The following is a 72,089-nucleotide window of genomic DNA, read 5'->3' on the forward strand; positions in this document are numbered from 1 at the left end:
TAGTCTTATTACTGTCATGTACTGTAGGCCTTATGCTATTCAACATAGAAAAGAATTTAAAGGAATTTTGCATGTTTAGCATAATATCTATAAAATGTATGAACTTAACATCTCTGCTCATCTTTTCCCAAAGCAAGCAGTTGTATTTCAGAACTCCAATGTAATTTGTCATCCATTTTCTCCAGCTATTGATTTCCATTCATTCCACGTCAATGTGAAAATGAACTTTCAGAGACTTCAAATTTTTTTCAGTATTCCAGTGCCATAATAAAGTCCTCCACATTAGTTTTCCTAAAAGCAGCAGCACTGTTGAGTTTTGATGACTTGAAACGGGGAGGAGTGATATGGCCCCTCCACTAGAAAATAGTCCCTGGAAATGTTCCATGAGCTATGAATGGCAATGACTTTGTCAGCAGATTTTAAAATCTCATTCTAAAATCCATAGTACCCTACATGTTTTGCAAAATAGTTTGTTACGATGTGACGTGGGTTAATTGCAGTAAACAGGCCAAACATTCCAAATGAACAGGCATGGTTCTTGATGAGCATCGAGTTTCAAGTCTCTGAGATTACAGAAGTCAGTGAATAACTTAGAAATAAGGGCCAACAATCCCAGATTGGAAGTAATTTATCCATCTGTGAGGGGTTGTCTAACTTGCGAAGGAGTTCATAGTTCCACAAGTTCACTCTGACAGAAGGGGGATGTTGTGTTGTGAGTGTTGCGGGAACGGAAAGAACATTTGGCAATAAGTCAGGAGAGTTGAATATGTAATGTGTCTATTAAAACTGAAACATAAAGCCTCTGCAATTACATGTGATTACGCTGTTGACCTCTGATATTAAAATTAGTTTATGGGCAAACATTTGATGTGACATTGGGTTTTAGTAATGTTTGCTCTCAATCTTCAATTTCTATAATTTTGTATCTGATGAAAAGGTCTCACAATGAATCGTTTTAATTGGAGTATGCTAATTACTACCTACCAATATAATGTTATATAACAGATTTTGCCATGGGTATGGAGTTAAGAGTGCATTCTTGAAAATAATGAGAGAGGATGAGAGCATAATGCTTTGGCTTGTGCATCCTGGATGGGTGATAATGAGCCTCATTGCATGCCTAATGTTGCCTGCAAAATCATGAAGCTCTGTTTGCTGTATAGCATGGGCAGCACATCATGTTGGCGAGCTGATCATATAGACAAGTCTCACCGACCTAGTTGTGTGAAAACGAAAGTAGTCCACAGTGATGATGATGTATGCCAACATCTATGTGATACGTGAAAAGTTATGACCCTAATGTGTCAATCTGTAATAGAAGACTTTATTAACATATTTATGTATTTCCATGTGATGTAGGGATATTTCAATGTGATGTCGGGAAGTGAAGAAATTAGATTGACCAGAGAGGGAAAATAGTTGTACATGGCATCAGATTTCACTTTAACTTGTGAATGGCAGGTGAAATTAAGCTTGTTTGTTCAGCAAAAACAGCTGGATTTCACTCTTTTATGCATATCAGTCCTTAAGAGAATCATTTGAAAGAGTTGTGAGTGTTCCTTGCGGGAGTGTTTTAGTGAAAGTTTTGGTAATTGTCGAAGCTGTTAGATCCTCTGAAGATACCCTGCGGAGAGCAAATTCATCATCGTTTCTCTAACCATATGCTGATGCATTTTTAAAATGTCTCTGTTTTTTTTCCTCGACATTTAAGACAGATGGAGCTTTACAAAAACAAACAATAAAGATAGGAATGCAAAGCAGAGGCAAACAAACAAACAAAAAAGAACAACCTGTGGGATTATAAAGTATCCTTGTAATTTAAAAATGCATTTTCATGATCATGCTTATCCATCCCATTAACATGAGCAAAACTAAATTAATTACTAAAGCGACATTAATAGTCAGATTCCCATCTGTTCTCTTTAGACAATGGACTCCGTGTCTTTTCCTGTTAAGCCAGTTGTGTTTTCCAAGATATAGTAATGTTTGAGAAGTGACTGAACAATGAATGAAGCTCTAATTTGTGTTTTAAATGTCAAACATTTTCCAAATAAGAAAATAGTGTTATTTAATAATGGATGGAGACTGTCCTCCAGCAAAAAACAACTCCATAGGTCATTTGGGCAGCAGCCTATAGTTACATTTTAAAGTTAAAAAACCTCTGACCTTTTCCTAACCTTAACTAGGGTGACCATATTTTAAAATCCCCAAACTGGGACCCGTAAGTGCACTGCATGCTCATGCACACACAAACGCACACGCATATGCATGCATTTATACTGGCACCACAGGCATTTACTTCATGACTGGGGACAATTATTTCAGAGCCTCAGCAAACAACAAATTGTTTTGTCTCCCAAAAGCCACCAAAACCTAGTTTATTCGGCTGACTGTGACATATTCCCTGCCAGCAAATCAGAGTTGAACATGGCATCGCCAGCTTCTAAGGGTCGTAGCGTTGAAAGAAGAGGTCAGACTGCTTCAACCCTGGCACTATTGGATTCAGCCACAAACACTGAACATCTTTGGTATGTAATATGCGTATGTTCAGTTTGAATTGCAGGAGTGAACTGTGAAAAACCGGGACAATTTGGTAGTGAATGTTTAAAACTGGGATATTTTAGTGTTTTACAGATATTTGTCAGGACTCGGGACATCCAGCTTGAAACCGGGACACTTCCGGACTAAGTGGGAGATCTGGTCACCATAACCTTAACCATGATGACAAGCCTTTCCCCAACCTGAACAATAACCCTTTCTTAACCTTAACCAAGTGTTTGTAGTGGCTCACGAGCTCAGGAAATGGTTCTGTGGGGCGTATGTGCTACTTATTTTAGAAAAACACTCCTGTGGGTTGTATTAGAGGGTTGGAAACAGATGAACAGATACGGAGATCAATCCTAACATTCTGTTCTCCAAAACAAAACATTTATTTTTGCAAATATGCAGTCTATGAATAGGTGACCTTTACAACTAACTCCAACCACTCTGAGAGATCATGTTATTCCTTGAGCGTCCATAAGTGTTTTTCCACGCAGTTGAGGTTTTCACTGATCCAGTCTCCCAGGACACTGGAGTGTTGTGCATTAGCAGCCACAGTTCTCTTTGAGGATGGATGCCGGTAGAACTGACAAGCGACTCAGTCATGAGGAATGATGTCTATCTGACAGCTTCATACACTCCCACAGATACAAAATGAAGCCCTGATACCGTCTCTCTCCAAAGAAATCAGCAGTCTGTCCAGTCATTATTGTTGCCACATTTCAGCTTACAGTGAGGCATAAATGGACAGTGGCTCAGTTTAAAAACACGAGCTCCTCTCTCAGTGCTCATACATGTAGTTCACTTACACTGAAATGTAAAAATCCAGCACTTTAGCACAGGTGGCAAAATGGCCTCCAGGTGTTTGCAAAGAACAAGAACGATTATCTCTGGGCTTTACAGTAGCTGTTCCCATGTTCTTCACCAGCACCACACATCCACTGTTACTGTTGCAGGTTGTTGTGTTTGATCATTCATTGCATAATGCCTTTTTTCCCCCCACAACATGTGACAGCATTTGTTGTATTCCCTGATGTGCTATGCCTGCGAAACCCTGGAGATACACTGTGGTAAATTCCAGGATGAATTTGTTGGAGTGGGTGCATAAATCAGATTAGCCATGTGAATATGTGTCCTTTTTTTCTGTGTTGCTGTTAAATGGCCAAATGAAGCAGCCGGCATAATCAGATCTGCTTTAGGTTGCAGTGCCATCTTGTGTTCACTGTAGAAATAATAGAAAGAGAGGAATTTTTTTAACAGCTACACATGTATGACTAATTGTTGTGCTCAATAGAACAAACAGGTGTCAGGATGCAATTTTCTGGTACATTTAGCAATAAGGCATGATTTAAAGATACACAGAGAGATTGTACAGGTGTAACTGTAATATCTTTGTAGCACACTCTACATTATAGCATATTTTGGATCTGCAAGACAAGTATTTGGACTGAATCTCATGGGGAATCCAAAACAGCCGGGGAATCAGAGTCTTGCTCAATCAAATGAAATGTGTCATTTTTTCCTTTTAACTTCTGTCATTTTGCAAATATTACATAACTCAAATACTGTTTAGGGGGCATCACATTCTCGATGCGCCACCCCTGATTAAAAAGGATGAATCAATGGGTGTTGATTTGTGCTTTCTGTGCTTTGCTGGGCATAGGCACTCTCCTCTGCGAGGGCTCTTGTGGAGGTTTTAGATGGAAGGGCTTTAATTTCAATCACTGCTTCCTGCTCCTCTCCGCAGGAAAGTGCCTGAACGGAGCAGGCATATGCAGGATTCAAGTATCATTCACTCTCTGCCCGTATCACACTACGAAATGGTTACCTAAGAAAAACAAACCACAGTATAAGTGGGTATCCACATCATTAATTGTGTAGATTGTGCCATTTTAACATTAATCACTATGACATGATGATGTAAATATTTAACAAAAGTAAGCGTAACTATGAAAATCCATTCTGTCACTCACCTTTACAGCAAAAGAGCGATGTTTTATGTTGCCGTAGATTGTTGTTATGATGTTACTCAATCATTACTCAACAGAAGTCATAATATCTAATTTCTGAAATTGAAGGTCACCAAAACATCTGTGAACACCTGTCTCCACTACTTACGCAGAGAGAGATGAAGACCCACTGGGACAGAAGTGTGGAATTCAACCCAGCTCTTCAATTTTTCATGTGTATCGTTTTCAAATTAGCATAATAGTGTCACTAGATCCTGTCCATTTGTGGGTTCATAAATACTTAAAGGAAAAGTGGAAACCCTCAAAGTTGCATAATGGTGAGACATTAACCAGTGCACATGATATGATGTAACAGTCTCTTGTGCCGTGTACAGGAGAGACTGTCCCCTGGCAAAAAAAAAAAAAGAAAAAAGAAAAAAAAAGAAACACCCCACAGGACAGATAAAAAGCTACAGCAGCTTATTATGACCTATGGTAATGTTTTCAAGTGAAGCGACCTCTAGTGGTCTCTGAGCAGCCAATCAGCTCGACCTCAGCCAGCTTGAGTTCAAACCCCTGGTCAAGCGAGAGCAGTGTTCGTTAGTTAACCTCTCACAGCCTTAACCCTGACCTCTTTCCTAACCCTTAGCCATTATGACAAACCTCTCCCTAACCTTAACAGTGACCTTTTTCTATCCGTAAGCAATTATTTTGAGTTTAGCTGGTTGGCATGCTCACTCGCTCAGGAAATGGTCCTCTGGGTTGCATTAGAGAGGCTCCTGTGGGTCGTATTAGAGGGTTGGAACAAATGATCTGTGTGGCTGTATGGGTTGGAGGATTTGTTGGAGATTGCAGACGGCACAATTCAAAGCCAGCCCACGAATGGTGACTATTGTCAACATCAGGCCAAAATATACTGAATCTGTAAGAGCATCACAGGCAGCACTAGTCACCTGCTGCAGAATCTAAATGTTACAGGACTGGCTGTGTGAGAGTGTGAATGCAACACAAAAGTTTTTTTTTTTTTTTTTTTTTTTAAATTAGATCCACAACATTTTCAGAAGGCTCAACAGAGGTTTTTAAATAAAAAATAGTGCTAATTGCAGTATTTCTGTCACACTTACTGTTACAGGAACAGTAACAGTACACACACTTACAAACAGGAACATTTACCATGTAGACTTCCTGTGTCACAGACATGAAATTTTATGATCAGGGGCCTCATTCATAAAAGGCTTTTACACAGCAACTGTATCAAACAAATTTTTCAAAACTAATTTCAGCTATTATCTAAAGTATAAATACAATACACATAATTTCCATTCCTTTTGGGGTTTATTCTTTAAATTGGTGAAAAATGGAATTTACAATCGTATTTTTTTCTTTTGTTTGTTTAATTTCAGAGAGCTCTAAGCTTTCTTGGTGATACAGTCACACATGTTGGAGTGACATTTGGTTAGGTTTCTGAAAAATCTATTCAGAAATTCTGCCAGACATCAGCAGTTGTCACTCCATTCATGTGAGTATGTCACAAAGCAGGACTAACAACTTAACCACATTGATTGTAACCACTAACGTGTATGACTGAGTCATGTTCCCAAACCTGATAATCAAGTTTTGTTCTATGTACTCATATCACTGTCGCCAGAGTTCAGCAAAAACCTTTCGGTTATCTGGCTCGCTTTCTTGAGCTGTGAAATACCTTAGAAATGAGCTTATCTCATCTCTGTTTTTCTGTTACCAAAAAAACTCAAATCAAACAAATAACTAAGGAATGAAACTTAATGGAGGGGCTGATAATGACTAAAAGATAAGCCGATTACATTTTGGAGTATCTAGGCCAAAGGTTAGGGTCACTGAATGGTCAAATTTCACATTTTGGGATCTCTCTGGAACAAAGCAAGGAAGACAAATGAAGCCAAGTGTATTGATGTTGTACGTCACTGTCTCTGACTGCTCTTGTTTATATTTATAATAACATGAATTCATGAGTCAGACTATCAACACTTGGGATTTAAAAGGTTTGTTTTATTGAAAGAAAATTGTATTAACAGGAAATGGCAGTTGAAATGCATTGAGATGGCAATCATTTATTTATCCTAACAGTTCAGCCTACCAAATCTGACATCAATCAGTAAGTAACAATGTACTCAAAGCATGTAAAAATAGCAGCGCGTTATTAGATTGTGACAAATTATCAAATAGTGAGCCTGATTAGCTATACAACTGTAAGCTTTATATTTAGGTGAATAGGAGGGGCAAAGTGGGTTTCAAAATGTTTTGGTCTTTATTATTTTTCTCTGATAGTGAAATAAGATAATGGTGACATTTCCCTCTTGGTAAATTCAGTAGTTTAAGAGCAATTTTGGAAATGCTATGCAAAACTAATACCAACAGCATATTCAGTAGTAGTATCTTTAGATCTAAAAAGTGTGGTTGTTAGAATTTTGCATGATTGTGTAAAGTAACCACGTATGTTGACGCACTGTAGACAGACAGATATCCTGTCTATGTCTCTAGTGACAGCTGACAAGCACTGCAGTCTACCACACAAACACATCAGACTGCATACAAAAACATTAAGCTGACTGAATAACAATGAAACACAGTTGTGAAAAACATCTAAATTAAATAAGGGCTGACATATGGCATAGTGAGCAACAATATAACCTAAACAACTTAAAACATAATCAAACAAGGGTATGCATTCAGAAATCATTCTCTCTCAAGTATTACACGGATTACCAATTAAACCCTTTTTAATTGCAAGGTGTGAATACTATGCCACAGATGTTCTGTTTACAATAATGCTTCAAATAAAATATGTGGTTGTTTAATTATATATTACATAAATTTATATGGATCTCATGAACTAGTACTTTGAACACACACAAATTAAGTATGATTCCTGATAACGTGATTGTAGAAAAGTGGATCAAGTTAGAACACACAACCTTAAATAATCACTGACAATACGTTTTTATCACCAGTTTCATACAGAACAGACATTTGACACTGCCATTATATATATTGGAAAGATTAGAAATTTTGAACCAACTGCCACATAAATCAACCACTGCTTAACACCTAAACTGTGCTGTAAAGAGCGAACGGGATAAATCAAATTGTTATTATTCAACTAAAACATACTGTTTAAGTTGAATAATAGTTATAATTTAGTAGCTGTAAATAAATGTTACATTTTACAAAAGGTTTCCGATTGTATTTACCTTTTTTTGTACTAACATCTGCTTGAGTGATGTATCGTGCTGTTGACAAGTAAAAACATCCTTCCTCACCAGGGAAACGGAAAATCAACACAAACAGGCCAAATTTTGTCCAATGCATAAGAATAGGCAAGTTAAACAAAACATTTAACAATTATGGCTACAGGCATAGTGAGAAAACAAAATACAAAGAAATTGAAGACAGACAATTTTATGAAAAGTCTCTGCTCAACAACACATTTGTTGAGGTTTATGTAGAGGGAGGAGGACAAAAGTACTTCAGTCTGCTGCCCTCCTGTTACTGCTTCAAAGGATGCAGACACTCCTGATTTGAGTGTGTTCAGTGTGAGGAGGGTTTGGTCAAACATTTCAAGGCCTCCAGATGAAAAGAATGAGATGAGGAGAGAATGCCAGGACTCAAGAGGACTTGTGCTCTAGCATATAGTAGCGATACATGATACCCACAACAGCTGCAATGACAGCAGGTACCAACCATACGGTCCAAGAGCTAGAGAAAAATAGAAAGTCGTTTTTGGGCCACAAGAGAAAGAAAGAAAGAAATACAGCATTAAGAAAGGCAACAATTACAATTAGAATATGAATTTGATATGGTGTCCATCATGATGACTGACCTGGACTCTCCTGGAGTTGTGGTAGTTTCCTGTGGGAGAAATTTGAAATGAAACAAATTACAAAAAGAGACATGAAAACATCAACTGCAACCAACTATTTAGCAACAAAAAAGCCCCAAAACAAAACAAAACAGAAAGACAAGAAAAAGAAGAAAAAAAGGAATTTACCTGAACAATGGGCATAAGTGTTATTAAATTTGTTTGTATGAAATGTTCCAAAGCACTTTCTACTTAAGTAAAGAAGGTGTGAGTCATATAACCTATGTATTTATTTATTTAATTGTAGCTTACCTTTGTTGGCGCCTTTATTCTGTCATCCTGGTAAGAAAATCATATTAATTAGCACTTCTACATTCAAAATATTTTCAAGAGAATTTCACATTGATTCAGACAAGCAAAAACGAAAATATTATGGCCACAACAAAGCCAGTAGCCTGAGCAGCTACTCTACAGTACTGATCAAAACTCAAAAATAGTGTACATGAATGACCTGCCTCTGGAATATGTAACAGGGCAGGAATATGTTGTGCCAATCCGATTATTCATCCCCTTTTGCTTACTTTCTTGGTATTTTGCAGTCCAGAATAAAAAGGGACTTGATATTGCAGTCCAAAATATAAATGGACTGGAAATAAAATACCTGATCAAAAAGTGAAAATATGCTCTTGGATTTTTTTTGTAAATTTATTTATGCTGTCATGTGCCTTTTTTCCCAGAGAATGCCTATTTTTGACCACTGCCAAATAGCTTATATTTGGGAAGCCGTGTACTGCCTGTTTCTCCTCCAACAACCACTTGCTATGTACTCAAGATCTTTGTACACAACATGTCAAATATAACAACATGGACCCTGAAACTACACTATATTACCAAAAGTATTCGCTCACCCATTCAAATGATCAGAATCAGGTGTCCTAATCACTTGGCCTGGCCACAGGTGTATAAAATCAAGCACTCAGGCATGCAGACTGTGAAACAAGACATTTGTGAAAGAATGGGCCGCTCTCAGGAGCTCAGTGAATTCCAGCGTGGAACTGTCATAGGATGCCACCTGTGCAACAAATCCAGTCGTGAAATTTCCTCGCTCCTAAATATTCCACAGTCAACTGTCAGCTCTATTATAACTAAATGGAAGCGTTTGGGAACAACAGCAACTCAGCCACGAAGTGGTAGGCCACGTAAAGTGACGGAGAGGGGTCAGCGGATGCTGAAGCGCATAGTGCAAAGAGGTCGCCGACTTTCTGCACAGTCAATTGCTACAGAGCTACAAACTTCATGTGACCTTCAGATTAGCCCAAGTACAGTACGCAGAGAGCTTCATGGAATGGGTTTCCATGGCCGAGCAGCTGCAGCCAAGCCACACATCACCAAGTGCAATGCAAAGCGTCGGATGCAATGGTGTAAAGCACGCCGCCACTGGCCTCTAGAGCAGTGGAGACGCGTTCTCTGGAGTGATGAATCACGCTTTTCCATCTGGCAATCTGATGGACGAGTCTGGGTTTGGAGGTTGCCAGGAGAACGGTACATTTCAGACTGCATTGTGCCGACTGTGAAATTTGGTGGAGGAGGAATTATGGTGTGGGGTTGTTTTTCAGGAGCTGGGCTTGGCCCCTTAGTTCCAGTGAAAGGAACTTTGAATGCTTCAGGATACCAAAACATTTTGGACAATTCCACGCTCCCAACCTTGTGGGAACAGTTTGGAGCGGGCCCCTTCCTCTTCCAACATGACTGTGCACCAGTGCACAAAGCAAGGTCCATAAAGACATGGATGACAGAGTCTGGTGTGGATGAACTTGACTGGCCTGCACAGAGTCCTGACCTGAACCCGATAGAACACCTTTGGGATGAATTAGAGCGGAGACTGAGAGCCAGGCCTTCTCGACCAACATCAGTGTGTGACCTCACCAATGCGCTTTTGGAAGAATGGTCAAAAATTCCTATAAACACTCTCCTCAACCTTGTGGACAGTCTTCCCAGAAGAGTTGAAGCTGTAATAGCTGCAAAAGGTGGACCGACATCATATTGAACTCTATGGGTTAGGAATGGGATGGCACTTCAGTTCGTAGTATGAGTAAAGGCAGGTGAGCGAATACTTTTGGTAATATAGTGTATGTGGCACAGAGGCTGCAATCAGAGGGAAAAAAAAACATGAGACGGGGGAGGAGGGATGGGGAGGGCTGAAACCTTTTTGAACTTAAAACAATCATGACACTTGAACTTGACCATGATATTTGCAGGAATATCTTAATCCATTAAAACATGTCATTCACTAAGTAGCGTGATATCATGTTCATGCCTTTTCCCTCCCTCATCTGGACACATAAGAGATGTGATCATATACAACAACAAACAACAACAACAAAAAAAAAAGATTAAATGTTAATTTAACAAGCCAGAATTAAATCCAACAGTGCTCATTACTGTGGATAGCGCCACTCAGCCAGACATGCCAACAAGTCACTGTTTAATTCAGCTCTATGTGTAGCAAAGTTCAATCTTGAATAAAAAAATAGTTCAATTTCAATGTAACTTTTCCCCACCAGGGCAAATTATGAATAAACTGGACAACAGATTTCTCTTCCCCATAAAAAAGAGCAACTATAAGAGCTCCCAGTTGTGTAAGGGTGTGAGCAATCAAAACCACCTCATCTACAGTATTTCTGTTTCACAATCTGTGAAATTACTCTGCTTCTTCTGTGTTTGTTTAGCCATTGTCTCTGACATTTTAATCTACATTAATATGAACTTGGTCTTGAAAATTAATAGGACATTAACAAGTTAATTATGGGAGTTTTTCTGAGGGGAAAAAATGGGAGTGGATACATGCATACTCATGTGTGCACATCTCCACAATGATTACACTGTCACGCACTGATTAGAAACGGGTCTACGTGTCTTATCATACATTGGAAGAAAAACGTCTGTGCGGATAAACTCAGCTCTATGTGTATGCATCCAATTAGTGCGGATGCTGCACATACTTTGATGCATAAGGCCCTTGGACTATTACTTAACACTTACGCTGTTTGGAGTAACTTAATTGAGTCATTTTTGGCCATTCTTGTCACTCAAAAGACACACTTCTGCATTCACTCCTGTGATTTTGGAGAAGCCTGCAAAGAAGCTGCACCAGCTAGCTTACTGTGTGTTATACTGATGTACAAAACTTAACTCTAGTGTGTTCCAGCCGGAGCATCACTGGAGCATCACTGAAAAGTGGTATAAAACTTGTTGATCAAAACATCTCAAACTTCATTTATAATGAATTTGTATTAACTCGAATTAACTCGCCTATAATATAATATGTATATAAAGCCAACTTGCTTTAGCCTCAGTAGAAGCCCTGAGAAAATCTACCTCCCTCTCTCCATCGCGGATTTAGGATTTAGGATAGCGCAGCCTGCCCTTAAAGGCAATGGCACCTGGCACACTGATTGGTTTAACTGGCGTAACGCCCAAAACACGCCTATGCATAATATAGCGGGTAGCGCAGGTGTTTTGCGGATAGCGGGAGGTGCACAAGATAGCAACTTTTACGGGGGAACGCCTCTTCCTAAATCCTAAATCCACAAATAGCGGGTTTAGGGAGTCTTGCGCAAGATAGTGCCCTAAATCTTCAAATAAGCAACTCCAGAAAATAACTGGCTTCTTCTAAATGTGTCAAGCCATGAGTAATGCCAAATCAACTTCCAGTCAGAAATTTGTTTTACAAAATAAAACACATCTGAAATTCCTGTTTTGTTTTGTCTTTTTTCCAGATTGAAACTGAGTCCTATGTTTTGAGGCTTCCATGCTAAATACAGAACAAATGTTGGCTTATCAACCCTTTGTAACATATGCCATGTAAAATTACTCTTTTGAATTAGCCTGTGTCTTACAACTTTCAGGGTTCTTACACATTTTCTGTTTCAAAATTCCAGATCTATATTTCCAGACATCTTGGTGTTTGTTTGTTTGTTTTTTTAATCTTTCATTCTATGTTTAACATCTCAGACTACTGATAGCGACATGTTTATCATGCAAGTAAATACTCAAACTGTCACATGTGCTGCTGGCTTCATCACTTGTTGGCCTTGTGTTGGTGTTTTGGTGGGTTGAGCACCACATGATGAGATACCAGGTGCTGACAATGTTTCACAACATCACTTGTGATCCGTGACGACTGCCTCGCCCATGTTAGAGATGTCAAATGATTTCATACACAACTTGCACCGTGCTCTTTTCTCTGTCTTAGAGTCCTTTGCCGACCCTTTTTTTCCCCCAGTATTTTGGATGGGTAAGCCAATTCTTGGAAAACCTGCATTTTCCCATCTTGTGGCCTTGGACAGGAAGGCACAGCAAATGCCACTGCAGATTTGCACGCTGTAATATGGACAGGTGTTTGAATCACTCTACTACGCCCACTCAGTGGAAAACATTCAGATGACTGCTCCAAATGTGAACAAAATCAAAATACACTGCTTGTATGATTCACTTATTGTTGCAATTTCTGAATTAGGCTTTTTAGAAAACTGCTATTGAGATTCTAAAAAGCAGTTTAGAAAGCAATTTAGAAAACTGGAAATACAAGAAAGTCTGGAAACACAAATAACTTATTCATGCTGTTTCTTCTGCACTCTCTCACTTATCCAGACCTGGAAATGATCAAAATCATAAGGCTTGCTTTTCCAAACAGTGTAGGAACCCTGAACTTGGGCCATTTTTTTCCTACTCTCCCCTCTGCGTGTGGGTCAGGGTGCAGGGTCAGCTTCAGAACAATGCCTGCCTGTTGCCTGCCTGCCAATGTCAACTTACAAACTTTATCGCTAGATTTAGCAACTTTTCAGGCCCACTGGCGACTTTATTCCTGAAAGCAACTTGTCGCAAATCTTGCTTTTGTCTACGGGCAAGAATGCTAATTTGATCACTCCCCAGGTAGTTTACATCAAACTGGTATGGTTGGTGCTAAAAGCCAGATACACATAATTTAGTTACTTTCTTGACTACTCCAACTCCATTGCAACTCCGTGTGACCTGTTCACAAGTAGTAGCTACTTTTCAGAGTGTAACTGCTGATTTTAAAGAGTGAAAAGGACGGCATGTCATGATCTAACAGACAACATACCCACTCAGCCTATGCCTTGGCTGTTCGGTCATTCAGAGCTTGCAAAAGTGTGACATTACCATATGAAGCTCCCCGATGAAGTACTGCTGGAGCATCTCTCTAGCATCTGTGGAATGACCCACGTCCTCAAAGCTCTCCGTGGCATCTGCACCTGCCTGCTCCAGCAAAACCTCCTCACCTCCTGGATGCTGAAAAATCACAGAACAGGACAACTTTGAGTATTTAGCGCTGATTACATGAATAATATCTTCCTCGTCATGAATCCTGACATATGAACACAATTCTTGACTACATTTACTTTGACCCTCCTGTTATCTTTGGGATCAATATGACCCCACTCAATATTTAATGTCTCTAAATGCATGATTAACATTATTTTTGGCTTCTATTTGACCCCAGGCTGTTTTATAACAATATAAAACATAAGAAATATCAACATTTTACACAAATTTGTTTTAGCTGTTTTGGATGACACTGAGGAACTATAACATTCAATTTATAATCTTCCAAAAACTTCCCTTTGCTTTAAGGCCCTCACCTCACCAAACATAACCCCAACTGTAGAAGTGAGAGCCACAGATAGTTAATGTGACAATTGGGAGGGAAAACACGATTCCCACAGGAACTCTGATCAGACGGACTGAGTGGGGGAGGTTAGGCTTTATTTAAAGGGCTATTTAGGTAGTCAACAAGACACATGAAGCACCTGACACATAAACTTGGGAAACAATTTATTAGGTTTGAATTGCTGGGGAGAAAGTGATCCCAACTGATTAAGATGTTAGCAAATTTGAAGTTCACGGGTGGCTTAAACTGAAGCATCATTAATGGTATTTTAGTGTCCTTTTAACGTGATTAGGAACAAAAATGGCACTTTTAGAGACATGAAAGTCATTCCAGCTACTAAGAAATTACATATCTATAGATATGACAGTATCTGTCTAAATAGCCAGCTGATATTAGGCCCGCTGACTGCATGTTTTAAAGTGTAACCTGTGGTAACCGTGTGTAACCCCGAGATAACGTCAGAGATGTCGCTGACCGTGTGGTGACCGAGCAGAGAGCAAACACACGCCGCTACACGTCACCTTGGTGCTGTGGACGGCTCGCTGCTTCAGGGAGTAGCCGGAGCCCACCCAGGTAATAGAGGCATGTTAAACCAAACTCGCTGGCCACCACCTGGCAGAAATGGTCTCTTACCTCTTCAAGGAAACTTGTGATGTCATATACTTTATCGTGGATGATAAGCCATGTGTCCTTGCACACGTTATGCGCCCTTATTTCTTCCAGGGTATAATATTTGGCACCACCTTCTAACGTTTCACCGTTTTCTTCAACATTTGCGTTACAGGCGGATACCTCCTCAGTGTTGATGGGGTTATCGTTGATTTCCTCACCCATTCTGACACAAGTCTCGTTTGAGAAGCTAGCTAGCGTTAGCTCGTGTTTGCCAAATGCTGCCTTAGCCCGCCGACGCCTGAATTAGACCTTGTCCTGTTGGAAATGCTGACGAGTAACGCTCACATCTGCTCGTAAAGTCGCCCTAGCAGCGAGCTGACATACTACCAGTGTTACCACAAAATGTTAAACAATATTGGGTTACGAAAAACCTGAACCAGCCTAACCCGGCACATCAGCAGACATGTGAAATAGGCCAATGACATTAGCTGGGCTTTACCGTCAAATGAGAACACGCCGACCTCTCCAAGTGACCAATGACACGGAGCGATTAGCGGGGACAGCCAATCAAATCCGACCACTTGATGATCACGAGACATTGTGCAACATGCAAAGGTAGTCAATTTTGCGTTCCCGTTGCGCAGTGAATATTACCTAGGAAAGCCTGCACTGCCACTGAATTAATGATTAATGCTTTTTTTTTTTTTTTTTTTTAAGTTTATGAGACTCGGAAAAACAACATCTCCATACTTCCACACTCCTTTTACAACTTTCCGAACTGTGTTATAATCCCATAATCTCAGAGCTGTATTGAAATGATATGTACTGAGAAGAATGAGTATAGAGATAGATTTTCCAAATTAGATACATCCTATTGTTGTTTGTATTTTATGTGGGTAAATAAAAGGACATGTAGCTGGGAAGCATTGGTAACCACTGAAGGAGGATACCAGGTTTACGCAATTTCATATTGTGTCATATATCTGTATGACCTGTGGCAATGAATTTGTGAACATGCACAAGTGTGAGAGCTGGCAAATAAGAGACAACCAAATCCTAGCTTTAATGTCATCATATGGGCGTGGAGCTGCTCTATTTACGTTGAATGGGAAAAAAATACTTCACTTAATTACACCCAGTGAGACATGTCTAGCTGGTTTGGATGTGGATACTAAAATAGTAAGAAAAAAAAAAAAAAAAACAGAGAAGCCTCTTGTCTGAGCCACACATTGGTATGACATCAGGTGTGAAAACATGTGTCATACATATAGTTTTACATTTGAACACATGGAGGTAAGTGTTAGCAGTGTTTTGCTACCATGCTATACCTTTGACTTGCTTCCATGCACTGATAAGGGGCCCAAGAGGCACATGTGCACATGTGCACTGTTGATAAGTGTGAGTTTGAGCCACAAGGTTGTAGAGTGAGACATGTATTGCTAACCTCCTCAGCAATCTTTATGTGTCTGCAGTTAGTTGCTTTACATATGTAATGTCAGGTTTTCACACCCTGCCTGAGTAGGCTACAGACATCTTACCAGTTTAATTATTCCTGGTCATGGAGTGGCTTTGATTGTGTTAGGTCTGAGGATATGGTCAAAGTGCTAGATCATAGAGCCTCTGTTATCTTTTCAGCAATGGGTCTGATTCTGAATGTGCCTCAGCTGAGAGTGAAAATGATTCCCCTCACTGTAGTCCCTCCACAAGATGGCAATCTGTCTTAACTACTGTCATACAGACTTGAATAACACACTGAAACCCTCATGGATTAATTAGGGTTAATACGACCCATCAATTCAGCAACTGCCGATGGCAAATGTTAGTGTTAATTTCTCTTATCTGTGCTGAAAAGGAAACTGATCATGAGCCTGCTTGCATATTTGCAAGCTACATGTTGTTTCTTCATTTTTTATGAAGGTGTCATGTTCACCTAATTGTGATCTATGCATGCTTTCAACTGGAGCTGTATGTTGATATATGTTGTTTTGCATTGGTCACAGTGTAATTGTGTTTCATTTCACAGCACATTTCCTTTTGTAATTTGTAATTATTCATGAGTATTACAAATTGTGTCCTGGTATCATGTGTTATGCACTAATGGAGGCTTCAGCGCAAAGCCATTATCCTGATTTGACTATCAATAAAGATGTGGTTCAACTGAGCTGAATTCTTATCTTCTTTTTAAATGTATTTGGTGTGTTACCAGGCATATGGATTTCTGCGAGTCAGGTTACAGTTCTCAGAAGATCACCTAGCCAGACAGCCAAATGAAGAGATGCACCTGCATACAAGATTGTGCATACAAGATTGTGTATCCTTAGTATCTCAGTCCTCCTTTGAATAAGTTTATTTTCATGTGATGCCATGATAATTCACAATTCCATATTAAAACACAAAATACAAATAATAGAAATACAATAAAAGGTGTTTTTGTTTCTGTTCTGGAACGGAGCATGAACCAACGCAAATAAGCTCTTTTGATATGAGTGGGCTGTTATCTATTAATAATTATAAGTATCTGAGACACTGCAGATTTGTAGTTGACTGCACTCTTAAAATAAACGAACAAACTAAAAAAAATTCAAAAAAGAAAAAAAAAAAACCCTGTTTGTTTTTCAATGGGACATGGTATGTGCATGTATGTTTATTCTTTCTTATTGTATGATTTATTTATGTTCACATTTTATTTATTACTGCTATTTAAAAATTTTCCTGTATATTTTTGTGACCTTGCTTACTATTTTAAATAAAGTTTTTTTTTTTTTTTTTTTTTTTTTTTTTTTTTTTTTTTTAAGACTGCCGGGCTAATCCCGTGGAATTGTGGGATTGCAATGGCAGCCCACTTGTCTGTAAACAAATACGCATTGTGTACGATAGCCACAGCGTTGGCGGGTTTACATAACGTCGAGTGACAGAAAAACCTGCTAGTCTCTGGTTTATTCGGCTTATTTTAAATTATTAACTTGATGTAACCATTTGTATAATCTGAGACTGAAACACGGAGGCGCACAGGACAGCGTCGGTCAGCTAGCTGGCTAGCGAACGTTAGCTGCCCGAACTGAGGTACGTGCCTTTTATGTTCCGCTATTTTACGGCAGATTTATCACTTAAGTTTGGTTCTGCTACTTATAAAAAATAACCGAGTAGTTGGCATTAGAGTGAACTCTCACTGTAACCTGGTCGCTGTGGGGAAAACTGCTGATTAACATTTCCCGGCATGACTTCATGTATCCTCACCAGGGAAGTGCAGTTTGACGCTAAGTTCACATTATATGATTTCACTCATCATACTGCGCTGTTTCCCGGCAGATAATGGATGAAGATGTGTCCATGCACAGACTGGAGGGGACTGAGCCGTCCTCTCAGGTCGGAGGGCTGATAGTGAAGAAGAGGAGCGCCGCCGCGGAGCAGCATGTGTTCCGGGCTCCCACTCCGCGCAGCTCCCTGCTGGGCCTGGACCTGCTGGCCGCGCAGAAGAGGAAGGAGCGGGAGGGCAAGGACCAGGGAGAGGCTGCCACTGACGACAGAGCCAGGAAGAAATCAAAGGTTTCCTCCTACAAGGACTGGGAAGAAGGTAGAAGCGACTCTGGGTCGGAGGATGACGAGGATGAGGAGGACAGAGGTGTTAAGAAGGAGAGGTACAGGTCTCTCTCAGACATCAAAGAGTCCCTTACAGGTCTAGCTGGAGCGTGTTCGCAGTTTCACATTCTTTGTTCAGAAGTGACAGGTCGGCTTCCATCCGGCTTTATTAGCAACACCTGTGCCATGTCATGTCATCCAGTCCACCAGCTCAGCCATACAATTTGCTGTTATGCTGCCTATAATATTCAGTTTTCTTCACTGTCATAGAGCTGTTCAGTTAAGTCATATGACTACGCATCAAGGTTATAGTTGTTGTAGGTGCTGTTGTGTTGAACTGCATTATAATCAGAGGTGTTTCTAATATTCTCCCCACCTCTTGTATGTAAATAGAGAGGAGAATAATTAGAAACACCTCTAAATATGTTGTAGTTCAGTTCAACATCTCCTTTAATTATGACCTCAGTAATAAACGTGGAATTGAATTTACACATTTTCAGCTCTGTCAGCAAAAACACTGAGCAGTATAAACTTCTTAAAAGTGGAATTCATGGTGGAGTTGTTGGTATTGCATTGCATTGTACAGGTGTGCCTAATAAGGTGGCCACTGATTTTCGTGGTATGTCTTATTCCACATGAGTGTAACAGATGTTCGAAATTTGATCTGCCAAGTTCTTCTCCAAAGTGAATCTGAATCTCAGACAAAGTTGTGTTGTTGTGCATCCTTAAAAATAAATTCAGCTTTAGGCCGTGGCTCTAAATTGTGGTGTTTGGTGGGTCGGATCCACCCCATTGATTTTGGAGAAAAGTCCTTGTGAAGCACTCGCTCTCCCCACAAGGAAGGAGCAGATGGGTCAGACTTAGAGGATCTATTACAGTCTAGTAGCAGATACCAGCATATGGGTGAGGACTAACACTGTGACTTAACATAATGAGTTGGCTGGAGTTTTGCTAACAGCCCTTACTTTTATTGTTGCTGGTGTTCTCTTGTCTCCCCTTAAGTTGATTTATTGCTGCATTGATATACACATTGTACCGTATTTGATTTTCTCTTGACTGCAGGAAATATCGTGTGACCGGCTCCGAGACGCCTTCCAACCCTGGAGGCGTCAGTGAGGAGTTCCGCCGCAAACACCAGCAGAGAGAGAAAGACAGACGTGAGCATGGAGTCTACGCCTCCTCCAAGGAGGAGAAGAGCAGGGACAGGGACAGAGACCGAGACCGAGACCGTGACCGAGACAAAGAGAGGAGCAGAGATAAGGGCAGAGACCGACGGAGTGAAAGAGGTGATTGTCAAGCTTGTTTGGATTACTTGGTCATGTAGTCGCCTTGCTGTTTCACCAGTAGAGTAAGTCATACTGTAGCTCAGGAGTCACGTTGCGAGTAACTTTCCCTCTGTGTGTGCCAGATGAACGGGAGCGCAGCCACAGCCGAGGCAGCAGCAGCAGCCGCTCCGAGCGCTGGGAGCGCAGCGAGAGAAGTGAGCGCTCACAGAGAGACGGCTGGTCTGATCGCATCAGCCGGGGCAGTAGGAGAGATGAACCCGCGACGCCACAGCAGCACCCCAGAGGTACAGGCTTTTTCTTTCAGTCCTAAAAGGATACTTCACTCATAATGGATTCTATTTCATCAAACACTCACAATGTGCTGCCTTCAGATTCTGATAAAGAAGGTTTTACTTGCAAGCCTTCATGTGTAACTTTTATTACCATTATAGCCTTCTCTGATCCAGTGGGAAAAAAATGGGTCTGTAGTTTCTCAATTTTACAGTTGTACAAACCCAATTCCAAAAAAGTTGGGATGTTGTGTAAAATGTAAATAAAAACAGAATGCAATGATTTGTAAATCTCATAAACACATATTTTATTCATGATAGAACATAGACAACATATTAGATGTTTAAAGTGAGACATTTTACTATTTCATTCAAAATATTAGCCCATTTTGAATTTGATAGCCGCAACACCTCTCAAAAAAGTTGGGACAGGGGCAACAAAAGGCTGAAAAAGTAAATGGTTCTAATAAGACACAGCTGGAGGAGCATTTTGCAACTAATTAGGTCATTTGGCAACAGGTCAGCAAGTAGACTGGGTATAAAAAGAGCACCTTTGAGAGGCTGAGTCTCTTAAGAAGTAAAAATGGGCAGAGGTTCAACTGTCTGCAAAAAACTGCGTAAAAAAAAATTGTGGAACAATTTCAGAAAAATGTTCCTCAGAGGAAAATTGGGAAAACTTTGAATATCCCGACATCTACAGTTTATAATATTGTCAAAAGATTCCAAGAGTCTGGAAAAATCTCTGTGCACAAAGGACAAGGGCGAAAGCCAATATTGGATGCACGTGATCTTCGGGCCCTCAGGAGGCCCTGCATTAAGACCAGGCATGATTCTGTTATGGAGATCACTGCATGGGCTCAGGAACACTTCCGCAAATCATTGTCGGTGAACACAGTTCGCCGTGCCATCCACAAATGTAAGTTAAAGCTCTATCATGCAAAGAAGAAGCCATTTGTGAACACAATCCAGAAATGCTGCCGTCTTCTCTGGGCCAAAGCTCATCTAAAATGGACTGAGGCAAAGTGGAAAACTGTTCTGTGGTCAGATGAATTGAAATTTGAAATTCTTTTTGGAAACCATGGACGCTGTGTCCTCCGCACTAAATAGGAGAGGGACCATCCGGCCTGCTATCAGCGTAAAGTTCAAGGGCCTGCATCTCCGATGGTATGGAGGTGCATTAGTGCCTAGTACACATCTGGAAATGCACCATTAATGCTAAAAGGTATATACAAGTTTTAGAACAACATATGCTCCCATCCAGATGACGTTTTTTCAGGGAAGGCCTTGCATATTTCAGCAAGACAATGCTAAACCCCATACTGCATCCATTACAACCGCATGGCTTCGCAGTAGAAGTGTCTGGCTGCTGAACTGGCCAGCCTGCAGTCCAGACCTTTCACCAGTCGAAAACATTTGGCGCATCATAAAACGACAAATCCGGCAAAGAAGACCTAGGACTGTTGAGCAGCTAGAATCTTACATCAGACAAGAATGGGACAACATTCCCCTCCCAAAACTCCAGCAACTGGCCTCCTCAGTCCCCAGATGTTTACAGGCTGTTGTTAAAAGACGAGGGGATGCTACACAGCGGTAAACATGGCCCTGTCCCAACTTTTTTGAGATGTGTTGTTGACATCAAATTCAAAATTATCTTGTTTTTTCTTAAAATGGTGCAATTTCTTAGTTTGAATATATTTAGTTTGAATAATATGTTGTCTATGTTCTGTTGTGAATAAAATAGGGCTTTATGAGATTTGCAAATCACTGTATTCTGTTTTTATTTACATTTTACACAACGTCCCAACTTTTTAGAATTGGGCTTGTACATCAAAAGTTCAAATTTCACGTATCTGCTCATGTGCCCAGGACATCCTAAACACTTGTTTTTTTCACTCACATCTTGCTGTAAAGACAAGTTCTGCAAAATCTTCTCATGTGCGGTCATGCAGCGTGTGTGCACAATCCCATGCATTTCACTGGCTGATCAGCTTGGATACATCCCTTTAATTTTGTCATAATTCCTTGGATTGTAGACAGTGAAATAGTGTGATAACAAAGATTCTATGCAGCCACAACTTAATAAAGTATGTTTTTTTATTTGAACTCGCTGATGACACTGTATCAAACATCATCTTCTTTATACATAACTTATGTTTATACAGATTCCTTCACACCCTCACGCTCCAACTGGGACGAGGATGACAGCGGCTATGTTAGTTCACGGCACTCTCAGTGGGAGTCTCCGTCCCCCGCCCCTTCACACAGAGAGTCAGAGCGCTCGGAGCGCAGCCACCGCTCAGGCCGGGACAGTGAGAGGAGGGACAGGTAAGCAGTGTGTCTTGCATTTCTATTTGAAAAGCTGCAGGGGTTATATAATGTTACCTCAAAGACATTTCAGAGGTAACGATATTTAACATGGTGTACATGATGAATGTATCTCCTCTGTGTTCTTAGGTCAGTGAGAGGCCGTTACCCTGATGACACACCACTGCCGACCCCTTCCTACAAATACAATGAATGGGCCAATGACCGGAAGCATTTAGGCTCCACACCTCGTTTATCGCAAGGAAAAGGTATTAAATTAAAAAAAAACAAAAAAAAACAACAACATTTTGTGCTGACACAGAGGTTTTGAATATATAAGATAGCACCTCTAATTCTGTCTCTATGCTTCAGGTAAAAGAGAAGATGGTGAGGAGGGAATCATGTTTGATAATGAGGACGAGAAAGAACAGTGGGAAGAGGATCAGAAGGTGAGCGGCCCATGGATTTGAAGCATTTCATATATGGCTGTGAGTTTTTAAAGCTGCCTTTTTTTTAACGGTTGGACTGTTTTGCAGCAAGCTGACAGAGATTGGTACATGATGGACGAAGGCTACGACGAGTTCCACAACCCTTTGACGTCCACGTCTGATGAGTATGTGAAGAAGAGAGAGCAGATCCTCCAGAAGCAGACGCAGAAGCGGATATCAGCCCAGAAACGCCAGATCAATGAGGTACACCAGCCGTGAATGTGTGCACGCATGCATTACAATATTTATGTGCATGCTTATTCTTGTGCGTCTGTTTGTGTTTGTATGTGTGTAGGGTTGGGTTTACTTCATCATAATGTTGTGACATTGCTGTGTCCATGAAGTGATGAAAATTTAAGGAATTGATACCTGTTGTGAGAAAAAGAATCCTGATCTGCTGCTGAAATGACCGCCTCTGTGTGTCCCCGTGTTCCCTCTGTCAGGATAACGAACGGTGGGAGACGAACCGCATGCTGACCAGCGGGGTGGTGCAGAGGCTGGAAGTGGACGAGGACTTTGAGGAGGATAATGCCGCCAAGGTTCACCTGCTGGTTCACAACCTGGTCCCTCCTTTCCTGGATGGAAGAATAGTCTTTACCAAGCAGGTAACCAAGACGAGAACTTTACCACAGCAGGGTTCCCCAGCATCCTGGAAAACCTGGAAATTTACAGATTGGCTTTCCGGTCGTGGGAAAACATCTGGAAAATGGATGAAATGTCCTAGAAATATCAGATAAATTTGAAATATATTACAAAAATTTGCCCGAGATTACATATTCAAATGTTTTCTTCAGCTTACACTGCACATTTTTATTCATAACCAGCTGTTGTGTTTTGCCGAAGGCTGAGCAGGTCAAAACTGACACTTTGATCAAAATGATGTTTGCGTATAAACAACATCTTGTGCGTTGTTAGCATGTTATTAACCTGTTATTTTTTTATATGTGACGTGTTGCATAATACACAAACAAAATGTAATTTGAGACATCAAATTCACGAGTTTGGGCTTTTTGGCCAGTTTGTCCATTATGAATCATTCTCAGATGACCCTCTGTGAGCAACAGCGAACATGTACACAAGTCACTGAGTATGAATAATCCTAGAAAATAATTTCTTTAAAACCCCCTTGAGATAGTTGCTGTATCAAAATATTTAGCTGTGATTTAATAGAGTAAAGTGGGTTAAATCTCATCTTTAGATCAAAACTCTTTCACTGGAGACAGTTTGCTAAATATTTGTGTGTGTGTGTGTGTGTGTGTGTGTGTGTGTGTGTGTGTGTGTGTGTGTGTGTGTGTGTGTGTGTGTGTGTGTGTGCGTGTGTGTGCGTGTGTGTGCGTGTGTGCGTGTGTGCGTGTGTGTGTGTGTGTGTGTGGTGTGTGTACTGCAGCCAGAGCCTGTCATCCCTGTGAAAGATCCCACCTCTGACATGGCCATCATCTCGCGTAAGGGAAGCCAGCTTGTTCGTAAACATCGTGAGCAGAAAGAGCGCAAGAAGGTATGCTGGCTGAGTGACTGCTCATGGTTTAACTGTGCTAATGCTAATTAAAAATATTAATGGCATATATGTCAGCATAAAGGATTATTCTGTAGTGTCTCGTGTAATCTCACTTGGGCATTGCCCCATTCTAAGTTTACTTTTCAAAACTGATAAAGTAGCATTTAATACTGATCCAATATTTACAGAGTGAAGTCATCTGCTAGTACTTTAGTTTTGTTTATATAGGCTTTAAACCTATTCAGTGATGGATCGCTTATATGTAATTCTAGTTGCTGTAATAATCCTTTCAAAGCACTGCTGACCACACGCCATGTGAATTGTCAGTGAATTATTGATAAAATGTAGGATTTGTGTGGCTCAACACAGCTGTTTGATGAAGGATTGCGACTGGACGTTGCACCTCATTTAAAAACGGGTTTCTTCATAACCATGTGATGCAATTTGTCTGAGCGTTTGTTAATGGTTTCAGGCCCAGCACAAACACTGGGAGCTGGCAGGCACAAAGCTGGGGGACATCATGGGTATCAAGAAGAAGGAGGATGAAGATGGCTCAGGGGGCAAAGTGGTGGGCGAGGATGGCAAAGTAGACTACAAGTGAGGAGCTAAATGATTTAGCTAACTACATCGTTGATTCTTCTCAGCTTTACTGGTCGAACTGTGCCAGTTTGGTAACCTTCCTATTATGTCTGTGTTACAGAGCGGAGCAGAAGTTTGCAGACCACATGAAAGACAAGAGCGAGGCAAGCAGTGAGTTTGCTAAGAAGAAGAGCATCCTGGAGCAGAGGCAGTACCTGCCCATCTTTGCCGTCAGACAGCAGCTTCTTAACATCATAAGGTACCGACAGTCTGCCTTCACCAGTGTCCTCATACCCATTTTCATCTCCCGTTGGTGTTTATCAAACTAGATCTGTGATAGCTGGATGTTTTGCTTGGATATTTACTTCAGGCTCAGTGAAGGGAGCTCCCTGATAGGTCCCAGCTGACAGACATGCAGTAATAACTTGTCATTCACATATCATTTCTTACAGTCCAGGATGAAAAGTAATTGCATTCTACCTCTCTGAGATTAATCTTTGACTAATTTTATCAACTTCCCCTGAGGCTGCATCATTTAATTTCGGTGTTTTTGTCTCTCTACAGGGACAACAGCATTGTGATTGTCGTGGGCGAGACGGGCAGCGGGAAGACCACTCAGCTGACCCAGTACCTCCATGAAGACGGCTACACCAGCTACGGCATGGTGGGCTGCACTCAGCCCCGCAGGGTGGCAGCCATGAGCGTGGCCAAGAGAGTCAGCGAGGAGATGGGCAGCAACCTGGGAGAGGAGGTGAGACCGTCGGCTGTTACTCATTTGGGAAGAGTTAGATCAGTGTTTGGAAACTGGCTATTTCTGATCGTGAAATGTTATGATTAGGAATGCACACTGGAGTTAATGGAAATTAATTGCCGTAAGTGGTGAATTGCAGATTAAAATGCAATTTAAGATTTTAGGCTAGCAGGGATCAGTAGCTTAATGGAAATGTCTGAAAAACAGGGTTTGATTGCTGCTTTTCAGTTTCATAGTGATTGGACTCGAAAGAAAATCCGGAGGTTTTGTTCATGTTTTCCATCAGCATAAGTGTAATTACTTAAATACCCAAAAGCGCTACTCAACACACTTAAAGTTAATAACAATCAGCTTGAATTAAGTGTAATGCTACACACCCACACACACACAGGCTTGCACAGAAGTTGCTGTAATTGTCACTGACCTCATGCCCAGCCTCAGTTTCTGCCCCAGGAGCAGAGTAGAAGACACATGCTATTCAACACTGCCATCTAGTGGCCACAGTGAAAACATGGAATCGGTGCCTGATATTTTCACTTGGCTCTAGTGAGGCCTGTGGAGAGAGAGGGGAACATGCAAATTGGAAAAAAAAAACAATAAAATTAAGTAAGTTAGAGCTTATCAGAAGGTGTCATGTTGGTGGGATGGCTGCAGTTAACCGGTACATTGGATTTTAATTTGCTTGCCTCTCTTGCTGAGGCTTGCACATATCACAAAGTATTCACTGTAATGCGGTTCTTTAAATTTGCAGGGTTAAAGATTTATTTCAAGTTGACTTTTGTGACAATTTGTCCTGCAGGTGGGCTACGCAATTCGTTTTGAGGACTGCACATCAGAGAAAACGGTGATTAAGTACATGACAGACGGCATCCTGCTGAGAGAGTCACTGAGGGAGTCTGACCTGGACCACTACAGTGCTGTTATCATGGACGAGGCTCACGAGCGCTCCCTGAATACTGATGTGCTGTTCGGTCTGCTGCGCGAGGTCAGGGCACACTTACCCAACCACAGGACACTTTGTTTTGTCAAAGGCAAACCCACAGTTTTCAGGCATAAATTATTGTCTCTACGAGGTCATGACTTCCTTTTCTGACCTTTTCTGTCTGTGTAAACATACTACCATCCTAAAACCTTTTATGCATTTCTCTGTCTTTTTTTTTTTTCTTTTCACTTTTTCTTACCAGGTTGTCTCTCGACGCTCTGACTTGAAGCTCATAGTCACGTCTGCCACGATGGACTCGGACAAATTTGCAGCATTTTTTGGCAACGTGCCCATATTCCACATTCCAGGAAGGACATTTCCAGTCGACATTTTATTCAGCAAGGTATGTTTCTGTTCACATGTTTTGCCAAGGCACCACAGGGCTTTTTATAGCTTTTAGAGTAGTGATGGGCAGCGGACAACCACCTTAACCTGCCATCCCTGATATTTAATCCTTGATGATTTTGTCACTCCTACAGATGCAGCAGTAGATCCATCACTAATCATATTACCACACTCACAATGATTTACCGAACATTAAATTTAGTTATATTTTCACCATAATAGGCAGCTATCCTGTTTATTAAAATCTGACTGCACATCTTCTCAGTACTTCATATTGTTTTTCTGGCCTTTGTTCCAAGCAGTGTTTGTTGTTGTGCTCATTTCAGTTGTCATTTTTCTTTTCTGTATTGTTTTGAATATTTTATGTGTAGACTCCTCAGGAGGATTATGTGGAGGCAGCCGTGAAGCAGGCCCTGCAGATCCACCTCAGTGGCTTGATAGGAGATATCCTCATCTTCATGCCTGGGCAGGAGGACATCGAGGTGAGCGATCTGCCCACTGATGACCACTCACTGACATGTCTCTAACTTATTTATGTGTCAGGTGCTACAAAATCGTAGAAGTGCTTACACGTATGCTGGGAGTCAAATGACTTTTTGGGACATTGTCTCGTTGGTCAGCTTAACTTTAATACCACCAAAAACATGTCTCAGGTAAAAATTTGCCCTGTGCACATACATTAGTCTACAGTGCGATGATTAATGGTAGGCCTTTAGCATTGTCTAACGCAAGACCGAGCTGTTGCCGTGAAAGATGTTTTTTTTTCTCTACCAATCTTAATATCACATAAAGGGCAAATTGGCCAACTGGCCATTTTTCCAAACATCGTGTAGTCCTTTGAATTTTGTCGTAGGCCATGGGCATGCAGTGTTTTTCTGCTGCATGTTTACCACCCTGTCCTCTTACTTTGACACATTTGTGTACACAATTTGGCTCTCACTTGGTTAAAATAAGACATGCAGACTAATCCTGTCAGGACCCATCCCGTGCCAAAACCTGCTCACAATGTTAACAATGTCTCTGCTGTCCGGTCCCATCCAGGTGACATCAGATCAGATTGTGGAGCGTTTGGAAGAGTTGGAGAGCGCTCCGCCTCTGGCTGTGTTGCCCATCTACTCCCAGCTGCCCTCTGATCTCCAGGCCAAGATCTTCCAGAAGGTTTCTAACCACAGCTTCATTTTTCACAAAATAAATATCACTGCCTGTAACGTTTTATTTTTTGAACTGCTAATTATCTTCCTTATTACACATGCATTTCTACATTTTTTTATGTATGAGTACCTGCAGTGAATACAGAAGTGTTCCCTCTTGATAATAGCGTTTGCGTTGCTGACTTCTAGGCTCCAGATGGTGTGAGGAAGTGCATTGTTGCTACCAACATCGCTGAGACCTCACTCACTGTGGACGGAATCATGTTTGTCGTGGATGCAGGATACTGTAAACTTAAGGTACTCTCGTTGCACCTTCAAGTTCATGTTGAAAGCTTTTACACCTGATGTGGGCGGTACGAGCTTCTGACTTGATTGGGGTTCCGGTATTCTAGTTGGAAATATCGGGTAACCATAGCAGCCTCGAAAGTATCAGTCATGGATCGCGTGAAAAGTTTTTTTCCCCCAATGGGTTTATAAAACTACAGAGACAAAACATTGAAAAGATCTATTGTAGTTCAGCAGCAGAGTGAGGAGCAGAGATTCTGCTGCTAAAGTTGAAAGCAACCGGAAACTTGGCCGTCATCAGTATTTCTGAATTTCCCTCTTGAAACTGCAGCTTTGAAGGGGTCATTCATGTGCTACTAACTTGTAAACATGGTGCATACGATGTTTCCAACATGCACTTGAAGACACAGTTAGCAGTTTTGAATAGTTTCTTTGTCCTGTGCAAGATGAAACCAAGCTGAGACACTTCTCTCCCTTTTGTGTCTCCAATCAGGTGTTCAACCCTCGCATTGGAATGGACGCTCTGCAAGTTTATCCCATCAGCCAGGCGAATGCCAACCAGCGGGCAGGCAGAGCAGGACGTACAGGGCCAGGACAGTGCTACAGGTAATGCCCCCTGTCTTTTGTTGGGACATGCAGGTGTTCACAAACATGCAGAAAGACAGACACCAAGAGTCCTGAGCTGGAACTGCTGTATTGTTTTGACAGTACTAATGTTTCCCAAAGCATTTCTGACCTCACAAGGTGTTTGGGTGTTCATATGCCCCTTTGCAGCTTGGTTGCATTTTCCCTTACAGAGAAACTAGAGATGGGAATTTTGTGTTATTCAATATTCTTTTACTCTGTTAGATAAAATACAAGCTCTGTTGTTTTAAGGAGTGATGCCCCCTGCAAAAAAAAAAAAAAAAACCCTGATAGGTGTGGGAAATTTAGACTTTCCTTTATTCATACAATCAATAAAACCTTGTGCTTACTTTTCTTTCTTTTGTATGGCGAGTATAAATGATACTTGGCTGTTTAATAATTGAACAATAGCCTACATAATCAAAATTAAAACAATAATAAACAAATGATCACAGAGAAAACTCACTCCCCCAGCACAGATGTAGCAGGCACATGCTGCCATATTGCATCGCACCAACAAGGAGAGGTAAGCTCATTTTACCTCAGGAAGGCTACAGCACCACCCTGTGGACTCAGTTGGAACTGCGATATTCATGTGAGGGATGTTTCATCTGTCTCAGACAAAATCACTAGTAATTTACCAGTCAGATAGGGGGTTAAATAATGAGCACTCGGGTATTCGCTCCGATCCCTTAGAGAAACCAAATGCCAAACCCAAATCTAGTAAAGCCTGATATCTTCTGCTGGTGACTGAAATGTCCATCTGCTATTGCTGATCTTTGGTGCCGGGTGATGTCGCTTTCTAGAGTGCAGCAGGTGGTGACATCACCTGGCGTGAATGATTAGCCAATAGCAGATGGACACTTTACTTCCTTACTTGTGACTATTAGATATGAGTCTTTACTGTTTGGGTTTGGGATTTGGTTACTCCCTGATGTTCCATCACTTGTGACGTCTTGATGAACTATATATGACAAGACAGATTTCTTTGTCTGTTTCAAGTTTGAGTGATCCTGTCATTAAATTTTCACAGTCTTACCAAGAGACTCTCAATGTTGACATTGAGAGTCTCTTGTCTCAAAGAAAGGGATGACATTCTCATTTTATTATTGCCCTTTTGGGTTGGAACAGCCCCTTGAATGGGCATTATCTTCCCTTTTTCATGCCCGTCTTAGTCCACATACAGAAATGAGCCGCCTGAATTCAATAATTTTTCCTGTTTAGCCTTTTCTCTCATTGAAGCCCCTTCTCCATCCCCTAAAATGTTGCAACATTTTAACAGCTGGTAGGTAGTGCTGCTGTCAGTGTGTTTTCATCCCTCAGCTAACTGAGATCAGCACCCTCCTCAGATGGTTCGCCAGGGCTCTTGATGTGCGACATGACCATGCTTTCAAGACAGTCAGAGGCAGGAAGGAGAAGAGAGAGGGCCAGAATCCTAATCTCTAGAGGATTTCATGCAGTTTAATTCTGTTTACAGCAGGGAAAATGGGCCACAAAAGACCCTGTCAGAGGTTTCACATGACCTCTCTCCCTCCTCTGCCACATTTACTTAAGAGATAGAGTGACACACACATTTATACACATGTACACACACATTTTGCATTGCTAATGAGGCGGGATACTTATGAAAGCGCACATATTTCAGAATTAATCCTACCCCCACCCATACACACAAGCTCACACAAATCTGTGAAGAATCAGTTTGCGAGTGGAGCTTTACACGGAGTAGAGCCAAGGTGTTTGAGTGGCAGCTGATGTGTATATGTGTTGGGGAGAGGAGAAAGTAAGTCACGCTGGCTTGCGTGGAGAATTCCCCACTCGAAGAGCCTCTTAGGTGTGAACGCAGACACCCGCACACAAACTCCAGCCTCATACACGCCAACATACACGTCCAAATCACTCCGTAATAATAAACGCAAACATCAGATAACTTTAACGGTTGAGAGGGTTTTTTGTTGAGCGGCCATTCGCTCAAAGTCAGGCTTTGGAAGTTTCCTTTAAAAGATTGTAGCTTGGTAATTTTCCTCTTCAGCGAGGCTGCGCCTGTATTTGCAGATGCAACATAGACTGGTCCTAATGAGATTGAGCACATTGCTTGTGGTCGTGTCCATGTCTTGACAGCAGCTCCATCTCAAACTCAAGGATGGTTTCTGCGTCCTCTCTCCCAGCTTCCTAAAAAGTTCCTTGTTTTGCTGTTGGTAGAGTTTCAGACAGCTTTGCTTGGCCACGTCTGTTTTTCTAAATTCCATCTCAGATTGCTAAAAGCAGTTTCAATGTTTGCCGGGTTCCCAGGTGTCATGGAAAATCGAGAAATCCCGGACATTTATGAACTAGTCCTCCAGTCATTGAAAACACCTGGAAAATTCTTACAAGGACTTAAAGAGATAAAATGCCGTGTAAATTCTCATAAGATCCTTGAAAATTATAAAGTTTTACTGAGATTCTATTTCTGAATGTTTTCCTCAGCTCACATTGCACATTTTTAGTCCATTCCGCACCTTTTCAGTGCTTGTTGATACCCAGCTGTTGTCTTTTGCCATTCTGCTGTGCCAAATGTGTTTGGAAGGTAAAACAGGTCAAAAACACGCCAGAGGACACTTTGATCAGTACACTGCAAAAATGCAAAATCTTACCAAGATTATTTGTCTTATTTCAAGTCAAAAATGTCTTATTTCTAGTCAAAATATCTCATTACACTTAAAATAAGACATGATCACCTCAGAAGTAACTTGTTTTTAGACAGTTTTCACTTGTTTCAAGTGAAATTTCACTTGAAACAAGTGAAAATTTGCTTGTTTTATTGGCAAAATTTGCCAGTGGAAAAAGTGAAAATTCATTTGAAACAAGTGAAAATTAGCTAGAAACAAGAAACAAATTTTGCCAATGAAACAAGCAAATTTTCACTTGTTTCAAGCAAATTTTCACTTGAAACAAGTGAAAATAAAATGCCGTTTCACTTGAAACAAGTGAAAATTGTCTAAAAACAATTTACTTCTGAGGTGATCATGTCTTATTTTAAGTGTAATGAGATATTTTGACTAGAAATAAGACATTTTTGACTTGAAATAAGACAAATAATCTTGGTAAGATTTTGAGTTTTTGCAGTGTAGGTTGATCAGTTGTATGTTATCAATACATTTGTGTTCCGTGAGCCTGTTGTTAGTGAGTTAATTTTTTACATGTAAACAACAATACACAATGTACAACGCAACAATGTGTTGAAAATGTGTTATTTGAGACCACAACAACAATTTCATGCACTTTTGAGCTCTTTGGCCACTTTGTCCAATTTGAATCCTTCAAAGCTGACCTCAGAGCAGCAGGGAACATGTGTATAAGGCAGTGAATGTGTCCTGGAAATATGCCCTGGACACTGGAAAATTATTTCCTTAAAGGAATGGGAACCCTGAACTGACAGGACTAAAACTAATGTGATTATCTGTTAACAATTTTCCACACAAAATATTTTGAAGCTGTCATTTTTCACAATCTCAAGTTTGTATCTAGGAAAAGCAGGCACTTCTATACACCATTAATTTAATGGATGTTGGGGAAATTTTGTCCTTTCGCTGCTTCCTTGTTGGCTTTGCTGGACATTGATTTCCCATGCTGTCTAAGGAACCTCTGTGTGCTTTCTTCAAAACCATCCAAAAGAAGGGACCTTAAAAGGAAGCTTCCTATCTGAATGAGGCCTGAATAAGACAGTCCTATACCCTGAAAAGTTTTACTGCCTGCCATGCCATAGGAAGCTTTCCTGGGTTTGAGAGATCATCACTCTTCCTTGCTTAAATGAATTTTCTCAGTGTGTATATTTCTCTGACTGTCTCTCTGCACCTGTGCCTCCCCTCCCCATTCAGGCTGTACACTCAGAGTGCTTTTAAGAATGAAATGCTCACCACCACCATACCAGAGATCCAGAGGACCAACCTGGCCAACGTTGTCCTGCTGCTGAAGTCTCTGGGCGTCCAGGACTTGCTGCTCTTCCACTTCATGGACCCCCCACCTGAGGACAACATGCTCAACTCCATGTACCAGCTCTGGATCCTGGGCGCTCTGGACAACACAGGTGTGTAGAGGGTCTCCTCTGGTCTCGGCCACACTTGTGTTAGCCTGTTTTGGCATAGAGGGTATAGCATAAATCGTCCTACATTTAATATCAAGCTGAGAATCATATCTATCTGAATGCTGTATTTTCCTAGCATGGTGATTCGGGACGGGTTTCAATTTCATCCCATTTTCGAATCCACATCGTTAGTTTTATCACAATTACAATACCAATTTTCCAGCTTCCTTATAGTGTTGTTGTGTCCTGCTGTTACCATCATGGCTTTCACATCCAGAATGCATCAAGACATCCGCCCTTGACTGCTCTGGCTTCAAGAAAAGAGTTTTGAACAAACAAAGTAACGTAAAGTGATCATTTGTTTGAAGCATGCGGTTTGGTCAGTTGAGTTTCCCTGGGCTAGTCGTTCAGCAGATGGGAGGTGCGCCACAAATAACATTTAGCAAAAATCTTCACACATCAACTCAAAAAAAGGCATAGATTAGCAGACTAAATTTTGGACTCTGAGAAGTGATACTGGATCGTTCAAATGCTGTAATAGTGACGCCAACATAGGCAGGAGACTGTCTGTCTTCTAGAAGGATGTCACAGTGATGATGCAGATGCTGAAAACAGAGCTGGAAGAGGCAGTTGTGGGGTTTAGCCAGTGGAGTAATTGCCTAGTACCTGATCCTGTGTTTGATTTGACTGGTCGGGTCTCATCTCTGTCTCATCTTGGTGAGATTCCTAGGGATTTAGGGATTTGGGGATAAGGGGGGACTTTTGATGATTCCCTGTATGGTGTGTTAACAGCAGATTATCTCTGATTAAGGCTTACCTGGCCCAAACTGGCTGCTCTGCCTCTCTGCTCTTCCTCCTCATAAGCTTCTTACACTCTGTCATCTAATCATTCAAATCAGAACCAGCAAAGTTTTTGATCTAAGTCTTTTTTTTTTTCCCCCCTCTATAAGTATTCTCAACTGTCAGCAGTTCATCCTCCTTTCTTGCTGTTGTAGACAAACAAGAGCCACATTATGCCGCCTCTCCCTCCTGCCAGCAGGCTCTCTCATGGACAGGAAGTGCTTTATCTGTCTCGCGCTCCTCCCACCGCGATCCTTCACGTCTCAGAGACTTTTATATTAATTGTTTGTAACCGTGCTAATGTGTGCTCCCTCATCTCCTCAGGTGCCCTGACACCGACGGGGCGTTTGATGGTGGAGTTTCCTCTGGACCCCGCCCTGTCCAAAATGCTGATTGTGTCCTGCGACATGGGCTGCAGTGCTGACATCCTCATCATCGTCTCCATGCTCTCTGTGCCGGCCATTTTTTACAGACCTAAGGTACTTTTCCTCTCCCAGACACAGTTACTGCTGTCATTGCCTGGTAGTTTACATAAGCCAGGCCTCGGTAATTGAAACATTTACCTGTGTGTCAGTTTTTATCATGATATATATTATAACTAACTGGAAACGGATGAAAGGTTGAGGGGCAGTGGTATGTTTAACCTTCTGTTATGATTTTGTTGTGAAAGAATCAATTTGTATTTATGTATTTCTGCAGTGCTAGTGTTTAATAATTTAGTCTTGCAAAGTAATACAATAAGTGTATTTGATATTACAGTAGGATTCAGTGAAAGAAAAATAAACCTTAAAGGAACAGTTCATCCAAAATACAAAAAAGATATTTTCCTACTTGCGCTAGTGCAGTCAGTGCATCCAGATAGTTTCTCTGTAATTTGCTGAGGTTTCCAGTCTGTCCTGATTTCCCCAGTCTCCCCTGGTTCAAACTAACCATCCAAAAATTACATGGGAAGAATTCAACAGCAACAGCTTTTTAAAAAAAAACAATGACATGGATACTGAGCGTAATCCACAGCCCTCGGGGCCAAAGACTTTCATTGGAAACTATTACCTGCGTAACACTGTCAAACTTTATATATCTGCCTCCAATTCATATTCGCTGGGGATGGATACAGTTTGCTGGTGTTCTTCAGCAGGAATTAGTTCCCAATGAAACTTTACCCCAAAAGTTAGATGGCTTGAGCTCCACAAAAACATACCTATCCAGCTCCAAAGCCCTCTCTAAGTCTCAGAGAAGCTCGCTGGATGGGTAGGTTGCATGGGGGTAAGTGAGAAAATATCTTCTTCTGTATTTTAGGTGAAGTCTTCCTTACAAATTAAGCCCTTACCCGAACTAAGCCCTCATAAGGAAAACACTTCATCTGTGTGTCCCTCCAGGGCCGAGAGGAGGAGAGTGACCAGGTGAGGGAGAAGTTCTCCGTCCCTGAGAGCGACCACCTCACTTACCTCAATGTCTACATGCAGTGGAAGAACAACAATTATTCCAGCATCTGGTGCAACGAGCACTTCATCCACACCAAGGCCATGCGCAAGGTCAGACGCCCGCTTCCAGCCCGCCGCTGCCTCTCCTTTGTGTCTCTGGATGGAAGCATCTGTTCTGGCATGTCGCCATTGTCAGCCCGAAACTTCACATCTTAAGCCTTATTGTTGTTTTTACTGATCATTGATTGATTTTATGTTCGATTAGCTCCAGGGTCCATGAGAGTTCAGAATCCTGCTGTGTCATTTAAAAAGGTTTGGCTGTCAGTTTGCAAATATGCCAACTCCCAGCCTTATATTCAGACTGAATGGCCATCCTGTCTCCACTCCATTATTCAGTCTGACATCGCCCCCATATGGCCAATTCCTGTAGGTGGAGGGATTTGAATTCTGCTAACCAATCACCAGCGACTGACGCATCCGCCTGCCGTGACGTAGCATGACTTAGCAACTTTAGCCACATGCAAAAATGTCAGTCAGTGTTGATGCTTCATGCCGTTTACGCCAAGTCAGTTTCTTGGTGAAAGGGGCCATAACAGATGCAAGTGCCTCATACTGCCGCAAAGCCGGTGAAAAACATTTGGAGGAGTGATTCAGTGAGTCTGTTCCAACAGGGCGAGTTGATAAATTTAATTAAACTTTTGCCAAATGCTGTTTGTGCGCCAAAAACACCCCCTCCTCACAGAAATGCCCTCAGTGCACAACAGTGCTCTACTTTGAGTGTTTTTAGTTTTAATTTATTTAAAACAACATTGACAGCAGCGTCTACAACTTTATCATCCATTTACTTTTGTTAGCTTGTACTGGCTATGATGTCTAGCTCTGGCACAGCTTGATCGCCTCAACAGTGTTTGTGTCATCCTACAGCGATGCTGATTGGTCCCGTCAGCTTTTCAAACGAGAAGTCATAGCTGGATTTAGCAACACCACACAACTCTTAATACACTCCTCAAAATCTTAAGACCAGTTGAGAAATTGCAAGAATTTACATTTTGCACTGTTGGATCTTAAGAGGATCTCTAATAGGAGCTTCAAAATGCAAAAAGAAGTAATGGGAGTGAGACAAAAAAAAATTTGAGTAAGCAATTAATTGCAAACAACCATTAAACTGAAATAGGCTGTTCATCAGCTGATCAAAAGTTTAAGAGCACAGCCTTTAAAAGCCCAAATCCTTGCTTATGCAGCTCAACAATCCCACCGCGTTCACAGAGAGAAAGCTTTTTTGCCTTTGCCAGGAGGAGGTCATGACAGTGTGGCTACCTGACAGAAAATGACACTGAATCTACATTTTTGCCAAGATTAAAATTTTGATCAGGAGTGTATTACCCCAAAAACTTAATTCTGGGAGATGGAGTGTTGTCATCTGACAGTGGTGATGCATTTTATAATATAATTTGTAAGGCTAAGCTTGGTGGCTCTCAGCAGGTGAGGCTGAGTTTGGGAGGTGGGACTCTAACGTGTATTGATTTTGTGTAGGTGCGTGAGGTGCGCTCCCAGCTGAAGGACATCATGGTGCAGCAGAGGATGAACCTGATCTCCTGTGGCTCTGACTGGGACATCATCAGGAAGTGCATCTGCGCCGCCTACTTCCACCAGGCTGCCAAGCTCAAGGTGCCGCCGCGCTCTACCATTTCCCCTAGTTAACATGTTGGGCCCGGTGGCAGCTGGTTGTGACAGATTTATAGCAGCATAATTACAGTCGTGAAATACCCCATCTGGCCTTACATTAATGCAGTGTTAAATCTGAAAGGGGATTTCCAGAACATGACTATATAATCAAGGCTTTCCATTTGACTTATGAATAGCCAGCTAACCTGAGCCATAGTGGCAAGGTTAAGTACTTTTTTTTTTTTTTTTTTTTTTTTCACATTTTTTCATTGCTTTGGCCAGGTGGAGAAGCAAATTATCCCTTATAACCTGCCTGGCCCTGACTTTGAATGCACAAACAAATATACATACACACCGGAGTACGTTGGGTGCTGTTTTCCCTGTGCGGTTGGCTCTAACTCTGAGGAGCACAGCTAATTTATTATTTATGTGTGTGTTTGCTCCCAGGGCATCGGCGAGTATGTGAACGTGAGGACAGGCATGCCGTGTCACCTCCATCCTACCAGCTCCCTGTTCGGGATGGGCTACACTCCTGACTACATCACCTACCACGAGCTGGTGATGACCACCAAGGTAAACGCCGCGGCCCGGACGACATAAAAAGATCTCGATTTTTTTGGGGGGTGGCCCAAACCAAATTTATTTGAATCTATTTTTATTTATTCCTTTTTATGTTGTTGTTAAGAAAAATCGTACACGTTCATGGTAATTGCATCCATTCAATTGGCTTTGCATAGGCCTTTCCCAAAAACGTGTTCTTTTGGCTTCGTAAAAGGGTTGTCTGTTATTAAACACAACTCATGACTAGATGCTGCAAATATGCTTTATAATACGGTTTATTAAATGTAAGAGAAATTTGTTAGTCTCTTTTTTTAATTAAAACAAAATGAATTCCTAAGTGGCTGGGTGATATATCAGTATTATATCGATATCGTGATGTGAGACTAGATGTCATCTGGGATTTGGGATGTTGTAATATCATGATATGGCATTAGTGCTGTCTTTCCCTGGTTTTAAAGGCAGCATTACAGCATTTTTCTAAACTTACCCAATTCTTCTAGCTGTTCTATTATTTGCCTCTACTTGCTTGATTATCTTATTCACATTACTGATGATTGCTTATCAAAAATCACATATCATGATAATTGATTTTGTCCCACCCCCAGTGGCCGATACAGCACAGTAACAACCTCTAATGTGTTGCAAATTACATTTTTTTGAATTATTTCCTGACACCGTATAAAAATTCCAATTCAGAGATGATTTTGGCCACGAGGCGTTTGAAGCAACATTTGGCTTTTGCGTTTTGCTTTGGCTGGGGTCTGTGCCAAACAAGCGTGTTTTCTTCCATCTGGAAAACACAGTTTTTAGGCCAGGGCATCTCTGTAGCACCCTAACACTTGACCTGTTTTGCCACACATTTTACCTTCATCAAAAATTTGAATTTGAATATCACACTTTTTCCATATTGCTGATTGTTCACCCGTCTTTCCAGAGTGTCCGTATTTGGGATGAGAAGTGGGCGATCTGTTGAAGCATCCCGAATAAAAAGATCAGGTCTTTATGTGCTGTTGATGTTTGACCTTGCAGGAGTACATGCAGTGTGTGACGGCGGTGGATGGCGAGTGGCTGGCGGAACTCGGGCCCATGTTTTATAGCATCAAACACGCGGGGAAGAGCAGACAGGTGAGCCGACAGGAAGCCAACTAGTTGCTCATTGCACCGTGCATAGCCTCATCCCCGACTTTTGTTCAAAACACATGATCCCGATTCTGGTTTCTCTTCGACGTGCAGGAGAACCGTCGCCGGGCCAAGGAGGAGATCAGCAACATGGAGGAGGAAATGTCCCTGGCCGAGGAGCAGCTGCGAGCGCGTCGCGAGGAGCAGGAGAAGAAGAGTAACACCGGCAGCCTTAGGTAAGCAAAGCGGCCGCCTCCTCCCATCACACACAGCCCTCGTCTAACAATGGTTCCCCATGGCCCTCATTTTCCATACACCGTCAAGATAGAAACTGTTTAATTTACCTACCTTTCTGCCTGTCCATATCTTCACTCCTCCCTCTCCCTCTCTCATTTTAGCCGCCTCTCCCCCCCTCTCTCTACTCCACCTCTCTCACTCTTCATGATGAGCTTTTCTCACCTCTGGTCCCTCCAGACGAGACAAAAAGAAATAATATTGACTCCTGGCTGACCCCCATTACTGCAGCAATTTAAATTGTGCCGTAGCCGAGCAGAGAAAGGATGGAACATTCATTTTCAAATTAGACCAAAAAATTAATTTCGCACCCATCCTCAAGCTTCACAGACAAGAAATAAGGTTATAAAGACATAGATTAAAAAAAAAAAGAATGAAATAATTGTTAATTAATCAGTGGGTTTATATATATATATGAGTTTGTGTGACCACATGTGTGACAGATCTGTTGAAAATAATCACACCAGAAGTGCAGGATTAAGAATTAGATTAAGCAGAGGAAGTTGGCTGTGCGATAATGAATGTGGTGCCACTGAAGTGTCTCCTCAATGGGCCCAGAATGCACTGCTCCGTCCAGCAGCCGTCCCTGCTCGCCTGCACAGATCAGTGAGATGAATTCGCACAGGGCCTGGTCCTTGTTCAGAGGTCTTCTTAAATGTAAAGGTAAAAGTAAAGGAGGAGGTTTTTTTCATGAATGCAGAACAGAGCGAGTCTTTGGTGACCTCATCAGCGCTACGAGGAGAGCGGCCTTCATGTAGTGTGTGTGTGAGAGTGTGTGTGTGTGAGGTGTGGAAGGTCACCGGGCACCTAAACCGGCTTGCATATTGTGAACACAGCCATTTATTACCTCTTTAGAGTATAAAATGGCTTGGTTTTCATTTAATTCATGAAAAAATATGAATACAAAGTGATTAAATAGAGTTAAAAAAAAAAAGTAAAATCACTCAAAAGATGAGGAGGAGCCGTGAAGAGCTTTCTGAGCTGGATGAGCTTGTCAGGTGGGCCCTGTGTTGTGAAAAATTCACCGTGAAAACAATCAAAACCAGTAATATTATCTTAGACAAGGAAACCGGGGAGAAAAAAAAAAAAACAATGAAAAACCTTTAAAGTGAAATGATAAGAGTAGAAAGCAGTGCCTTTATTAGCCGCCTGATAAGCATTTGCATGACAGCGTTTAAATGCAATGGAAAGAAATGATTGTGATGCAGCATTTCTCAACTGGAAGAGAAGTCAGTCATTTGCCTGTGGAATTAGGTTGGACCGGTGGAAAGTGTAATGTGCTCTTGGTGGGTCGTCCCAGAAATGGGCGCCTCTGTATCTGGTTGTTAAAACAGGCATTAAACAGGATCTTTTGCCCGTGTCATGATGGCCTCCAACATTTCAGCCCGTGATCTTAACATCAGGAACAACAGTGGTGGAGGTGCTGGTGCCTCAACGTGGATTTTCATAGTTAGGAGATAATAAATGGTTGTGTTGATTTTCGCACGGTGGTTTTTGCCCCCGTCGCCCTGCCATATTTAGGACCCTGTCAGTCTCTTGATGTCGTCCTTGCTCCTGTGTGTGTGTGTGTTCGTGTGCAGGCACTCGTACGCGTTTGTGCATCAGCGGCATCAAACTGGTGGTATCCTCGTCTGGAGAGAACTGCCGTAATTTTACCTGAAAGGGGGGGGGTGAGAGAGACTGGGGAGACGGGACAGAAGGGGACACAATGACAGAGGGGGGTTATGGCCTGATGGCTGTAATTGCTGCAGGTGTGAGTGTGTGTGTGTGTGTGTGTGTGTGAGGGAGAAAGAGAGATGAGGGAACAGTGGGCAGTGTCAGGGTGTCACGCTGCTGTAATTAAAGATGATAGATTGTGCTGTCAGAAGCGTCAGGCTCTGCGTACCAGCGCTCTCCACAGAGACACCAGCCAGCCTTTTCACTCTCCTGCAGCCCCCCCCCCGCCCGCTGTTCTCTTCCTCACTTTCAGCAGCGCCGCCCGGTCTTCCCCCAGCCCGTCACACTGTCCTTTTAAAGAGCCGTCCCACTGATTTTGCATGTTGAGCTACAAAACGTCTATACGCCACAAGGCAAGCAGTCGTATTTCACAACTGCAAATATCATTTCTCCTCCCTTTTCTCCAGCCATTAGTCTCCATTCACTACGATATGAAAATGAACTCTGAGACTTCAAACTTTCTTCACACCCGTATGCCATCACCGGAATAAAGTCGTTCACATTCGTTTTCCTAAAAGCAGCAGCACTGTTGTGTTTTAATGACTTGAAATTGGGTGGAGTGAAATGGTCCCTCCGCAAGGGAAAATAGTCCTTGGGGAAGCAGAAGCAGAACATTATAATTTTGGTGTTTCCGCTAAAAAATTCAAACTTGAAAATAGTGTTTTTGATTGTGTGTTGTAAAATCTTTGCAAACTGGCTTGTTGCAGTGTAAAATGTGGGTCAGTGTTAGTAAAGGGACCAAACATTCATAATCACTGGGTAGCCCTTTAACTGCTGGACTAGTAGGAGACATTGAGCGGCATTTGAATTCACAGAGCAATAAAATGCATGATTAAGCAGAGTGACAGTCATCTGTTGTCATGGATTTGCACAGTAAATGAAATTTACATTGTTTTGACTTCTCTCTCTCCCAGGGCGGTGAAAATCTGCACACCAGGAAGAAGAGAGGACGTCCCCATGACCCCAAAGCGCACCCCGGCCCGCTTCGGACTCTAGGCCACCTCCCGGAAGTTAAAGCCCCCCCTCGACCATCTGGCCTCCCCTCGTCTATCACCTGCACCCGAAGCACACCAGCAACCCAGACTCTGAGTGGGACCAGGCTCACAGCCCCGGCATGCTCCCATCGTCCCTCCCAACATGGGCGCAATCACTTGCAGTTCCCCGTCTGACCACTAGAGTGAGAACTTGTATAAGGCACAAGACTCCAAAGCAGCCCTCAGCTCCATCAACATGCGTCCCTCCACTGTTATCAGCCGACAGCTGTATCCATGACACAATGCAGTCTTTATTCTTTTGATATCTTAGGGAAGAATAAAGAACAATGATGTTTTGTTTACATTCAGTATTTATACCCCTAACGTACCTATTGTGACGTGATCATCAAGGGAAAGTCATTTTATAAACGGGTTGTGATTTTACATGAGCTAGAAGTGTTCTTTATCCATCTTGAGTTAATTATCAGTGGTCAGCTGATGGTAAATGTTTGTATTTACAGTTGCTAGTTCAATTTTGTGTCATTTTTTTTTTTTGGATCTTTGTGAATTCCGCGGTGATTTCGCAGCTCCCATTCACCTCGATCATCAATTTCGTATTCTGCATTTGGCTGACCCCACTCCCTGCTGTGTTGTGTTGCAGGCTGAGCAGCGTCGGTGCCATCATGAAGTGCTCCTCCACGGACTGAAGCACTTTTCAAAGTGTGCTTGTGCTGTGAGTCGTATTGCAGACCCCCATAAACGCACATACACTCACACAAGCTTAAGCAGTTGACTTTTTCCCTGCTTCCGTAACCTTGTTGCTACAAATGTAATATATCCGTTTTTCCTCCGTACATATAAATGCTGATATGTAGGAGTAAACTTGTACGTGGTGTTATTATTTTTTTTTTATAGTCCTTATGGTTAAAATAGCAATTAGTATCCTCTGAGATTACAGATTCTGGAAGACTTTGTTCAAAACTCAAAACAAAGTGAAGATTTGCGGAAATATCATCCACACAGGGACATAGTTTGAGCTGTGCGTGTGTCCTCAGTCGTCTCAGCCAGTCGCAGTATCACACAGCACCAAGCGGGCCGGGCACCCTGCACGAAAACCGTTCAGCAGAGGCCACATTTTAGCAATATCGCTTCTGTTTTGTGCTTTTCACGACTGAATGTCGGCCAGTGGCTTTTCTCTTCTTTGGCAAACAGGAAAAAAGCCACTATTTTGTAATTTGAGGTATTATCTGATGTTAGTCTCAGGCCAATATGTGTACAGTTTGGAAATCAAGAGGTAGTTTGGCAGTGGTATGAGTGATCATGGTATAATGTGAGCATTTTGGCATTGCAGGGCCAATAAGAACTGAACAAATAAAGAATAGTGCTGATTCGCTGTTCTCAGGTTTTACTTTCACACACACTTTTACTATCCAGTCATTTACCAGGCAGATATTATTCAGTGTGACTGATCTGGGGCACTTTTGTAATAATTGTGAACTATGACCTTACCGGGTCAAGAGTCTTTCCTAAACAGACTCAAAGCCTTTTCTCTCCATTTATGTGACGGGCTAGTCGGTGAAAATTCTTGGTTGCACAAGGCTCAAAGAGAAATCTTCGGTTCGCCTGTAGAACTGAGGTGGTCATAATGAATTGTAAGCCCTGGTTGTTGTTTTTTTTTTTTTTTTGGGTTTCTCAGCTGCACGGTTGTGAGCTGAGGCAAGTAAAACTGATCAGAGCGAAACAAAAAGACGGAGTCCATCCCGCCCTTACTCAGATGTCACAGATCTACATGAATGATCCCACGGCTTTGGATCCTCTCCGCTGTAAAGATGTTGATGTGCTCCAGATGAGGAGGCAGGCTATGTGGGTGGATCTTGTGTCTGGCTTTATTGAAGCTGCATGTAAATCTTCAGGTCACAAGAGCTCCGAACAAAAGCCCGCGTGGTGCACCAGCGTCTTCATCATGTTTACGCTGACATTTCGCGATGCCTTTTAGCTGAAAACCTCTCTTACTCGTTGGCAACCGTTTGGAAGGAGAGACAAAAAAAGAAGCTGGCTTAGCTGTGATTTCTTCATAAGTGGTGTGCAACAACTAGCTGGCGGTTTCTCGGAGCCGTGCAGCGGCAGAATCCCTCTGCCATAATCCTTTCTTGTTGGTCAGTGTTATTCCCTGTCTTGCTGTAACCCTTATGCAAATAAGGATGATTATGAGTGTTCCCTCGAACCTGTCAATTCGCCAAGTCGTCTTGATTGAGTGTGGCAGGCAGAGGAGGGGATGGATATAATGGACTCCACCAACTTTAATGAGACAAATCTCGGCTATGGGCTGACATTTTGAAATAGTCCTTGTGAATGACAGTGTCAGCAGTCACCTTTACCAAAGCTTTCCAGGGAAGGTCCCTGTAATGATGGAGGGAATTAAAATGGCCTCCAAGGCGATGGAGATAGGAGCCACAGGATTAGGGGTGCAAAGCCACACCTCTGCGATGAGCTCCTCTCCCGCCACACCCCTGCAAAAAGACACGGCCTCCTCATAAAAAGCACCGCTCTCATGTCTGTCCTCACCCCGAGATGTGATGGAAAGATTATGGCGGATGCTAGTTGTTGACCGCTGTGAGATTTGTTGAGATGTACTGTCCCTTCCATTAATTGCCCCACCCCTTCCCTGCATCTCTCGCTCTCTCTCTCTCTCTCTCTCACCCCCCCTTGCTGTGTGTCTGGTGGCGGATGGGGACAAGCTCTGCTGTCATTACAAACTTAATAAGAGCACAAGTGAGATTGATGAGAAAAACAGTGGCATCAACTGCTCTTTTAATTAACTCCTGTCCCATAATAGTGCTGGGACGGAGGCATGGAGCGAAGAATGAGACATTTTCTTTCTCCTTCCGTCCCTTTCTGTTTTGTTGCCTCGCTCACCCCCGATAATGAACAGCCTTCTGGGACCCAATTACATCCAAGGCTGCATTAGGAGCGCAGCAGGCCCAGTGGAAACTTCAGTTGAGTTTCCTCTCATCTCCACCCCTTCAACCCCCCCCCTCCTACCCTGCTGGGGATGGCCTTCACTTGAATTGAATTTCGAATGTAAACCCCCCCCACACACACACACACACCTCGGTCCCCTACCTTCACCGGCCCTCAACCCATGTTGTTTATGATGGAAACAGGAGGCAATGTATGCTTGTCGTTAGCCGTCCTTCACTTTGCGCGGCTGGAGCGACTTGGTATGGAATGTGGAGTGGGCTGCTCGGGCTGGGGCACCGCAGCTCACGGAGAAGCCTTCAGATGCTGTCTAACCGGCTGCAGCGCACAATCAATGCCCGCGTGTTGAGTATGGCAGCGAGTGTCCTTGCAACATATATTCCGTGTTAGGCCTTGTGGAGGGAGACTGCTTAAAACCAGTGAACTGTAACCTTGTGCTTTTTAAATTGAATAAACACCATAATGGAATGTGATTTAAAAATCCATTCAGGTCAGTGTGGGTCCGCGCTGAAGTAGATACTTACGGTGAGTCAATCTTGGGAGTTGTGCTCTTTGTTGCTTCAAGGAATTTCTTTTTTCGATCAGCAGTAAACCGAAGTGGTAACACTGTTAGGTAGTTGAAACATTTGACAAAACCAAGCCGAGCGCGACGTTTTCTTCACATTCATAATTTATTGTGCACCGAGTCAAGATGAGCTTCCGCTTTTCCGGAAACAGTGGACGAATGTGGCCCCGGCTCTTTTGTTGAGCAGCCGAACGTGTAAAGCAGCTGCAAACGGGAACAAAACCCATACCTTTCTTGCACTGTGAGAAACGACATTGTTCGAGGAGGCAAGGAAATGTGCAGCTTCTTTTAAGGCACTTTGAAGGTTGATGCCGCTCCACGAGCAACACAGCTTCCCAGCATGTGGTCAAAACAGCAGCGGTCATTAAAAACACATATCTAAATGCTCAAAAATGGCCTAAACATGCACACCAAAAGCAGAGCAGACCTTCTGAATAAAACAGGCCCTCTCAGTAAATACTTTGCTGTCTTCTTCTCGACCTGTCGGTGCATATTTTTACAGTCTCCTGGAGCTTAGAGGGCATCAGTGGGACGTGTGTGTGATGGCTGAAGGTCTGTTAGATGGGAATTACTCTGAAATGCAGTGCTTGGGGATATCCAAGGCATTAATAACAATTATTGGTGTTCTTTAGTTTCCTTAGACACCTTAAGTGTTGCGTATTGACTGCTATGCTGGAAAGAATGTTGCCTATTGATTAGGCCAAGGCAGAAACCGGCGGTGTCCTCTTCCCGTAAGGCTGGGATTAATCCTTCCAGGCTGCCGGTGAGCAAACGGCTTGCCCTCGATTCAGTGGCTGCAGAGCCACCTCACAGCTCCTCTGTGGGCGCGCCGCCAGTCCTCGCCGAGCCCCTCGGAAAAGTGAACCAAAACAAAGGATGGGCACAGCCAGATGACTGGAAATAGAGGCCGCTGCAAAGAGAGAGAAGGCAATAACTGTGGTGTCTTGTAGGAGCAGGAGGGAGTCAATTACTTCAGGTTCTGCGTGAGGAGGAGAAATTCTTTTGATATCTTTTGTATCAATCAATACTTTTGATTGGGGTTGTTCAACTGTTTTCCATTTTGAACACTACTTCTCGCTTCTCTCATGAACTTGATTTCTGCTTCTGTGTTAAGTCAACTGGAGCTCTGCAGCACAAAATTAATAGATGCAATTTACTTCTATCAGTAAATGTAAGAATTTTGAGTGTATTGCAGCATCCAGTAATGTTTTCACTGTTCTATTGTCTCATCCCTAACCAACACTTTCTGCGTACTGTATACTACCATGCTTGGTCTATCTCCCTGTGGACTGTATGCTTACTAACAGCTCATCCACTATTGCTTAGGGGTCTTATTTTGTTCTAGAAGAAAGACTTTATACTGTCAAACTCAGACATCCCATGTGATTGAAGGCCGGTGGGCATGGAACTCTCAGAGCTGCCCTCAAAGCTGCAACAATGCCTGCTTTCACACAGCCAACTTCTGGTGGGTGGAGTGGAAGAACAAAGGCAGACTTGTTAGGGTTTAGATGCCTTTATTATTCTTTTATTTGGCTGCAATTTCTTGTCTGTCTGTCCATATTCATTAAGATTTTGGCTACATGGACTTGTAGTTTTGTAGCTCTAGGGCTAGTTATGTGACTCACGGTTAAAACTTCATATTTCAAAAAAAAAAAAGAAAAGAAAAGAAAGAAAGAAAAACCGGGCACTGTACTTTCTCTTTTAGACATCAACATAAATACCAAACCTGTCATAAGTAGAGGTTATTTTAACTCATCATATATTTGACCTTATACTTATTTAAAAAATAAATAAATAAATAAATAAATAAAGCTGGAACCATAATATGATTCAATAGATTTAAAAGGAAAACAACATATGCATGCAACATCAAATAGGTCAAACATTATTTATTATAAAAATTAGGATTCAAATTATTCCAACATATGTTTGGGGTTGTCTCTGGGATTCTTCCATCAATTCCAAAATTTTAAATAATCAACAGAAGCATCATAGTGAAGTCTGCAGGTTCAAGTTCAAGGTATAGTTGTATAATCAGTGAGACAGCAACAGCTACAAAAAGATATAAAACTGCTTACATACACAAATTATTTCTTTGTGACTTTTTTTTTTTTTTTTTTTTTAAAACATCAAGCATCTAAAGTCGTTCAGCAACTCTGTGCTTCCTCTATAGCAGGTTCGTCTCTCATGGGTTATTAGAGCTCATCACCAGGAGATTATCATCGCTCCCTGAGATTAGAAAGCTGTGATCCTTCCCAGTGTAGAGAACGTTGCCTGAGTCTGCTTGGGTGCTTGCGTAAGGCCAGGGGTTTTCTCTCCAGGGCCCTTGCGGCGACTCTGTTGCATATGCGGCCACTGGGAGCACGCCGGCGAAACACGCTGGAGGAGGTTTGCCGCCAAGGTTTTCCTCCTCCTCCTCTTTCATGGGCTTTCTCCTTGACCAATCAGAGCTCCTCGCGGAATCAGATCAGATCTAAAGCACAGGAGAGTTCATTCAGACAGAAACGTGCAATAGATGGCTCATAGCAGAAAATGAATCCCAAAACTGGCACTGAAAATGTGCTACAGTGCAATTACTCTAATCATCATTGATACCTCAAGATGATACCTCATATTTTATTTTATTTATTTAACCATTAATTTACCAGGACAGTCCAGGAGAGTCTGAACAAACTAAGTTCTTGTCCCCAAAGTCCTTCAACAATGATTTAAATACTCCAAGGGAATGAATTTATCCAGCTTAAAAACCTCTCGTATTTTGTTCCAAGCAATGGGAGCAGTAGATTGAACAGCCCTTTTCCCAAGTTCTGTATGAGCTGGAGAAACAGATAGCAGTAATAACTCTTGTGAGTGCAAACTGTAATTGACAAGGACCTTTTGGCACATAAAAGCACAGAGGTATGATGGCAGCGGTCCTAAAACCTCCTTATAAACAGAAGACAACCAATGACTCCATGTGTGGTCAAAGCAGGCCAGCCAACCCAAGCAAACGAAATGCAACGAGTAAATGCTCTGCAGTTTGTAACAGGCACCATGGTAAACTGCACTGAGTGTGCGTAGGCACTGAGCTGATGCATGCACAGTACATCTCCATAATCAAGCACAGGCATAAAAGTTTTGAGCTTAAGGCCTAAAAGAGGTATCTTCAATTTAAATTCCAAGGTATTCATTTGACAAAAACAGTCCTGACTTTGTTGCCTGTGGAGAAACAATATTTGGCAGATTCAGAGGCTTACTTGTGACATTTGTGAGAGATTGTGCTGTATAGTATTAAAAGCAGATTGTAAGTGCTGGCAAGCTTTGGGAAAAGTGTCGGCTCAACAATAAATAAAAGTGTCATCCGCATACAGAAGCAGATTAGCGTTCGGCAAATTTTGCCCTTTTTACATATCAAGTTTAGCATTAACCTAACCGTCCCTACTGCAACTCACTCATTCCTGCATCTGGTATCATATCTTAGTGTCAACTTAGTTCTACAGATGCACCAGCAAGGTTTGTTGAGACTGATCATTCAATCTATTTTCCCACCCACAACATCTGATTCAGACATTAATTTTGGTAAAAGTAATTATACACATTAAGCTTTTCAGATGGGCCTGTCTTAAGATAATTAATTTTTTTTTTTTTTTAAACAAAAGACCATATTAATTTTATTCTTTTGCTAATTATGGAGTTGCACATTCCTAGAAAAGGGCACAGAGGTACCAATTTCACATTTAGCCGATATATATTTAAAATAATATTGATCGACAGACAACTGTATTCATCCGGTTAATTCATCCCATTCATTTGGGCCAATATGAACATTGTTTGTTCAAGCTGATATTGACCAAAAAACCTGCAAATATAGATATATTTGCAGCGCACTAGTCTGAGGGTCTGCAGCAGGTCTGTGGCCTGGCTGTGTTATATGCACTCAGGCCTGCTCACTGCACATGGAAAAGAGGAAAGTTGACTGTCAGCTGGCAAAATTGCAAGAAGCTTGGATTCAGCTGTAACAAGCCCCCCACCACCAGCAGCCCCCCAGCAATCAAAATTCACTTGTTACTCTCGTTTGCTATGTCAAAGCACAGCCTCCCTCATTACATGATTGGACAAAAAGGCTTGATGACTTGTTTTGTGTTAACAGGTCTCTAACCAGACGCAAATTCTTACAGAATGCAAATTTGCTCCGCTTATTCCGACCAAGCTTCCGCAATGTCCCAATCCCTCTTAAGCTTCTTGTTGACCGCGTCTGCCAGCTTTGTGTACACAATTGGCTCCTCAGCTATTCCAACTGCATCATTAATGTCTGCCCTTTTGTGCCGCTTAATTCCACTGGGATAAACAGACTCACGAATACAAAATTATTTTCTAACATAGATAATTAGCTGAAGAAACAATCCCAAGTATGAATAATAATCTGCCTCGGTAACATTATAACTCTTAAGCATGGGAATAGGAGGGATTTGAATGCCGAGGGAAATGAGCTTATCAAATAAAGCTTGAAAATGTGCAGTGAATGAAATGAGTCAATCATTTTAATGTGAGATGGGAGCCCTGAGGAGAATAAATAAGCAATCGTCACATCATGCAGGGAGAACAAATGAGCATGGTACACAATTAGGCAGGGTCGCATTTTGCCAGAGCTGTGAACGTGGGGTGCGCTAATGAGCTGTGTGAAAGCGTGTGTCTGTGTGTGACTATTTTTGTGAATGTGTATAGCGAGAGAAGGGGAAAGAGGATGTAACAGACGAAAATGCTGATCCCCAGCCCTCAAAATTCTGATGTACAGACTAAGACAGCCAGACAGCCAGACACACAAGTGGCAACTCAGGCGAGAGACAAAGATAAAAGTAAGAGGGGCTGGTGGAGAAGAGGTGGGCTATCAGTCGACTTGGCATCTGGGGCAAGTAGACATGCAGGCAGACAGAGCAATGGGCAGGTACAGCAGCCAGACAGACAAAGAGAAGAGAAGTGCTTCAGAAGGACCAACAGTACAGGCTTTCAAAGGCGACTCATAGTTATTAACTATTCAATCACATAAAGGAGAGCTGAAGGCGTGAAAGGTTGCGGACCAAAGCACTTTTGCTTCAGTGCATTAAGAGCCTGGTCCAGCACTCTGGCTGCGTGAAAGAGAAATAGATTGCCTCCCAGGAAGATGACTGCTCAAAGGGGTTGGCTTTTTCCCCTTAATAACAGCAATCTGCTGTGAAAATCTAATCCCAAGTACCATTTACACTGAATCTAGATAACTTCTGCTCAGAAAAGCGTACAATATGAATATTTCATTCCCTGATATACAAATAAACAGAACAAGCCCCCCCATCAATCAGGGGACATTCTCCAAGGAAGTGAACTGGAAGAGGAAATTGCTAATGAACATTGCGCTGCTGGAAATGCACATCTTGAAACAGCACTGTGGCTCCATTGAACATTTGGCCAAAATGAAAATACAATCCTTCACAAGAGCAGAAAATCCATTTGATCATGTGTACAAGGGTGTACATGACCCTTATGATTGTGGGGGAAAAGAAAAAAAAAAAAATCGAAATAAGTGAAAACTCTCAACGATGTTGATAACCTGCGTGACATATTCACCACGGCAAATCAAGCATGAACGCTGTCCCTCAATTGAAGTAACAGCTCCATCTTTGCCATTAAAGCCAGATATGGATGCACCCCTTAAACCCCCTGCTCTCCTTCTCACTGGCCTAATTCCCCCTCCTCAGTGGTGGATAAGAGGGATCAGAAGTCCATCCATATGCATGCCCAACTATCTGTAGAGGGAATGTCAGGTCTCAGCCTGGCCAGCTTTCTGAAAGTACTGGTAATGACACTTAATGAAAGCTGGGGAGCCGAGCACGGCGAGGGAGAGCTTGTGTGTACTCCTCGCCGCCCCGCCCCACCTCCAGCCCGGGCCTTCAGACGCCATAAATAAACAAACGTGCTGCGTGAGAATGGATGTGCCGTTCCCCGAGCTCCTCTCATGCCATCCACTTATTTATCTATTTATTTGTAGTTATTCCCTGGCTCTCCGGCTTTCACTCGGCCCACCTCTGTTCTGCCAGCCCCCTGCGGGCTTTTTGTGCGTCCCAAAACATTAACCGGACTTCACTCCAGTCGCCCTGCGGGCTCTAATGGGCCGAGTTTGCCCTCCTCTGGTCTCAGGCCAGGCAAAGCATACACAAATATACATCCATGCGGAGCTGTCAGATTACTGTACGGCCTCCGAAGCAATTATTCGGCCGATGCCACAGCGGTCCTCTTTATTATCAAGCTGAGTTTACTTACGTTTTTGAATGTACAAACTCACACAATCTCTATCTAACCGTGGTTAGGCTTTTATAAAACAGGTTAGTTTTGCCGTACAAAGGAGCATTTGTGCCTCCTGTGATGCAGGTGATATAGTTTTGAGGGAGGATGAGGAAAAAAGTGTGTGTATGTATGCGTGTGTATGTGTGTGTGTGTGGGAGGCAGTCATTGCAGTGACAGTTGTGTTGAGGAAGAGGAGGAGGAGGGTGGCGAGGCTCAAAGTAAACAGAAGGAATGAGGGGATAGAGAGGCTCTTCTTAGCACAAGCTCCTAATCAGTACAGTCAACACACAGCTCTGATTGGGTTCACAGCGCTTTCCCCGGCTCTCCCTCTGCCTCTTTCCTTCCACCGCCAAAACTTATCCCTTCAATCAGCCCCAATTTCCCTCGTTTCAATTTGAGAGGATATCAGATAGGAATGTATTACAGGCAAATGCCAGTGAACACAAATCTGGCTTACTTTAAGGCAAGAAGGTATTGGCCGGGCAAAATGAGATGGCTTCAACTGTCAAACAACGATGTGGAACACCATTTCACCAATAAATAACCCCTTTCTCAAGCAACACATAGAAAATTCATATTCGATTTAGAAAAAGATAGCAGTTTCCATGGTGATGCTTGAGTGGCACGTCTTCCGAGAGTGTCCTTTCTGGCCTCGCTAAACAGACATGACTACCGCCTGTCTGTCTTTCTGCCTGTCTGTCTGTCCGGCCAGGGGAGAGAGCGTCCTTGGGATGGCTGGGCTTGGCTGAAGTTTTCCTCCTCGAGAGGCCCAAAGCGAAGTAAAGCAAGCTTGCTCACTGCTGTACCAAGACCTTTGATCAATGTCTTCCCCGGCCACCCTCAAGATTTCCCGGCTGGCTGCGCAAATGTGTCTTCGGTGTTAACAAGCTATAGCCATCAGTTGAGGCTGGGGCATGCAGGTGCGGGGTGAGCCAAGCTGGCCAGTGTCAAGCAGATTGCACTGGGGGTCAAACTGTGTGCATAAGGAGAGGAGTGCTAAACATGGCTGTATGTAAAGGAAAGCCTCTGCTCTGGGAGATGGAAAGAGTGGCTGAGATGTGCTGGTGCTGCATTAACAGCAGGGCCCAGGGGGGGCGGGGGACTTCAAACACTCATGTGCAGGGCTGTTTGGGGCTCTCAGGCTGCTGATTTCACAGCCGGAAAACACAGGCCATTAGCCACAGTAACACACTGAGGCCTATGCTAATCCCAGAACAAGAAAGATCAACATGACAGCCAATAAAATCCTGGGAGCTGTGCAGCAGCTTTGCTTTTTCGATGATACTGTCTGTGATGTGCAGGTGAGTGTTTGTATTGACCCGTGTGGGAGACGGCCCAGGCCAGCAACACTCGCGCTCTGTCTGAAAGCTCGCCGCTTTGTCACTGACACTCTCTGGAGCCAGGCGGAGGGAGAGCAGAGAGCATGTCGTCGCCGGGGTTTGTATAGATTTGTGGCCTTTCTTTTCCAGGAGAGCTGGGGTCCTTGCCAGAGCTGTGTTTGTTTCTCAGAGAGCAGAGTACGATGATCAGAGCCAAACCACGGATCCAGGTCAGAGTCTGCCGTGTCTCCTTTTTTTTATAAACTTGGTCAAAGGATTCAGAGAATAGAAACAGGACTCCTACATCAGGATGGAGGGACTATCAGTGGTACTGTAGATATCAGTAATACATCACACACACTGACTTCAGAGGCCTGACAAAGGAACAAGTGACATTCCTGCACACTTACTATATGTAAGCAGTAGCGGCAGTTTAAATTCACTAAAAGTTGTCATGTGTATGAATATGGACATAAATACAAATGTGTAGCTGTGCTGTGGCATCCCTGCAGGACATGTATGGGACATTCTGTGCACATTGGGATTTACCAAGTTATAACTGCAAAATAAACACTTGTGGGCTCGACTATGCAGAATGGCACCATTCTGACAGTAGATGCATAGCCCACACTGAGCACTGTGGTAAAATAGAGGCTTATACTCTATGTCCTTGTATTAGGTTGCTTCTACCTGAGTGAAGCTATATAAATCCACCATATACAAACTGGTAGATTGTCCCCAAAGACGCTGGAGAAAATCTACCATTTTTTTTTTTTTTTTTTTTTTTTTTGGTGTGGGATCCGTTTGTGGAAGTAATAATCTTCCAACTAAAGGGGAAAAAACCTGTGGGCTTGATCAGCACTCTGAGTGAATGGAGAGGCTGCTGTGTCTGGATGGATAATGGTGGACCGTCTGTAAGCTGAAGCTTTGACATTTAACATCAGAGGCAATGGTTCTGGTAACACTTAAAAATGCAATTTAATTCAATCTAAAACACATTACAAGGACATACCTAATTATTTACAAGACGGTAGAACTATGGCTTTAATCCACTATCTCATAATACCCTGTATTGATTACCACTGTGCACTACAGCTAAGATGTGTGTTTTCAGTACAATTTGATTATTGCCAATCAATCTGGGTTTTAGCAGTCAGCTTGTGACAAATACAGTGATTATTATGATAAAAATCATTATCTTGACTGTGCTGCTGAGTGAGGCGTTTTCTCAGTCAAGGCCTGGATGTGCTTGTGTTTGGGTGACAACCCAATTTACATGAATGGAAGCTGAAAATGAAAGTGGGGTTTGACACTGCATCACAATATTAGTGAATTCGTTCAAGTGTGTTCATTTTTGTGATATATTGTGTACCTGGGACCTTCTCCACTTCAATCCTCTTCTTGTCGAGCTCAGCTTTTAGTCTCCTGACCTCAATTCGCAGACCCTCCACATTCTTCTGCAGGTGGCTGTGCATGCACACCCACACGCACACCCACACCCACACCCACACTCAAGGTATCATATATGCAGCAATGCACAGTATTTCATCTACTGTTACATTCGAGAAGAAAGCACATAAATACAGCTTCCGTATGCCCACTTACTCCTCTTTGGTTGTGAGATGGATGATTTTATTGCTTTGTTCTTTCATTTTCAGTTCCAGTTTTTTGTTTGCAACAGAGAAAGGTCATGTTAACAAAACATGCTGTCCATTAGCCACTGCTATGATAAAAAAAAAAAAAAAAAATGGGTGCAAGTGCAGACTTAAGCAGCTGTGTGGCATGCTTTAAGGTCTTACTTTGACACTGGGGAGCACCAGCTCAGTGCCTAACCGAGTGCTGCCCAAGGACTGCCTCAAAACATCCACCTTGAGAGGGAGAGATGGAGGCAGAGTGAGACACCAAGAGTGAGATGCGAGAGAGAGAGATGGTGAGAAAGGGAAGAAGAGAGACAAAGAGGGAGAGGGAGAGAAAACAAATCTCCATATCTCAAAGCTCTGATCAGTTTCTAGGGGTTATCTCGGTCTGTATCTCAGCAGCTGCCACAGTTTGCGTTTACTCAAGCTCAGAGTGTAAAGCCTCGATCTGCGGGGAGACACCGGCACACCGACACTGACAGAATCAAGGCGACTGTTTGTCATGGTAACTTAGCAGGGTCCCTACTACTCTCATTGACAGCAGCTCCTCATCCCGGGCTGCCTGTGATGCCAGCCCCAGTGCTCAGACTGCACCAGCCAGACACTCACCTCTGCACAGGCAATAATTCATTGGCAAATTATTTTACAACAGGAACAAATATATGTTATACATGCATGTGAAAATTTGAATATGTTTTTTATTTAATATGGAAATATGAGACCAGAACATTAGGCAATGACCATTCCTCCTATGGAAATCCCCAATATGTGCATTTATTTCATTTCTGTATGGGGCAAGCCAATCGGAGAAATTCTTGAATCTTCAGAATATGATGAATTACCTGGACGATTCCTCTGAGAAAAAAGTAAACACGCATGTTTATATACACTACAATATGTTATGTCCTCTTACTAGGAGTTAAAAGATGTAGTTCTGCTTGTAGCTATGGCTAGCAACTACTAATCCTAAGTTTGGTCCTCGTCTACCATTCAGTCAGGGAAGACAAACACGATTCTTCCACATTTATTGTGTCTCTCCATTCAAAGTATAAGCCACTTCTTACATTTCCTCGTCATTCAGCTCATGACCACTGCCAAACTCCCCTCTCGGTTCAGTACTGGATCTCAGGCACAAACAAATGCCCTCAACCAAGGGCTGTCACCTCCTCACTGCACCCACACCACTGATAATTTCCAAACACTATTTACGCTGTCTAACTTTTCTTTGTCAGTTGATGAAGGAGTTTGAATCACTATGCATGTGTCTTCCTCTGCAGTCTGCTCAGGAACATAGTTTGTGTATAACCAGTCAGTTTGGATCACATGGAGATTAATAAGAATCTACTCCCTATGTCTCTATCACAAAGACTGGCACCCAAACGTCCTCCTTGTTCATTTGTTTGCATTCATTTGGTGGCAACTGAAAATATAATTGTGATGAGTTACATCACTCACTAGGTCAAAAATGATTATTTCTATATTTATTTAGATGAAAATCGGGGCACTACCTATCAGCAGCCAGCCTGTCCTGTCGCTCCCCTCTCCAGGTTCAGCCCCAGAGCCACATCCTGCTATTGAGGGAGATGGAGGCTGTATGCACACCACCGCCATCACAATGACCTTTCCACAAGCCCAGGGAGCACGCAATGCAGAGGAGAGGCAATAAAAGTAATGAAAGAAGCAAAGGCAATTAAAGTGGTGTGTGTGAGGGGAGCGTGGCGGGGATGAGCCTGACTGGAGGCGGCCCCAGAATGCACTACAGCTCCATATCCCCCTATAATCCCTGTGTGATCGCAGAGCAACCCTGGTGTGCTCCCAGTCTGATCATCCTCTCACAGCATTCACCAGCTAATCCGTGCAAAAGGACAGCCATGCACACACTGTACACACACACGCGCACACACACACAAACATTAACTCACAGACACGTATGTCGCCACACACACAGTAATCATTGTAGGCTGCATACAATATATGCTCCACGAAAACAAAAAAAAAAAAATAAGGCAACTACCAAAAATAAATTACGAAACAGTCAGGCACAGATGTGTACACACACACATGCACACATGCACACACATTTGGGCCAGAAAATGAGTTGCTCTCCTCCCGCCCTCTACGGCGCAGTGTTTCCTTGCGGCCAGTGAGAATCATTAATGCCCTTCCTCTGATGCAGCCACACAACCAACAGCAATTATTTCTAAAAGCAAGAAGTGAAAACAGACAGCTAACGCACAAACATACACGGCACATAATCATTATTTTTTTGTTAGTCTGGCTGTGTGGGGGTTGAGGAGGTGGCAGCAGCTTGCACTTCATTTTCTCTGGCAGAGTTTACTGACCGCAAAATGACAAGGATGCTTTTCCTAAACCAATTAAGAGGGCTGCAGCGCTGCTGTTACCATGTGACATTGACAGCACTTAAGGAGGCTGACGCCAGGCCTTAAAGATGTGCCAGAGATGTGCCCTTGGCTCAGAAGTCAGTACATACACACATACACACACACGCGCACGCACGCACGCACACACCACCACACGCATGCACATAGAAGAGAGCAAGCAACAATATGTACTCCAAGAGCTCCAAACCAAAACAAATATATAGAACTAGTAAAACACTAATCCAAAGGCTATCTGAGAAGAAGACATTTCACAGCACAGCATCTGAGCAGTTCAAACAAAAAGCTTGCACTAGCTGCCTGGTAATAGAAAGCCTATTCTATATCCAGACCGTGAGTTGAGAGAGCAGACCTCGTTATCTAATCAGCTTTAGGAATACACAGAAAAGGCAATGCTACGAGTCTCAACCCTTTTCTTGACAACAGAACCTGATCTTGCCTGTAGAGTATAATTAGTGAACAGAGTGACCCTTGAAGGTTATGTCTCTACTTGAGAGGGTCTGTGTGGTCTGCACTAATGACCAGAGCACTCTATGAAAGAGGCCAGCATCATTATGCCCCCTCCCAGCTCTGGCTATCTTAAACTAATATCCACTATTGAGAAAGGAGATGGGATTCTTCTTCCTTCCTATTATAGAGCACTCACATCATAGTTGTGCCTGAGGCTTGTAGGGCACTAGCTGGTCAAAGAGCTGCTTAAGGAGGGGAGAGTAGGTGTGTAACTAGGCTCGATCAGTATCATACTTGGTCCATTCACTCATTGCTGCATGGATACTGTGAGCAGTTTAAGGAAACAGAGGCAGCATGGATCGCATATTAGAGTGGCGGTACAGCTTGCTAGAAATATGGATTAATTGCGATCCCAATTTCAATGATCTGATATTGATTCTTAAAATAATTCGATCAGATTTTTATTTAACCTAAGCCTTTTTCAGTGGATGTGTGAAGATTTGCACTAAATGTTATTTGCAGCACGCCTCCCATCTGCCGAACGACTAGCCTTCGGAAATTCAATTGACCAAATCGTGTTTTGAATGAATGAACAAAAGCGGGAGCTCCGTCCCTGAATCCAGCGCCACCGAGCCTAAAGGCAGACGTCCTGATGCATTTTGGATTTAAAAACCGTAATGGAAAAGAAGAGTTGGACAAAAGTAAGACTGCTATTGTAAATGAAATATAGGGAGTCGCTTGGGGGCACACCTTTTCATACCAACAAGGAAAAGAATTTTTTTTTTAGTATATTCCTGGAAACAGTCAAAGTCAATTGCAAAGCATCAAAGATATATTGAGACCGTTTCACCTGCATAAGAACTTAACCGGAGTATGATCAATCACCAGATTACTCCTCACATGTCAACACAGCTTCAGATGACAGTACTGACCTGTCCAAACACTTTTATATCCACCCAGCGGTCAAATCAAAACAAAACAGCACATAGAGTACATCTGTGCAAAAAAAATTAATACAGAGGAATATCGCAATATTCTGCTTGTATCAATATCTATCATTTATGCACTTCACCTTCATATGATCTACATTTGAATGCACTTTGTTCAGTGCATTATGTCATGTTTATATGCACTGGAATAGGAATTTTCCAAGCAATACATATCGATACAAGGGGTTAGAGAATCGATGCAGGATTGCAAAAAATATCGTAATACTCAGCTGTATTGATTTTTTTTTTTTTTTTTTGCACAGCTCTACTTACATATACTGTGTTGGATAAATGACAGCCTAACACATTGGGCCCGTCCAGCTGAACAGATTGATGCTGATGTGAATGTATGTTTGTCTCTGACCTCACGGCTGTGGGCCTCTGGTTTCTAGCTCTGCTGCTGCTGAACTGCGTTTGCCATCGGTGCCTCCTGCTGCCTCTGGGTGGCGCTCTGCAGCTCTGCCACACACTTCAGGAGACAGTTGTCTCCTGCTCTTTCAGCTACAAAGAGAGATAATAGGCGGCTGTCAGATACGCTCCTTTCTCCTCATCTCCCCTAATCAGCTCTCCCATCTCATGCCACTATGCGAGTGCTGGAGTTTCACGTAGGACTAGGTTTGATAATCACGTGCCATCTTAACTCTGTGGCGGAGATTTAAAGCACATAGGTGGGCAGATGAAAGATACCCCCTTATATGCATGAAAGAGATCAAATTGGGATTAAGGAGATTAATTTCAGATGGTAATTGAGAGAGAAACTTTTTCATTAGATTCATCTAACTTTCTAAAAGATGTCAAATGTGGTGTGATTTAATTTGCTAACAGATGAATGGTTGGTAAATTGCTGTGCTTCAGGCTTGTGTCCCTTCGGTTGGTGCAAAATCATATATCGTCAAATTCCATGACTTGTGCAGATCTGACTCATTTCTCTCTGCTTCCTTGCTTCCTCTGGGGTTAAAAAATAATTACTAGTTTTGAAACACAAATTCAGACAGAAACTAATTCAATTTAAGAGCATGGCTGGAGGGAGAGTCTGAGTGGCGTATAAACGGGTAAAGCCAGGCTTCAATCAGAAGACAAGTGCAGGGAACAATCCCCCCTTCAGAGATGACAAAACGACCTTGGAAATGTTCAGACAGTCAGATGAGAGCAGGGATTCACACCGTGACATTCAGCTTGAGAAGTGCTGCTGCTGGATGCCACCAACAGCAGCAGATAAACACCGACATGATGAATGCCTTCTCATCGCACAGGTGTGAAGCTGATGAGTGCATTACGTGTTGGGTGATAGAACAATTCCCTGTTTGTGTCTGTCTCTCTGTGTGTTTTGCATGTGTTCTTCATCAATGCATGACTAATTAATGCTGCAAATTTTGTAGAACAACTCACGTCTTGGTAAGATAGTATTTTGGCATGGGATGTCAACAGTTTGATCTCACAAATTCATCAATTCAATATTTGTTTTCACAGGTTTTCTGATCTAGCATTGCCTGTACTAATTGAACTAGAGCATATTTCACATTAAAAATTTGAAATAAAATTCATGTTTAGCCTGATCCTGAGGCGACAACATGTGGGACAGGCTTTACCACGTAGCATTTGGGTGATGCTGTCACTCAAAGCGCCCTACAGTACCATGAATCTTTGCGTTTTTAGGCCCAAGGGGAAGTCAAACACCTGATACTGCCCGTGGCCATAACACACTCTAAATATTGAGCGATAAAACAAAACCTTCAGCCAGAAAAATCTTGAATCTGTACAAGTCAACTGAAAATCAACACTCTATCATGTAATAGTCCATACTCCGCTATCTCAGAATTAAGCAAACCCGGCAAAGATGGGATTTTCTAAGCAGATTTAGATCATGGGCTCTAAAGCCAAATGTCACAATGATTACCTGAGTTGAAGATGAAAAGATTCCAGTCCTGATAAGATTCCAGCAGATAAAACATGCACAACCGAACCAACTACGTGTTTACAGAGCAGTACACCGAGACACTTACTTCAGTCAATATATTGATGTTCTGTAATAGGCTCTAAATGACTCAGGTTAGAGACTAGGCTGCGCCGCGTCCCCTCTCACCATCTTGTCGGTTTCTCCAGTTCATCCCGCCGGGAAAGTACAACACCACAAGATGACCTGGGAATCTTAACCTTAAACTGTCTCTAATGGCTAATTAACTACGTATATGGATAAAATATATTGCTTTTTAAGTCCACATGACACTAATGAAGGGCGTCTTAGTGGGTAGAAAGACTGTCCCAGAACCAAGAGGATGCAGATTTGATCCTGACACTGACTCACTGACTCCAAGTCTCTCTGGATAACAACATCAGCTAAATGACAGCAAAAAGGCTGAGAGGATGATACCATTTACCTGAACATAACACAGGTGGTGTCCACTGTGAAATGGAAAAAATGCAGGGGGGAATCAGTGCTCCATCAATCACAAGTAAGGATCCTGTAACAAGTGATCCGGCGCTATAAACTGATTTATGAATTGAGGTGGCTAGCAGGCCTTTCCTTATTCTTCTCTTACTTACTTTTAACCTTTAATCTACATTCATAATTTCACTGGTTATGTTTCAATTAGCTGTGTTCGACATATTATTTTTATTGCTTGCCCTCTTTTTTTATCCTCCTTTGTCTTATCTTGCTTGATTGTTTTGAATATGAAGTACACTGAGCTGCATTTTATGTATGAAAAGTGCTATATCATGTTTTTTTCCCTTGTCATTATTATTACTGATATTTTTTAAATGTTCTACTGTCCTTTAAATGACAAAGTCAGAAATATGCTTTGTAGCAAATCACCTTCTCTAAGGAATCATTTCTTTTTTTGCTAATTTATGAAAGATAACTTTTGGGAAAGGTGTATTATTTGTGGCAAACTTCATCAATAAACCATGGGTAAAATGGCGATTTGCTCTGTTTGGCAATAGCTGAATTCTTCCAGAGCCTTGGTTCGATCAATATATTGAAGTGTTTAGTAGGTTAGAATGTTAGATGTTAATGTTAGAGACTGTGGTGTGCAGCATACCATCTCACTGAGCATTTCAATAGGAAAGTAAAATAGCAGCAACAGGAGCTGGGAATTTCTTTTGGAATGCAAGACACTTAAGCTATGTCTGGCTAAATGGAGAATCTTTTATGATTCTAAAAATTATTGAACTATACCATGAAGGTCTACATTCAAATGAAAATGTTACCAGAATTATACTCCTACTCTGTTCTACCCCTCCTCCCCTATTTGATTGCTTCCAATATTCAACCCAGCCATAGGAAATTAAAGCGCTCTAAGTATGTCATGCATGGAACTAAATCAATGGAAGGCAGTGTGTGCATGTGTGATGGATTTAATCTGACCAGGCAAGCTTTAACATTTAATGAGAGGATGTTCGCTAATTCTGCCGGCACAGTATCGCTTGGTATGGCATGTTGTTTTGTGATGGTGACATATCGCTGGAGCATAAGTGAAAGAAATGGAATCACAGAACTGCATGACTGTTTGTGTGTGTGTGTGTGTGTGTGTGTGTGTGTGTGTGTGTGTGTGTGTGTGTGTGTGTGTGAGGGGTGACCAGGGCCTATTTACCGCCAGGTGAAGCAACTAATTAAATTGTAGAGGGCAGCCTAGTTCAGTCCCCTCTCTCCTGCCAACATTAACTAAGACCACAGCCACGGGTCAGAGCTCTTGCAAGCTCAGGGATGCAAGTTGTAAAGAGAGGGAGGAAGCAGGAGGGAGGGAGGAAACGGGGCTTGGTGGCGCTGCACTTTATTAGTACACATACTGCACGCTTTTGGCTCCTTTTTGAGATGCAATACCCCAGGACTACGCACGAGAAAGTAAGGAGCCTTTGAATACAGGATGCTGTGTCACTGACTGTGTGTGTGTGTGTGTGTCAGGGGCTGGTGGTGGCGAGTGAGACTGGGAAAAGCCCCAAGCCTTTCCAATGCGCACCTCCCTCCTCCATTGACAAGTGGGCCACAGTAACAGCTAATCGATAGCCTGTGAATTCCCCGTGCACCCCCCTCACCACGCTGATCAATATTCCTGGCAATTAGAATCCCCTATCTGCATGGCTGTAGGGACCTTGGGGTGGCTCGCCAGCCCACAAACACCCAATTTAGTCCTCAGCCTATCACTTAATTACTAAATCCTCCCTAATGCCTATTGGCAGGTGGCAGGCGTGCTCAGAGTGGCCCCGGCGGCTGAGTGAACAGGAGACCTTTGGCAAGGTGCTGGTTAAGATGCTCCCGTCCCTCTTCTCCTGGCCAGTTAAACATCTGATTTCACAAGAGGGCCTCGACCCGAAATGATCCGCCTATTGAGTGCCTGGCCCACACGCAGCCCTGACGGATGGCGTGGGATGGGAGGGGTGGAAGGTAGACCGGAGGTTTGGGGGCAAAGGACACAGCAGCGCAGAAACAGCCTCAGCCACAAGACTGTGTGCGCCTGCATGTTGGAGGCACGGCAGGATTTTAAAGGCGTCCACACACACACACACACTTTCCTGGTGTTTTATCGTACTGACTGAGCATCACACATTGGGCCATGTCTACACTAATCCAGGTACATTTGAAAACTGTGAAAACTGAGCTTTTCAAAAACAATCTCCAAGTTGTGTAAATCTGAAAACGCTGGCATGGTGTTTTTTTTTTGTTTTTTTTTGTTTTTTTTTGTGACTGACGATAACAGACCTTTCTGAAAACAATGATGTACGTGTGATCTAGTGAACGCTTCCACGTTCCATGTTGACCGGAAGTTACATAGTTCTGCATGTGTGCAATTGAGATTTTGTGGTTTTTTCGGGTGTTTCGGAAAATGGTGTGAAAAAAAAAAATGGTGTGGTGTGAAAGGTCAAAGCGGTGTTTTTGGATTCATCCAGCTTAGCGTGGACATGGTCTTAGATGGAAATATGCAGGTAGTCTTGAGATAATTCATATGCTAAGGCCAGACAAAAAAGATTTCTGGGTTCCGGTTCCCGACCGAGTGTCCCATTTAACTCCCGAGTCAGGTTATTTTGGCTTATAGTTTATATTGGCTTCTGTGTAAAAATAAAATAAAAAAATAAAATAAAGGCACTATGCGACCGAGTGTGACCTTGTTGGCATTGGTCAAAAGTTAAGCAGGGCTTTTATTTTGATCTATGTTGCACTCGCCTTATTTGTGATGTTCTCACGTAACTTCGGAAAATAACTTCATGGAATCAGGCGCCACAGACAACACTGGCTGGAAAGAATGGACTTCCGCACGGTGTGTGTGTGTGATTTGCCCTCGCAAACCACCAGTGAAAATAATCCGACTACAAGAGAAAACCTTTGCAGATGTAGTGAAAGAGGGGAAACAGTGCCATTGTAGATTTGCACATGACCCCACCGTGGAGCTTGGCTCTATGGCGGTGGGCATGATGGGTGTATTCGACTTCAGGTACCTAGCGCTGCGATGCGAGCCAGAGACACCTCCCTCTGCTAGTAATAACGCTGCCCCGTCCGTTAAAAAGGTGGTAACTTATGCAAATATTGAATTAATTATATTTAAAAAGCAACCCATGCATCGCTTCCGAAAATAAAAAAAAAGAATAAAATAAAATAAAATCCCTACCAACCCATCCTTCCCATGAATAAATAAAATAAAATAAATCCCCTCTATCCATCCTTAAAATGCGAAATAAAATAAAAAATAAAATAAAATAAAATAAATTCCCTACCTATTCATGCCCTTAAATGACAAGGAACCGGAACCCAAGGTATTTTTTTGTTTGGCCTAATAGAACAGACCCAAACCATTCAGGTCATTTGAGAGGACAAACGTATGTGGCTGTATTGTTGGGGCAGAGGATATTTAGGAATGATGAAGTCTGTACCTGCAGCTCTGTGGTTCACGCTGTTGTGGGAAGCCTCTCCTTAAGCCTTAGTAAACATGCCTGTAGCTTCCTCTGGTCCTGCTGCACTTCAACCTCCGACAGCAAAGCTCGCTCCTCCTGTCGAGCCAGCTCCTGGGCTGGAATATGAGAGTAAACAGATACATATCAAATGAAACATATATAAAAAACATACAAATATACACACAGATGTACCGTGCACACATTTGTCCCTGCTACTGTGAACCCACTGCTGGGGTGACACTTACAGAGCAGTTGTCTTTGAGTATTCACAAAGTACTCACACAGCTGTTTTGCAGTCCCCTGCTGGACTTTCCACTTGAACAAATCCTCACTACTATATTTTGTTTGTCGTGCCCTTTTTCTGGCTGAGTGTCCACTTTGTTTACTTGGTTCCGCTTTTTACCGGATCTTTTTTATGGGTGTGCATACGTTAAGGGTCTTTTAATATGCATATGTGCATGCTTTCATAGTTTTGTCAATGGGTGGGATGTGTAAATGTGTCTGTTCCACACAAAAGCCCCGCGGCAGTGAACTGATGGGCAGTTGCATTGCAGGCAAGTGGCTGAGGCAGCTGGGACATCGCACACACAGGTGATCTTCTCTCACAGTGTATTAAAGCAACACTGGAGGCTAGCTGACCTGACACTAAAAACCTGTCACTGTCACTCCCCCGCTTCATCTGTCTCCCCCTAATTTATACCATTTCAGTCATTCTCCCCGTGTTTCGCTCGCTTTCCTTGATTTCACAATTTGAATAGCCTCTTCTCAAAAGACACGAGGAAAAAGAAAAAAGAGTGATGAGAAGCTGACAATGGAGAAGGAGAACAATAAACCAAACGCATCTGACAACTCTCTCGCTCTGAATGATTTTCAGGACATTTCTAACCCATCTGACAGTGAAGAATGACAGGAGAGATGGAAGAAAGAAGGAGTTGTGTGAGAGCGTGTGTGTGTGTGTGTGTGCATGTGTGTGTAGAACAAGTGATAAGCTGAACTTCCACACACACATACTCTGTCTCAAAAATATGGCATGTGCCCCAGTCTACCAAGCCACTTCATGACAGTGCTCTCAATCATGTAGAGAAGGCCAGGCTTTCCCCATTGATCTATAATACACTCTATACTATACAGTATATAACTATTAACTAGATATATACCTATGTAACTGTACATGCACGAGTGACTGCAGCAACTCCAGTAGGACGGTTCTGGGCAAAGACGGCTGATATATAATAAAATTTTTATTATGGATCAGTGGTTTCTAGATATATACTTATTTAACTCTGTAGTGCTGCAAGTGCTGCAGCTGCTGGGCACGTTGGGCCTCTGTGCGCCGGCTTTCTGCTCCACAGAGCTGGAGCTCTGCCTCCAGGCTGCCAACAGCAGCTTCCTGCTACTCTGACGCCACAGCACTGCCCTGTGGAGCCTCTCAGGCCTTCAGAGCCTGTCCCTTCTCTGCATTGCTTTGGAAGAAGTGCAGGAGGGGGCATAGTGTGTATAGTCCATAAATGTGTGTGTGAGTTTAACCGAATAATTCATATGCAGAAATGACATCTGACTGTAATATCCGGTCACGGCCCAGCAGGGACCCTCTCTCTGCCAGGGGACAGCGGGTCCTGCTCCGGTGTGGCAAACCTCTGCTGCCTGTGCTGGCCACCAAGCATGCAGGTTTTACATAATTTTTCTTCCCTTATTGGGTCTACCTGCTATAAAAACAATAACAATAACACAAAAACAAAAACAACAACACTGAATGACACTGTTTCCATTAGCAGAAGCCCCAGACTGCATCTTTCACCTGCAAGTCACCTGGTGTCACAATCTCTCACCCCGACAGAAATGCGGTATTTTCTCTGACATTCCGCCCCGGTGGTCCCTCATTATAACTTTGCTATGAGCATATGTCAGAGTCTAAAAGATGTGGATTTATAGGTAATTTATCGTATTACATAGGTTAAAATATGACTGCCTCCCCAAAATGTAGAGCATCTCCTGTATCGTTGCACCTACGTGGGTTGCAAATTAACGGGTGACCTGTTGACACTGCTGCCAATCACAGCCAAAGCTGAAAAATACCCAGGACCGTTGCAGGGTTTAGAGAGTGGGACTAAAATGTTGGATTAACCCGTTTCCACCGAGCTCTAGTCCCAGATGGTGGTGAGATTTTAGTTCAGTGTAAAGGGGGGTACCACGGGACCTCAACCTGGGGCTGCTCACCTGCCTCCTGAGGGGCGAACACTCTTGACCAGAATGCAGGACACATATGGAGCTATACAGCATGTTTCAAGACTCAATTTTATGGTATATGTGGGGATAAAAAGCGCTGTTTGATATTCTGTTCACTTTTGGGATTTCCAGTCTAACTGCCAGAAAGCTGTCTTTGAGCCTGTTGAGTCGGGACACCTCCTCTCTCAGTTGACGTACCTCTGCCTTATACACATTCAACTGCTGGACGCCTTGGGCATACCGCTCCAGGGCCTGGCAGAGAGCTTGGAAATGTGAAGGCACATGCATGCACACACATACACACACACACACACACACACACATGCATGCAGACACACAGAGCTGTCACTTTCCTGTCACATACCCATGGCAATGGCCTGAGGTGAAGTAAGGATGGCTGCCCCAAGCTTTACAGATACTCTTGAAGGACAGAGCAGAGGAGCGCCTGCCCTCCTCAACCCCCGAGCTATACCCCCACACCTGCTGCACCACGCTCTCTCAGCCGCCTGCCCCTAATTTGGTATTTCCATGAAGATGACATATGTATCAGGCAGAGCAGGAAATGTCCTGGGTCGGCAAAGAACAGCTCCCTGACAGGTGTCACCTCCAATCTGCACAGGCTTGCATCTGATGTGTTAACTATTCAATTAACCAGCACACCGCACTGAGTGGGTGCCAGCACCTAATTACCTATGAGACTTTGCCTGTGAATAGAGCCTGATGTGTGTGTGTGTGTGTGTGTGTGTGGATGACAGGTCACACATCATGTTACTGTTGAGGGCTCTTCTCACTCTGAACTAACTAGACATTCGCATAGAACATGATGCTGTGTCTGTGTGAGGGCGAGTGGGTGTGTCTGCCACCTCCAGTCACCCTTCTCCCTGCTTCCCTCTCTGAGCGCCCATCAAACATTGCAGGAAAAGAGGCTTATTGCTTTGAGTAAAATATGAGTGTAAACATTAAATGAAAATAAAAATAGTATAATTTAGCCATGTTGGAAAATAGGTCCTGCCATGCAGCCTCTTCATCTCAAACCATTAAAATAACGAGGTGTCACCAAGCTCCACTCTCACTGCTCCAATGTTGACACCCGTCAAGACAAATCTATATTTCATGGCCACTTACAGATGTATAAATAGCCAAATGAGGTGCGCTAACCATCTATAAAACGGCACTAAAAGGTTGCCAGAAGATGGCGGGTGTCGTGAGCCAGTTGCGCTGGTAATCAATCTGGGGTGAGAGGAGAGGAAAGGGGAGAAGAGTGGAGGAGAGGAGCGCATTGCGTTGGGTGGCGAGGAGGCGAGGCACAGCGCGGTGCGGTGCGGCGAGCCGGGCAGTAAATCACATCTGCACGGCGCGGTCGCTCCACTGACACACAGCCACTTCAACTGACATGGGGCTTGCTCGACAGCCTGATGGATCACCACACTACACTCCATTAAAGGCAAACGGGCACGACAAGCGCTGACATAACAAACAATTAGTCACTGCTGTGGGTATGGACTGGGTGCCGAGGGCCAGCCTGGTGATGGGCACTAACGTCCCGTCTCGGGCACTGAGGAGTGTTAAGTCCCTTCTACAACTCCGATTTGTTTGTGATATTAAGAGGCTACATACTGTGGAAGCAGTGCTATCATTTATGATTACAGGTCTGAGGCAATGATTTGCACCCACCATGAGGATTTTTCTCATTACTAATACACAAAAAAAAGACATGAATAATTCTACAACCAAATAAACAAGATTTTCCATGTTTTATCAGGCTCACTGTCGTGTAAAATCAAAAACATCTACCTCATTCTGAACATTGACAACAATATGGACCCTGTAACGTGGACCAGAAGTATCATCAGTGCCAAACAGATAATGAATAAATGAATAATAACAGGATGGGCCATGCAATACAGTCTTCATGAAATAACATCAATGATAGCTCAATCAACAACCGCTGCAGATGGTGTACAAGAAACCATTCCCATCTGTGTAAATGCAAGATTGACTTCCTTTTTTTTTTTCCAATCGATTCCTGGGCAAAAAAAAATCTTTTCACTTGCATCCTATACAGGGATGCCAGAGAACGTGGTCAGGTCCAGAGCATCGGTAGGGATCCAGTGTCTCGCTCAACAACACCAGCAGTGTGAATGCTTGCTGCCATGGGCCTTGAGCCTGACCCTTCACCTGATGTCATCCTCCTCTGCCACTGTAGTTGCCTTTTTGACACGGCACCCCCTGACCAGAACCCCTTGTTTCCCTAAGGAAACTGCTACAAAGTGTTGTCTCAAATCTACAGCAACTTAATTCCACACGGCATACCTTCACTGTTCAAGACTCCTCGCTCACCCTCAGCAGCTAGTCCAGTCTTCTTCCTTTCCTATGTAGTGGTGAGCATAGCAATTTTAACTGTTTGTGAAGTTGCGAACATGTCGTACACTGTACACTGTGGATATTGGAAAGCTCAAACTCCTAGTCAATGTCTGAATTTATGTTGGAAGCTCTATAAACAGCGAAATGATCCTGGGTCTTCATCACACTCGTCTTCTATGATGTAAAAGCAGTCGAAGGTAAAGAACCATACCAGTAATTCTGCATCTACAAAATGTACATACTTCACATTTCTGGTGATCATTTCACAAAGCATGAGAAACCAGCTATTGGTTTCCATTTATTCCACTATGACATGAAAATGAACTTTCAGAGTACACAAGCACTCCATCACCATAATGAAGTCGTCCATATTACTTTTCCTAAAAGCAGCACCACTGTTGTGTTTTGATGCCTTGAATTTGGGCAGAGTGAAACCCTCTCTACGCCAGAGAAAATAGTTCCCGGGAAAACGCTTGCATTACAGGGCCAAATACCGGTTCTGCATTTTATGAATGCTGACAACTTTGTTAGCTGCAGACGCACAACATTGTAAGATGGGTGTTTCCAACCAAAAATTCAAATTTGAAAATCGCTCTCACTCTTAAAGTCCTTGACATGGTCCTTTAAATACCATTATTTTTCATGGTTCACATGGAATAGAATGAGAAACGTTTGCTCAGAGACGGAAGTTTTGATGAACTGGCGCACCCTACAGTCAGTATCTTTTCATACCATTGTTTTCCAGTTGAATTTAGGGATTAAAATTAAGCTTCTTTACTTTACTAAGAACTCACCTGTGGTTCTATATGCAAACATTGAAAAATGCTGCTGGATGTCATACCCAAGCACTTTTTAAAAATATTAGTGTAATTTCTACCTTGTTCAGTGGTTAAAAGTGGAACTGACATGCATGCAAAACAGTTGAAATAATTTACTAACAGAGCTTAGAGCCAGACAGATTTGTGCTGTCCGCAGGTCAAGTCTAAGGCTGAGTTTATACTAATGGAACCACTGAATCAGAATATCTATCGGTGAGTTATTACAGGAAAGACCAACAGGCTGCAAGGTTTGCAACAGGAAATAGACGTATCTGAATAAGACTTTGTGCTTATGGCATGCTGCTGTTATTGGATGTCTACATTTTCAGACAGTCATTACTGATTTACCAGACTCCACTGCAGACTGGGTGAAGACAAAGATGAAGTGACCTAGGATGAGCAATAAAATCCTGTTGATATTTCTCAACGCACTCACAGCTTTTTGCTCATTAAAAATAACCACCCTCACTCTCTATCTCTTAACACACAGGAGCTTGGAGCAAAGTTTATACATCAACTAAAGAAACACCACAATCAGGGCATTGCAGTGGTGTGACGCCGTGGTCAGACTTCACAAATTCGACACAATTTTGACTCGGTTCTGTCATGACCAACAAATTTCCTCCTAACCCTAACCCTACCTGAATATGAAGTTCGTGAATGACTTTTAGGTGGCTTTTAACATGTAGTATGACATATTCCAAGGATTGAGAAATTTCTTGCAGGATGTTACACAACAGCCCAACATAAACAACATTTTTGGCTTTTGTTCTTGAGCGTCATACTGGTCATTTCTTGACTGCTCCTCCTCGATCACCGGTGGACGCTGTGCTAGATGGCGAAAGGTGTGGTATTGAATGATCGAGGTCAAAAGATAGTTGTGCTCATGAATGCATAAGGTTAAGAGGCTGTGCATTAATTAAGAGAGGTCTGGCATAAGAGGATGGGATCCTCCTTGGAGCAGAGAGATCCAGATTGTGTGGACTTGAGGGCGGGGCCAAACACCAGGGGAATTGTGGTGTGTCTGTTTACTGAGCTGATGGTGGAGTAGAAGATGAGTGTAATCGTAGATTGTGTAGGTCGCAGCACCGACGCACTTCAATCACAGATGGAAGTAAGCGCCCCAGCAGACCTCCAGCCACTTCTCCATCCGCCACCACTTGGCTCCACATGGTCCAACACCCATTATGTCACATACACACATCTCTGCCTCAGCATGACTTTCCACTTTAGTCCATCAGTGTGCTGAGATGAATCTCTTTCTCTTTGTCTCTTGTGCAAGCACACAAACTCTCGCACAACATACAAATTCACGGATGCATGAATATATCCACACAGGAAAACCCTAATGTGCACGTGAAGAGTGCATATCCGCACAGTCTCTCTCACACAAACACAACGATACAACTTCTCATTTTATTGAAACATAAACCCTTCCTCTTCACTGATCAAACCATGCAATCCAAGGCCTTCCTACAACAAATCCCTTTCCTGTCTTTGTTTCCCTGCCTCAGTAGACTTCTCTCTTGCCAGGCACTAAGGGTTTGCTCTTTGTACTGCTCTCATTATGCTCCACTGCTGCATGGCAGCCATGACTGCGATCAATGGGAATCAGTACAAACACTTAGTGAGGTCCCCAGCCCCTAAGGCTATACACTGTGGGGACAGACACTGCCTTTATGATCAACATCTGTATAAGGGGCTTCTGTATAATGACCTTTAGCCATCTGACAGGACAACGGGTTGAACTGTTTGGCCATAACTGACCAACCTTTGCCCCTTTTCCACCAGAAGGTTAATGGACCAAAGCTCCTGGGTCTTGCATTTGGAAAAGGGTTCAGGGGCCAAGCCAGTTGCATTTCCACTGCAACTTGAAAATAGTGAACTTTATCAAAATAAGGAGGAACTGTCTGGGTGTGACAGACATCAGCAAAACAGTAAAGAAGATGTCGCAGCCGTGGGTATGATTACTTACTACGGTGCAACCCTGTCTCCTAAAACTGATGTTCTCATACAACTAAACTGAATTCTCAATTATGTTTCAAGGGAATGTATTTTGTTGCAGATTACAATTGTTTGTGACATATCACAAAACCTTGTGTAAACTCTGCATTAGGAGGTAGATGGGGTGATTGCATTTTAATTAAGACGACCTGAGCTGGTGTTTATTTTTACCTTATGTTACCTTACATTGCCTTATGTTATGTTATATTACCTTAACCAAGTCATTTTTAGTGCCTAAATCTAACCTTCCCCTAACATTAAACAAATGTTTTTTTAGTACCTAACTCTAACCTTTCCCTAAACCTAACCAAGTGGTTTTTATGCCTAAACCAAACCTTTCCCTAATGTTAACCAAGTACTTTTTAGTGGCAAGCCCTAACCTTTGCTAGAAAAGCAAGAACTGAAAAAAGGAGACGACTTTTACAGAGTAATGGAGATCATCCTCTGTGACATGCCGTGCAGTCGCAAATGGAGACGAATGGTATGGCACTTTTCTCTCATTACTAGCTAAATCTCTTTGATAGAACTATCTAAGAATTTGTATTTATAGTCACTCATATCCGTTTTTAAAAATGGTGGGGGTGTTACTTCTTGATTGCTTGCACTGTGCATTCAACTAACCAGTGATGTTCAAGGCTAAACCTCCACCCTGAGGGACCACTTCCACTCTAGGAACTCAGAGAGTACTATCTTCCTGGGTCCTCAAACAGGATTTTGAATTCCAGGAAAAGTT

At 42.6% G+C, this 72,089-nt stretch overlaps 2 protein-coding genes and 1 long non-coding RNA gene across 4 annotated transcripts in view; 1 reads left to right on the forward strand and 2 right to left on the reverse strand.

The window, feature by feature from the left end:
• Positions 1-6,497: 6,497 nt before the first annotated feature.
• Positions 6,498-15,127, reverse strand: cyb5b (cytochrome b5 type B). The gene is made up of 5 exons (XM_030048115.1): positions 14,654-15,127; positions 13,513-13,641; positions 8,641-8,667; positions 8,350-8,378; positions 6,498-8,225 (listed from the first exon to the last, which is right to left on the reverse strand). Exons 1-5 carry the CDS (start codon positions 14,852-14,854, stop codon positions 8,135-8,137), a joined length of 477 nt encoding a protein of 158 aa, XP_029903975.1. The 5' UTR covers positions 14,855-15,127; the 3' UTR covers positions 6,498-8,134.
• A 2,325-nt stretch (positions 15,128-17,452) lies between these two features.
• Positions 17,453-42,811, forward strand: dhx38 (DEAH (Asp-Glu-Ala-His) box polypeptide 38). Its single transcript, XM_030078256.1, has 27 exons — positions 17,453-17,695; positions 17,942-18,270; positions 19,274-19,497; positions 19,620-19,781; positions 21,929-22,091; positions 22,221-22,339; positions 22,443-22,519; positions 22,607-22,762; positions 23,002-23,163; positions 23,946-24,053; positions 24,526-24,650; positions 24,754-24,891; positions 25,197-25,383; positions 26,183-26,368; positions 26,568-26,708; positions 27,082-27,192; positions 27,752-27,868; positions 28,051-28,158; positions 28,640-28,752; positions 32,628-32,836; positions 33,998-34,152; positions 35,050-35,205; positions 36,628-36,762; positions 37,207-37,332; positions 38,350-38,445; positions 38,554-38,675; positions 41,364-42,811. The coding sequence occupies exons 2-27, from the start codon at positions 17,945-17,947 to the stop codon at positions 41,443-41,445; spliced, it is 3,804 nt and encodes a 1,267-aa protein (XP_029934116.1). The 5' UTR covers positions 17,453-17,695; positions 17,942-17,944; the 3' UTR covers positions 41,446-42,811.
• A 4,218-nt stretch (positions 42,812-47,029) lies between these two features.
• LOC115378138 (uncharacterized) overlaps positions 47,030-72,089 on the reverse strand; it is a 25,465-nt gene continuing 405 nt past the window's right edge. The window contains exons 2-3 of one of the 2 annotated variants that reach the window (XR_003930103.1): positions 63,924-64,060; positions 47,030-47,440 (exon numbers count right to left, since the gene is read on the reverse strand). This is a non-coding gene — a long non-coding RNA (uncharacterized LOC115378138). Of the gene's footprint in view, positions 47,441-58,424; positions 58,560-63,923; positions 64,061-72,089 lie in introns of those variants that run through there. The other variant, XR_003930102.1, reaches the window with a different exon arrangement.

The sequence above is a fragment of the Myripristis murdjan genome, chromosome 3 (assembly GCF_902150065.1).
Source record: "Myripristis murdjan chromosome 3, fMyrMur1.1, whole genome shotgun sequence".
Lineage (NCBI taxonomy): Eukaryota > Metazoa > Chordata > Actinopteri > Holocentriformes > Holocentridae > Myripristis > Myripristis murdjan.

What these genes read in the sequence shown, in the direction of transcription:
- cyb5b (XM_030048115.1), bottom strand. Translation starts at nt 14,854, where the DNA reads ATGGGTGAGGAAATCAACGATAACCCCATCAACACTGAGGAGGTATCC. An exon ending in TCATCGGGGAGCTTCATATG is followed by an intron (nt 8,668 to 13,512) that starts GTAATGTCACAC and finishes TTTTCTTACCAG; the next exon opens with GATGACAGAATAAAGGCGCC. An exon ending in ACAACTCCAGGAGAGTCCAG is followed by an intron (nt 8,226 to 8,349) that starts GTCAGTCATCAT and finishes ATTTTTCTCTAG; the next exon opens with CTCTTGGACCGTATGGTTGG.
- dhx38 (XM_030078256.1), top strand. Translation starts at nt 17,945, where the DNA reads ATGGATGAAGATGTGTCCATGCACAGACTGGAGGGGACTGAGCCGTCC. An exon ending in GCCACAGCAGCACCCCAGAG is followed by an intron (nt 19,782 to 21,928) that starts GTACAGGCTTTT and finishes ATGTTTATACAG; the next exon opens with ATTCCTTCACACCCTCACGC. An exon ending in CTGGGCAGGAGGACATCGAG is followed by an intron (nt 27,193 to 27,751) that starts GTGAGCGATCTG and finishes GGTCCCATCCAG; the next exon opens with GTGACATCAGATCAGATTGT.